Source organism: Rhinatrema bivittatum, chromosome 16 (assembly GCF_901001135.1).
Source record: "Rhinatrema bivittatum chromosome 16, aRhiBiv1.1, whole genome shotgun sequence".
Classification (NCBI taxonomy): domain Eukaryota; kingdom Metazoa; phylum Chordata; class Amphibia; order Gymnophiona; family Rhinatrematidae; genus Rhinatrema; species Rhinatrema bivittatum.
This window is the reverse complement of record NC_042630.1, coordinates 51542669-51614757: the sequence shown is the minus strand read 5'-3', so window position 1 is coordinate 51614757 and position 72089 is coordinate 51542669. Positions and strand designations below refer to the sequence as shown.

The 72089-nt window shown below is 46.8% G+C and overlaps 2 protein-coding genes across 2 annotated transcripts; one reads left to right on the top strand and one right to left on the bottom strand.

The window, feature by feature from the left end:
- The first annotated feature begins 20456 nt into the window (after window positions 1-20456).
- On the top strand, window positions 20457-21359 carry LOC115077671 (olfactory receptor 5B12-like). Its single transcript, XM_029579967.1, has one exon. It carries the CDS (start codon window positions 20457-20459, stop codon window positions 21357-21359), a length of 903 nt encoding a protein of 300 aa, XP_029435827.1.
- A 39454-nt stretch (window positions 21360-60813) lies between these two features.
- LOC115078534 (olfactory receptor 5B21-like) lies at window positions 60814-61716 on the bottom strand. The gene has a single exon (XM_029581457.1). The coding sequence runs from the start codon at window positions 61714-61716 to the stop codon at window positions 60814-60816; it is 903 nt and encodes a 300-aa protein (XP_029437317.1).
- Between the last annotated feature and the right edge of the window lie 10373 nt (window positions 61717-72089).

Sequence of the window (72089 nt, the reverse complement as noted above, 5' to 3'; positions counted from 1 at the left end):
TCTTCCCGGTGAGGTCGATCAGCCCTTCTAGGGAGGTAGGCAGCTCACAAGCTTCTAGTTCATCATTTATTTGTGGGGTGAGCTCCTAAAAAAAATGGCTTGCAAACTGGCCCCCTGCCAGTCTAGCTCTGATGCCAGGGTTTGAACTTCGATCGCATAGTCGTTCAGGGTGCGGAACCCTTGATGTCAGTGTAGGAGGTCAGCACCCATGGTAGGGAGTCTTCCTTGTTCCTTAAAGACTTGCTTGAATGCGAGTATAAACTGTGTAAAATTTGATAGCAGAGGATCTGTGCGTTCCCACAGAGGGGAAGCCCAAGCCAGGGCTTTGCCTTCCAATAGGGATAGGATGAACGTGGTTTTGACTCGGTTGTCCATAAAAAGCGCCGATTGACGAGTGAAGTGCATTTGGCATTGGTTTAGAAAACCCTGGCATAGTTTAGGGTTTCCTGAATAGCGAGGTGGCGCTGATAAGGGAATGACCGCCCAGACAGGACCGGGTGGCAGAGATGCAGAGGCCTCCGAAGAAGGTAATGGAACATTGATCCGGTGGAGGAATTCTTGTCGGATAACAAGGCGGTTCATGTCTGCTACCACTTGTTCCAAACTCAACTGGAGTTTTTGGATATTCCCGGGGTAAGAATCTAGTTGAACCTGCAGACGCTCCACAGAGGAGTTCAGTGTCTCAAGGCATCACTGTTGCTCCAGTACTTTGGAGGCCAAACCAGGAATGGCCTGCAGGGCGGCAGGCTCCACCGAGTCCATGGACTTAGCAACCTATTGCGCCAGGAGGTGGACTCTTGGCCTAGTGCAGGATTGGGAGGCTCCCTGGCCAGACCCAGAGAACACCTGCCACCCGGAGGTGGAGCACAAGCAGAGATAGAGGCTAGCTGGAGCTTCGCCACTAGCAACCCGAGGTTCCCCGGGTTGAGCCCTTGGGTACCCATGCTGCCTGGTCTTAGGTGGACCTCGCAGGGTCTCCTAGACGGACAATTAAAGGGAGTGCTCACCACGAGCAAGAGTGTGCGGTCGGTGTTCCAGGCAGAGGTCAGATCAGGCATCGATCAGATTAGTCAAGTTCCAGGCAGAACTCAGGTCAGGTCAGGTGGCAATCAGCGTAAACGGAGTTCCAAGCAGAAGTCAGGTCAGGCATGAGTCCGAAAAGGTTAATAGACAGAAGAGCCAGAGAAGCAGCTAGCCTCAAGGAAAGGAGAAGTTGCTAAGGTGAGACCTGAGGGTCAGGAGCCACCTTATGTAGTTTAGTAAAGGTGATGTCATCTGGAGGAATCGGCAGTCCTAGCGTGCCACGGCCCCTTTAAGAAAGGGGGAGAGGCGCGCGCGCGGCTAAGTGATTCCCTCTAAGCAGACATCGGCGGCGTGTCTGCCATGAGGCACAGGGCCGCAGCTGAAAGCCGGGTCTCAAGCATGCCGACAGGCATCAGAGCGCTTCCCCTGCTCTTCTCCGGAGCAAGGCAAACTCTGGGATGGCTCGGGAAGGAAGGAAGGTAGGAGGGCCAGTCGCATTTTCCATTTTATTCACCATTCCTTATCAAATAATTCCCAAATTCTGTTTGCTTTTTTGACTGCCGCATCACACTGAACCGATGATTTCAATGTGCTATCCACTTTGATGCCTAGATCTCTTTCTTGGGTAGTAGCACCTAATACGGAACCTAACATTGTGTAACTATAGCATGGGTTATTTTTCCCTATATGCATCACAATGGGGAAGAAATTACACTGTTGTCGAGTTCCATTAAGGCAGTTGAGAAATGAATGCAGGATTATAGTTTTAAACTTAAACTAAACAGATGCACTTTGGATCAGCAGTGACGACAATATTGAGGACCTTTTGAGTCCTTCCCTTTTAAAGGTTTTAATGATGCACAAATTTTGAACTCCATGAAATTAGCAAGTAGCACATTTAAAACAAATCAGAGAAAATTCTCTCATGCAATGCACAATTAATTTCTGAAATTCATTGTCAGAGGATATGGTTAAGGCAGTTAGTATAGTCACTGCTTGTTCCCGGCATTAGTAAAAGAAGATCTTATTTAATGTTGGGGTACTTGCAGTTACTTGTGATTTGGATTGGCCACTGTTGGAAACAGGATACTGGGCTTGATGGACCCTTGGTCTGAGCCAGTATGGCAAGAGTAATAACTGGTTCACATTCCCTCATTCAAGTTCTTTCGTGATTTTAAAGACCTCTATCATATCCCCCCTCAGCCGTCTCTTCTCCAAGCTCAACAGCACTAACTTCTTTAGCCTTTCCTCATAGGGAAGCTATTCCATCCACTTTATCATTTTGGTAGCCCTTCTCTGTACCTTCTCCATCCGAACTATATCTTTTTTGGGATGCGGTGACCAGAATTGTACACAGTATTCAAGGTGCGGTCTCACCATGGAGTGATACAGAGGCATTATGACATTTTCCATTTTGTTAAGCATTCCCTTCCTAATAATTCCCAACTTTCTGTTTGCTTTTTTACTGCCACAGCACACTGAGCTGACAATTTCAATGTGTTATCCACTATGACGTGTAGATGTTTTTCCTGGGTTGTAGCTCATAATATAGATCCTAACATTGTGTAACTAAAGCATGGGTTATTTTTCCCTAAATGCATCACCTTGCACTTATCCTGTTAAGATTTGTGGGTTTGTGGGCCCTGGGCCGAGGTGAGAGATGGTACCACCCACGGGGAGGAGACCCATGAGCCTCGCCATCGGGAGGTGAGTTCTCAGCTGCTGGGTTTGCAGGACAGCAGGTAATGGAGAGAGAGCAGAGAGAGAGAGAGAGAGAGAGAGAGAGAGACACTGCCCGAGGAGCGGGGAGTGTAGCAAGAAAGTCACACAGACACAGAGGTGAATTGAAGTGGTGTATACCCAAGAGAGGATTCCTCTGTAGAGATGGTAAGGCAAATTATTTATTTATTTTTATTCTTACAAGCATTTATTCTTACAAGCATTCCCGGACTCCAATTGATTTAACACCTCAACGTCATCCCTCATCTCCATCTACTATCGTTAGCCTTTTTTTGAATTAATAACCTGTCCTTTCTCTTCCTTCTTCGCCAAGTTCTAGTCACCCTGTTACATGTAACTGCCTTTTCCGCACCATTGTTCTAGTTAATGTTTTACTATGCACCCCTGTTTTATGTGAACCAGCATGATGTGACTGCGGTCTCGAATGCCGGTATATAAAAATCCGAAATAAATAAATAAATAAATAAATTTATTTAAAGAGTCTTCTATACCGACGTTAGTCAAAACATCACATCGGTTTACATCGAAATATAGGATGGAAATTACAAAAAACAGGGGAGGGGGTAAGGGGTGCAAAGAACCAATAGGAAAGCAAGAAGGCATAGAAGCAAAACAACAGGGGCAAACTAGCAACAAATGAACTATCAAACAAATGAACTATCAAGCCTTGAAGGCAAGATCAGAGTCAAAATCAGAGTAATATGACATTAGGGATGTGAATCGTTTTTTAACGATTAAAATTATCGTCCGATAATTTTAATATCGTCTTAAATCGTTATAGAACACAATACAATAGAAATTCTAACGATTTATCGTTAAAAATCGTTAAATTGTGTTAGTGCACACTAACGGGAGTTAGTGCGCACTAACTGAAAATGATACAAATTGACACTTTCCAGGTCAGTAAAGGTCAGTTAGGAATGAATATGTGTTCCTATTGGCTGGCTGCCCTCTTATCTATTGATGTTAACCAGGTTCCCACTGAGGTGATGGTTGGGGGGATGGGAAATGGAAATGGAAACTCAGGAACACTAACAGAAAATGATACAAATTATTGACACTATCCAGGTCAGTAAAGGTCAGTTAGGAATGAATATGTATTCCTATTGGCTGGCTGCCCTCTTATCTATTGATGTTACCAAGGTTCCAACTGAGGTGATGGTTGGGGGGATGGGAAATGGAAACTGTTGGTAGTTGACAAAAAAAGTAATGTGATCAGTCAATATGACTAGAACCTGTGCCCTATTCCTGATACCAGGGGTGTTGTGATCTTCCTGCACTCAGTGCCCTATCCCTGATACCAGTCTGAGACAGCTCCCTCCCTGCATTACTAGTGAGAGGCTGGCTTCACAGACAGGGGGGAGCTGCCTGACCCTCACTCCTGACTTCCCCCATGTCCCAGCCAGTGAATGGTGTGTGGGTGAGGGGGGGGGGAGGATGGTGAAGTCTGAAACAGCTCCCTCCCTGCATTACTAGTGAGAGGCTGGCTTCACAGACAGGGGGGAGCTGCCTGACCCTCACTCCTGACTTCCCCCATGTCCCAGCCAGTGAATGGTGTGTGGGTGAGGGGGGGGGGGGGAGGATGGTGAAGTCTGAGACAGCTCCCTCCCTGCATTACTAGTGAGAGGCTGGCTTCACAGACAGGGGGGAGCTGCCTGACCCTCACTCCTGACTTCCCCCATGTCCCAGCTAGTGAATGGTGTGTGGGTGAGGGGGGGGGGAGGATGGTGAAGTCTGAGACAGCTCCCTCCCTGCATTACTAGTGAGAGGCTGGCTTCACAGACAGGGGGGAGCTGCCTGACCCTCACTCCTGACTTCCCCCATGTCCCAGCCAGTGAATGGTGTGTGGGTGAGGGGGGGGGGGGAGGATGGTGAAGTCTGAGACAGCTCCCTCCCTGCATTACTAGTGAGAGGCTGGCTTCACAGACAGGGGGGAGCTGCCTGACCCTCACTCCTGACTTCCCCCATGTCCCAGCTAGTGAATGGTGTGTGGGTGAGGGGGGGGGGGGGAGGATGGTGAAGTCTGAGACAGCTCCCTCCCTGCATTACTAGTGAGAGGCTGGCTTCACAGACAGGGGGGAGCTGCCTGACCCTCACTCCTCCGGGGTATTGTGATCTTCCTGCACACAGTGCCCTATCCCTGATACCAGGGGTGTTGTGATCTTCCTGCATGCAGTGCCCTATCCCTATTAATACCAGGAGTGTTGTGATCTTCCTGCACGCAGTGCCCTATCCCTAATACCAGGGGTGTTGTGATCTTCCTGCATGCAGTGCCCTATCCCTGATACCGGGATGTGTGCAAGAAGATCACAACACCCCCGGTATCAGGAATAGGGCACTGTGTGCAGGAAGATCACAACACCCCCCGGTATCAGGAATAGGGCACTGTGTGCAGGAAGATCACAACACCCCTGGTGCCAGGGTTAGGGCACTGTGTGCAGGAAGATCACAACACTCATGGTATTAATAGGGATAGGGCACTGTGTGCAGGAAGATCACAACACCCCTGGTGCCAGGGTTAGGGCACTGTGTGCAGGAAGATCACAACACTCCTGGTATTAATAGGGATAGGGCACTGTGTACATGAAGATCACAACACCCCTGGTGCCAGGGTTAGGGCACTGTGTGCAAGAAGATCACAACACTCCTGGTATTAATAGGGATAGGGCACTGTGTGCAAGAAGATCACAACACCCCTGGTGTCAGGGTTAGGGCACTGTGTGCAGGAAGATCACAACACTCCTGGTATTAATAGGGATAGGGCACTGTGTGCAGGAAGATCACAACACCCCTGGTGCCAGGGTTAGGGCACTGTGTGCAGGAAGATCACAACACTCCTGGTATTAATAGGGATAGGGCACTGTGTGCAGGAAGATCACAACACCCCTGGTGCCAGGGTTAGGGCACTGTGTGCAGGAAGATCACAACACTCCTAGTATTAATAGGGATAGGGCACTGTGTACATGAAGATCACAACACCCCTGGTGCCAGGGTTAGGGCACTGTGTGCAGGAAGATCACAACACCCCTGGTGTCAGGGTTAGGGCACTGTGTGCAGGAAGATCACAACACTCCTGGTATTAATAGGGATAGGGCACTGTGTGCAGGAAGATCACAACACCCCTGGTGCCAGGGTTAGGGCACTGTGTGCAGGAAGATCACAACACTCCTGGTATTAATAGGGATAGGGCACTGTGTGCAGGAAGATCACAACACTCCTGGTATTAATAGGGATAGGGCACTGTGTGCAGGAAGATCACAATACCCCTGGTATCAGGGTTAGGGCACAAGTTCTAGTCACATTGACTGATCACATTACTTGTTTTGTCAAGCTACCAACTGTTTCCATTTCCCATCCCCCATATACTGTCAGTGGGAACCTTGGTAACATGAATAAATAAGAGGGCAGCCAATAGGAATACCTATTCATTCCTAAACTGACCTTAACTGACCTGAAAAGTGTCAAATTGTATCATTTTCAGTTAGTGCGCACTAACTCCCAGTTAGTGCGCACTAACGGGAGTTAGTGCGCACTAATCGGAAAAAACGATTTTTAACGATTTTTTAACTAAAAAATCGTGCCTAACACGATTTTCTTGCCCTGCCACACAATTTCTATCGTTAAGACGATATGGAACACGATTCACATCCCTATATGACATCGCAGTTCAAGAGGCGTCAAGGATTTTGGGGAAAGGCTTGTTTGAAAAGCCAAGTCTTGAGTTGGGCTCTGAATTTTATGATGCATGGTTCAAGTCTGAGGTGGGTCGGGAGTGAGTTCCAGTGCATGGGTCCAGCAATGAAGAGCGCCCGATCCCTCATAGATGTGAGGTGCACTTTCTTTAGGGAGGGAACATGGAGAGACCCTTTGTTAGTGGTCCTCGTCGGTCGATTCGGACATTCAATGGTTCACAGAGCGGGGTTCACCTGTGAGGGTCCTCAGTAGAGATGATACGGCAAAGGTCCACAGAGCGGGGTACACCAATGAGGGTTCCTCAGTAGAGATAATATGGTAAAGGTCCATAAGCGGAGTACTCACAGTAGAAGTAGTGATGGTTCCAAAAGAAGCCCCGGGGAACAGGACAGGCAGCAGTCCTAGGCGTAAGGCTCTCCGAGGAGCGGATAGCCAGAGACGTGGAAAGGGCCCCCGAGGAGCGGGTACCTGGGATGTCTCACGCCGAGGAAGCAGGAGCTGGAACAGGAAGCCCATAGTGAGTGAAGCAAATTCAGAAATGAGGGAACTCGTTGCCAAGTCGTAGGCAGACAGGGCCAACCAACTTAAGAGTCCATGGAGAATGACATCATCCGGGGGGGGACGGGGACGCCCCCGATGTTCCTGTAATGACATGCATAAGACTGGCCTGGATGCACGTGTGAGAGCGCGCCTAAGGAGTTCCAAGGGCAAGATGGTGGTCGGCAGCGTCTACGCCGTCTAGGGAGGCCCGGGAACAGGGGCGGGCAGGCCGGCAATAGCTAGCGGAGGCCGCAAGTCTTCCCAATGGAATCAGTGCAGTGAGGGAGGAGGTGAGCAACAGCGGTCGCAGCCATTTGTGATTGACGAGCGTAACATATCCACATTAAATTTCATCTGCCATATGGCTGCCCAATCTTCCAGCCTCACAAGGTCCTCCTGCAATTTATCACAATCCACTTGTGTTTTAACTTCTCTGAATAATTTTGTATCATCTGCAAATTTGATCAGCTGCTGGAACTGCTGCTGGAGATTTCTTTCTTTCTTTCTTTCTTTTGTTTTTCTATACCAGTGTTCAATTTTACATATCACATCGGTTTACAGTCAACATGAGTGGTGCAGGAAATCAGGCGTTTCCTTTTGTCTAATACAATGAACATCTGTAACAGGGAAATGGATAAAAAGAAAGAGGAATGTTAAACATCTTGTGCGCCATCTTGTGCTCCTACCATGTGATGGGGCCGACCAATGGCACCGGTAGCCCCTGTAACATAGTAAGGACAAAGGCTATCAGCGCCAATTTGAATACCGGCAGCCAACGGCCGGAGTGTAGGAGATCGCTCCAGCACCCCTGCTGGACCCCCGCTGGACCACCAGGGACATTTGGCAAGTCTGGGTTCAAAAAAGGTTTTGATAAGTTCTTGGAGAAGTCAATTAACTGCTATTAATCAAGTTTACTTACGGGCAGATTTTCAAAGCCCTGCTCGCGTAAATCCTCCTGGATTTACGCGAGCAGGGCCTTGCGCGCCGGCGCACCTATTTTCCATAGGCCACCGGTGCGTGCAGAACCCCGGGACGCGCGTAGGTCCCGAGGTTTTCGGAAGGGGGCGTGTCAGGGGCGTGTCGGGGGCGGGACCCGATGACGTGGCGTTTCGGTGGCGGGGCACGGCGTTTCGGGGATGGGACCGGGGGCGTGGCGCCGGCCCGGGGGTGTAGTCCAGGTCTTCGGACCAGCCCCCGGGTTGGAGCACGGCGCGCCAGCACTCCGCTGGCGCGCGTAGATTTACGTCTGCTTCTCGCAGGCGTATATCTACGGACAAAGGTAAGGGGGGGGTTTAGCTAGGGCCGGGGGGGTGGGTTAGGTAGAGGAAGGGAAGGGAATGGAGACAGGCTGCGTGGCTCGGCGCGCCGGCTGCCCAAAATCGGCAGCCTTGCGCGCGCCGATCCAGGATTTTAGAAGATACGCACGGCTACGTGCGTATCTTGTAAAATCCAGTGTACTTTTGTTTGCGCCTGATGCGCAAACAAAAGTACGCGAACGCGCTTTTTAAAAAAATCTACCCCTGTGGGAATAGCCACTGCTATTAATTGCATCAGTAGCATGGGATCTTCTTAGTGTTTGGGTAATTGCCAGGTTCTTGTGGCCTGGTTTGGCCTGTGTTGGAAACAGGATGCTGGGCTTGATGGACCCTTGGTCTGACCCAGCATGGCAATTTCTTATGTTCTTATGTAAGCGATATACAAATAACAGTACTAATAAAAGTCTATTAGTTTTAATGTTTTAGATGTAATGTTTTTATTTGTATTATTATAACTGTTTTAATTGGTGTTTCTTATTATGCATGTTTATATACTTGTAAACCGCCTAGCCAGACAGATCCTGTTTAATTTGCAGTGTATACATTCTTTTAAATAAATAAAATAAATAAACATGCATACTAAAAGTTAAAAAAAAAAGTAAAAACGCGTTAAATCATGAAAAGGAAAACTGATTCAGCAATCTTCAGCTGGACCATAAAAATGATATTTAATAATACTTGATTGCTCCAATCCTGTCATGTCACACGCATTTCTCTAACCCAGAGGTTCCCAAACCTGTACTGGAGGATCCCCAGCCTGTAGGGTTTTTTGGATATCCGCAATGAATATGCATCACATAAAATTTGCATGCGATGGAGGCAGTGTATGCAAATTTTATCTCATACATTTTCATTGTGGACATCCTAAAAGCCTGACTTGCTGAGGGTCCTCCAGGACAGGTTTGGAAACCACTGCTCTATCCTATAGAGGAACGGTTTATACTAACTAATATTTATTGACTCTTCTCCAACAAATTCTATTCTCTTCCACATTGCCAGCGAACTTTGGTTATGGCTTTATGTTTTACAATTGCTAAAGAGCCGTCAGTGTTCAGGCAGAGAATAGTAGGGGTGTGCATTCGGATTGACCGCATTAGTAAAACGCAACTCATATTTTTTTTTTACTTAAAAAATTGATTCGACATAAACGATCGGATTTCCCACATATCGAACATAGATATGTTCGATATGTGGGAAATTGCGATTGTTGAGCCAAAATAAAAATATAAACCCCCTCACCCTCCTTAATCCCCCCCCCCGACTTACCACAACTCCCTGGTGATGGAGCGAGGAGTGAGGACGCCATTTCTGCAATCCTTGGCGAGAAGCATGTGACGTCGGCGGCACGTCGAGTGACGCCGGCGTCACGTGATTCCCGGCTCGTTCGCGTCGGACGGCTCGTTCGGCCCAAAAAGAACTTTTGGCCAGCTTGGGGGGGTCAGGAGGCCCCCCCAAGCTGGCCAAAAGTTCTTTTGGGCCGAACGAGCCGTCCGGCGTGAACGAGCCGGGAATCACGTGGCGCCGCGTCACTCAGACGCGACGTCACGTGATTCCCGGCAAGTTCGCGCCGGACGGCTCGTTCGGCCCAAAAAGAACTTTTGGCCAGCTTGAGGGGGTCAGGAGGCCCCCCCAAGCTGGCCAAAAGTTCTTTTTGGGCCGAACGAGCCGTCCGGCGCGAACTCGCCGGGAATCACGTGACGCCGCGTCACTCGACGTGCCACCAACGTCACATGCTTCTCGCCAAGGATTGCAGAAATGACGTCCTCACTCCTCGCTCGATCACCAGGGAGTTGTGGTAAGTCTGGGGGGGGGATTAAGGAGGGTGAGGGGGTTTAAATTTTTTTTTTGCACATATGTACATATACCCAACTCATTGGATTTTTTTTATGTCCATATTGGCCGCAAGTGGGACCCCCTTTCGGACATAAAAAATATGAACATAAAATTTTGCTCTGCACATCCCTAGAGAATAGTATACTGCAGGAAAACTATGTAAGATACACAACTTATAAACTTAAACAGAGTGTGGCAGGACCCTGCCCAAAAGATCTCAAAGTCTGCAAGAAAGCTTGATATGCTAGACAAGATCTATGAAGGACGTGGTACAGAGCGGGGAAGAGACTGTGAGTGCTACAGCAGCTGGAGGGGAGGAGGTGAGAGGAGATCTCAGGCAAAGCAGCTCAAAAGTGCTCTTGGGATGGGAAGTGGGGAGTGACCCGCCGACCCGACGGAGTGCAGGCCTGCGCGATTGGTGCGGGAGACCCGCCGGGGTAAGGCCTAAAAAACCTAAAACTCACCCCAGATGGGTCCCCACACCTACCACGAGGCTCTCACGCTGCCGGACCGAGCCCTCCTACTGCTGCGCTCCACCTCCGCCATCCTGCCGCACAGCCAGCCAGGTCAGGTGATCTTCAGACAGCCAATCGGGCTGTCCCAGGCAGGACTTTAAATTTCCTCTCCCGCCGGCGCCGTGCTCTCTTGCCTCATCGACCCGACGGAGTGCAGGCCTGCGCGATCGTTGCCGGAGACCCGCCGGGGTAAGGCCTAAAAAACCTAAAACTCACCCCAGACGGGTCCCCACACCGATCACGAGGCTCTCACACTGCCGGACCGAGCCCTCCTACTGCTACGCTCCACCTCCGCCGTCCTGCCCACAGCCAGCCAGGTCAGGTGATCTTCAGACAGCCAATCGGGCTGTCCCAGGCAGGACTTTAAATTTCCTCTCCCGCCGGCACCGTGCGCCGAGCGTCACGCGCCTAAGGAGTGCGACAAAGGGGCCCGCCCCTTTGTGCGCCCCTTCGTGCAGACCCGAAGAGCATAACCCAGGACTTTTGCCAATAAAAATCTCAATTCCCTAACCCTCCGTTGTACCCTCCTTCTCTCTTGGCACTTTGACTCCACATTTTTCCAAACTTTTCTCCTAGACCCCTCCCCCCCCCCTTGTATTCAATTTTGCTCCAGGTACCTTGCTGGATCCGAACACAGGTTCTCCTCAGCTCAACACCCGCCCTGGTAAGCCTACACCCATTCAAGCCTTACATTTTCAAGGCTCTCCGTTGGGCATTCTCTCAACCAAAGCCTTCCTAGTCTGAGGGTATTGTGCCTCTGCTATTGTACCGCTATTGTACCGCTGACATTGTACCTCTACTATTGTGCCCTGCTCCCTAAATCCCTCCACAATGACTACCTTTCCAATTCCCAAGCTCCGATAGAACTTCCACAGACCCTCACCAAACCTCCATACTCAAACACACTGTCAACACAACTCCCTCCTCCCCATTATGCTCACTCCTCTCACACAACTACTAGGCATCTCAACCATTGCTATGCTCTTGATCAACACACAATCACTAACCAAAAAAACCCTTATCCTAAACGATCTGCTAATAGACGAAAAACCTGATATCTGTGCCATCACAGAGTCACGGTTGAAGGACATAGACTACCCAACACCGAATATTTATTTATTTATTTATTTATTTATTTATTTATTGTTTTTATATACCGATCTTCCTACATTAGATGCAAATCAAACCGGTGACATACACTCCATTCCCAGACAGAAAAAAAGAGAGGGGGGGGGGGGTTACTCCTAGCAGCAAAGAAACACCTTAAACTTAAACAAATCCCAGTATTCCTCCCTTCCAAATACGAAGTGGTTCTTTTCAAATCATCCATCCTACAAATATGCCTTATATACACACCTCCAGGCATTCTAGATTCTGACATCTCCCCTATCATAGAATGCATTGCAGCAAACATCTCCAGAGATATACCCGCCATAGTCCTTGGAGACTTCAACCTCCATATCGACGTATTCCCACTCTCTCACAGCTGTGAAATATTCCTCTCATCTCTTAAGGCGATGGACCTCCATCAAATCATTTCCAGACCTACACACAAAGGTGGACACTCGCTCGACCTCATCTTCATGAACTCCCACCTCCTTTCACAACTCACCACATACACTCCCATTCCCTGGTCGGACCACTTTCTTATTAAAACCTCATGCACAATCAAAAACTTCACCAGCCAACCTAATTCAAAAACCACAATACAATACAGAAGAGCCTGTCCTAGAGATGATCTTATTGACACCCTCTCTGACAACCTCAAAAACCTTGACCTCTCAAACCCCCAAACGGCCTTAACCACATGGAACCATATCACTGAAGACATAGCGATCAAACTCTGCCCTTTAACTAAAGAGATCCTGCCTTCCACAAAAACTAAGCAACCATGGTATACCCCTGAACTAAAACTACAAAAACACATTCTCAGAACACAAGAAAAAATATGGCGCAAAGACCCATCTGCCAAGCAACTCGCCAAATACAAAACCCTACTACATGACTACAGAACCAACACCCTCAAAGCCAAACGTGACCACTATGCCTCCAAAATCCATGACTTTCAATTCAACCCAAGAGCCCTGTTCTCCCTTATTTCGAACCTCACCAAGACATCCCCAATGACTTCACCATGCGAGGACCCTAAAACCAAATGCAACCTACTCGCCCATTATTTCCACAATAAGATTGCCACTATTGCATCCCGCTTTCCTCCTACGCCCCCACCGACCAATTCTACCCCTAAAGTACTTGACTTCAAAATGGACACATTCGAAAACACCTCCCCCTCTGAAATCGCTACTATACTTAAGAAGATGTGCCCCTCCACCCACCCCTATGATTTGATCCCTTCTAAAATGCTCTTGACCATTACTGACAGCATTTCCCAACCGCTAGCAGATATTATTAACACCTCCATTTCCACTGGAGATGTTCCTACACAGCTCAAACTAGCCATAGTCAAACCCATTCTCAAGAAACCGAAACTGGATCCCTCCGACTTGTCCAACTACCGCCCTATCTCCAACCTTCCATTTGTCGCTAAAATCCTTGAAAAAACCATCAACACCCAACTCTCAAACTACTTAGACCAACACCAAATACTCTACCCATCACAACACGGCTTTAGAAAGTGTTTCAGCACTGAAACGCTTCTTCTCTCCCTCACAGACGCGGTCATCAAAGGCTTTGACAAAGGTCACACATTCATCCTAGCCTTGTTAGACATCTCAGCAGCCTTTGATACTATCAACCACTGTATTCTACTCGACAGGCTAGCTGACATAGGCATTACGGGGACTCCACTTCAATGGTTCATATCTTACATTAGTGATAGACACTTCAAGGTAAAAATTGAAAACCATGAATCCGAATCAATCGACATCACAAGGGGCGTACCTCAAGGCTCCTCACTATCATCCACCCTCTTTAATATATACCTCCTCCCCCTTTGCCAGCTTCTCTCAAATCTCAGTCTCCCACACTTTGTCGATGCAGACGATGTACAGGTCCTAATACCCATAACTGATTCCATCTCCAATGCCCTAAAAAGATGGGACAATGCCCTCACATCCATCAACCAGCTCCTTACCCAACTCAACCTAGCCCTAAACCCTAATAAAACTGAACTCATGATCATCTCACCTCAAGCCATCAACTCCTTACCTACTCTTTCAGCCAACTCACCCCTCCCCACTTTCTCCCAAACCGTAAGAGACCTAGGTGTCACACTTGACCCCCAATTCAACCTTCAGAAATTTATCACCTCCACCATCAAAGACTGTTACTACAAACTACACACCCTCAAAAAACTCAAACCCATCCTGCATTTCAATGACTTTAGAACCGCCCTACAAGCCCTTATACTATCCAAAATAGATTACTCAAATGCTTTACTCCTAGGTCTCCCGAAGAACAGCCTTGCCCCCCTTCAGCTACTCCAAAACGCAGCTGCACGCATATTAACTGGCTCCCGTAGAAACGAACACATAACACCAGTTCTTAAACAACTTCCCTGGCTTCCCATCACCGCCAGAATTCAGTTTAAAACCCTCACCCTCATACATAAAGCCATCCACAATCCTGACATGCTCCGGTTCTCAGACAGCTTGCACATCCGTCTCTCTTCCAGACCTACCAGAACACCCTACACAGCAAACATTCACACTCCATCGCCCAAACATTTTCACCTCACCACCACCAAACAACGTGCATTATCCCTAGCTGGACCTTCCCTATGGAACTCTATTCCCACCCACCTACGCCTTGAGACCTGCTCCAAAAAATTCAGACAAAATCTCAAGACCTGGCTCTTTACTCGAGCATACACATGAACCCCCCAACCTCCCACCCATCTCCCCCCACCAATCTCCCCCCACCAATCCCCCTGCCCCACAAAGCACACCACCGATCCCCCCCTCCCCTCGCCTCCCAAGCATTCTACCTCTCTCCCCACTTCCTAACTCCCTTTCCTAATTATTTTTGTAAATAATTCACCTGTATATAATGTTTTCATTGCGTGTACCAAGCCATTTTATTTTGCTTTTCAATTTGTACAGTATTTCCCTTGTTTTCCCCCCTCTTCCCCTCTACCCAGTTCACCTATCAGTTTCATTGTAAAGCCCAGTTGGCCACTTTATGTTACATGGAAACCGATGTGATGTTTACCTAACGAATGTCGGTATACAAAAATTGCAAAAAAATAAATAAATAAATACAGGGAGGGGTCTTTGTAAATGAGGGAGGGATTTAAATGAATTTATGAACCCCAAGTGTTGACCATTGATCAGTGCAAGTGAAGGTGAGATCAGACTTTCTCTAAACTTCTCTAACACTAACAGTAGATCCCCTCACCAGAGCTGGAGCAGAGCAGAGCAGGATGAGAGACCCAAAACTTATTCCCCCTAAGCATCAAGCACTTCTAAACTTTCCAGGTAACTCAGGCACAGAGCAGAAAACTTCCTTTAATTATCTGTAAGACTTTTTAATTTCCCAGATGCACAGAGCACAGTTTTCTCTCCACGTCCCTTTCATAAAGCATTTAAGACACCCGAGTTGCCCTTCACCTGATCCACAGTGGAGGAGAGGAGGCAGCGCTGCAGGACAGGTAAGGAGAAACCCAGCAATCCTGTAACATGTGACTTTAATGCCTTCAGTGAGCTGCGTTATCTCATCAGATACAATTTACAGTTTTATTCAGAAGCTTGGCTCAGACCCAGACCTTCCCAGGCAAGAGCAGCAGAGATAGGTCAACCTGATGTCCTTTTAATTTAATTTCTGATTTTGTGATTGGACAGTGATCTAAAAGTGGATTACAATATGGATAGCAGAGTTGCTGACAGTAGATTACACTGGCGTTGGCAGATGATGTAAGAGGTTGAGAGGTTGCATGTATAGACCTTAAAGGGCAAGGGGCATCTATACATGTCCGTAGGGTAGGACACATAGGGATGAAAGCCAAAGATTTCTTTCTGCTTGGGTGGCCTATGGGTCAGGTCTGGAAGGTTTGAATCCTTGCTGGTTGTTTTCAGTGGGTGATGAAATGTTGTGCTGTTATGTAGTCATTAGTGGCTGGCAGGGCTGAGTTAGGGAGAGAGTTCCAGAGGTTGACAGCTGTTCCACTGAAGGTTTTGTAACTGGTTTTTCCTTATAAATATAATTTTTTCACAGGAAATGTAAAACATGTTTATTTTGCTTAAATCTGCAAACCGTGATGAAGGAGAGTCGCAGAGATCTCATGTACTAGAGGTAGAATGGAGCCTCACTGAGGGAACACAGACATAAGTGAATATGATTGAGGTATGTTGAAAAGTCCCAAATGCAAAGTTAAAATTGTTTAAAAGAACAACTCTGATTCTACTTTTCTTTATTATTCTTTATTGTAAATCATATACTATGCATAAACAAACAGATCTGTACACAGGAAGCAAAAGGACACAGGAAGCAAATATATACTTACATTATAGTAAAGAGCACAGCGCTGGCTCTGCAACAGAATCCTTGCTAAACCCTACTGTTTAATATATGTTAAACTAGCAAAGTCAGCAAAGCATCTGGTTTCTGCTTGCATGTTTTCACACCACAAATGTTATTGCTCTGTTAGTTTTGTCTCCCCCTTATCTCTCCCTTGCATTCCTTAGAACAGATTGCCTGCTTCGTACCCTTCAAAAGCCGTCTCTTGCTTCACCCTGTGTTTCACTTTTGTTGATTCTTTGTTGATTCTTCTGTTATCTATGAAGTCCTGAAGAGTTGTTTATAACATTTCCTGCAGAGTCTGGCATTCAAGGTTTCTGGTGTTAGCTGGTATTTTTTCCTTTAGCAGAAATATCATCAGTATATTCAGCAATGGTTGAGAAGCCGGGGATGGAACCCGGGCATAATCAGCAGGTAGAAATATGTAACTGAATTTCCTGATTATAAAACAGTATCAAACCATAGATAATGGATTCACTGATTTTGTCTTGGAATTGTGAACTAGGAAGCAAAAAAAGTCCAAGTTGTAACCCTTGGCTCTAACTCTTATGGCATCCTGAAAGATTCACTTTATCTCCCTGTGCCTTCTTTCTAATCTCTATCTCTGTCACTGACTCTACGTGTGTGACTTCAGGGGCGTCACTTTATCTCCCTGTGCCTCAGCTCTAATCCCCGGCTCTGTCACTGACTCTATGTGTGTGACTTCAGGGGAGTCACTTTATCTCCCTGTGCCTCTGCTCTGATCCCCGGCTCTGTCACTGTTTCTATTTGTGAGACCAGGGGAATCACTTTATCATCCTGTGCCTCAGCTCTAATCCCCGTCTCTGTCACTGACTCTATGTGTGTGACTTCATGGGAGTCACTTTATCTCCCTGTGCCTCTGCTCTAATCCCCGTCTCTGTAACTGACTCTATGTGTGTGACTTCAGGGGAGTCACTTTATCTCCCTGTGCCTCTGCTCTGATCCCCGGCTCTGTCACTGTTTCTATTTGTGAGACTTCAGGGGAATCACTTTATCATCCTGTGCCTCAGCTCTAATCCCCGTCTCTGTCACTGACTCTATGTGTGTGACTTCATGGGAGTCACTTTATCTCCCTGTGCCTCTGCTCTGATCCCCGGCTCTGTCACTGATTCTATTTGTGAGACTTCAGGGGAATCACTTTATCATCCTGTGCCTCAGCTCTAATCCCCGTCTCTGTCACTGACTCTATGTGTGTGACTTCAGGGGAGTCACTTTATCTCCCTGTGCCTCTGCTCTGATCCCCGGCTCTGTCACTGATTCTATTTGTGAGACTTCAGGGGAGTCACTTTATCTCCCTGTGCCTCAGCTCTGATCCCCGGCTCTGTCACTGACTCTGTGTGTGTGACTTCAGGGGAGTCACTTTATCTCCCTGTGCCTCTGCTCTGATCCCCGGCTCTGTCATTGATTCTATTTGTGAGACTTCAGGGGAGTCACTTTATCTCCCTGTGCCTCAGCTCTGATCCCCGGCTCTGTCACTGACTCTGTGTGTGTGATTTCAGGGATGTCACATTATCTCCATGTGCCTCAGCTCTGATCCCCTGGCTCTGACAATGACTCTGTGTGTGTGACTTCAGGGGTTGTCACTTTATCTCTGTGTCTCAGATCTAATCCCCGGCTCTGTCACTGATTTTCTGTCACTTATTTTTAGACCCTTTTCTTCCAATGGTGAACTGAACATGCAAATGCAGATTTAAAATGTTAAATCAAGTTTTTACTGTCTATGCCAAATTCACTATTTGAATTTATGTGGAAACGGATCGTTTGGTCTCAATTATGCAGGCGCTGATTAAATATGCATTGATTACTGCAATGCACTATATGTCAGCCTGACAAAATGCAATTAAGTAGATTTTAGCTCATCACAAACATTGTGGTAAGGCTACTTTTAAGTCTTTGTGCCCAAGATCATATCTGCTCAGGTCTGGAATCACTGCATCGGCTTCTGTTAGCCGTCAGAATTCAATTTAAGACACTCTTCATGGTTTTAAGACATTATTTTACCAAAAACCTATTGCATTATTTAGTTATCTGCAGAGATATACTGTGGGTAACGTGCTCTGCTTATCCCTTCAGGGAAAGATGCTGGATTGCTTGGAACCAGATTGAAAGCCTTTTCTTGTATCGGCCCCGTATTAGGGAATATAATCCCAAACAGAACTATCAGGCCGAGAGCACCGTTTAGCCCCCATTTGACCGTGCGTTTTAGACGCACTATTATTACCACTTATACTGTAAGGGGTAATAGCACATGGAAAACACACGGCCAAATCCCCTGATAACTAATAGGCTCATCAAATGCATGTTGATGAGCCTATTAGTTATTCCCCCAGAATACTGAAAGTAAAATGTGCAGTGAAGGGCAGGCGTTAAATTGTAAGAGACCCCGAAACGTGTACAGAAAAGCAGAAAAAAACTGCTTTTCTGTACACCCTCCATCTTAATATCATAGCGATATTAAGTCGGAGGTCCCAAAAATTAAACCAAAAAAAATCTGTCTGCCAGTCTGTGGGTTCGAAAATGGACGCTCAATTTTGCCGGCATCCATTTTATAAACCCATGGCTGTCAGCTTGTTTGACAACTGATGCCGCTAATATTAAGTGTCGGTTGTCAGACCCACTGACAGCCACCGCTTCCGCTAATAAGGAGATGCTAGGGACGTGTTATTGTCCCTAGTGCCTCCTTATTAGAGCAAGGCCTAATTTGAATAGAGATTCACACGCCCAGAAGAGGTGCCTGGGCGCGCATTGCGAGAGCGGGCGCTGAACTCGGAGTGCCGGCTCTCCCGCACATTTTATTGAATGGGCCTGTATGAAAGTTTCAAGAATATTTGGGTTTTTGGAAACAGGCTAGAGGCTGACTTTTTATATCTGTTTTTATTTGACACATTTGTATGAAGTCTAGTTTAATTTTTTTTTTTTTTTGGTTTGGTACTTGAATAAGAATATTTGCTGTTTTATTTTCCTTTATCCTCACTTATATTTGTATTTTATATTATGTTACCACCTTGTTCTAGCCTATATTCTGTAATATATTTGTACTCCACCCAGAGCTATCTAGATAGACCGATAATACATTGAAGGCAGGAATAAATAAATAAATAAATAAGCAGTTAATGCGCTGCCATTGAGTGTAATGTGACAATCTGTAAAGAGCAGAGTAGTGACTTTCACTGCTGGCCATACATTGCAGCATCTGGAAAGCTCAATGGCATCCTCTTTAATCCAATCAATGTAAACCAGGAATTTCAATAAGTTTGGAAAATATTTTGAGCAGTTTTTTGACCGTGCAAGCCAAATGTTTCCCTGATACAGGATCTTGAAACATGAATTCATGTCAGGATTTTTATGGGAGGTGCATATATATATTGCATATATTAAAAAAAAAAACAATTACCACTGATGGACCAATGATTACAACTGCTATGATCCATTCATACTAAATAAGCAAGTTGTTTCATCTGTACTTAGGATTAGAGATGTGATTCGGACAAACCTTTTGGTTCAGCCTTTGTTATCGACCTGCCGCAGGAAATTTTGTTTGCCATGGTTCGGGCCGATTTTATTTCGTCTGCCCCCCGAAACGAAGCCCGAAACCTGTCCCAAATTACAACAGGGTTTGTAAACCCCCCCCAAAAAAACCCAAACTGACCCCAATCCTTCAAATTTAATTGCAGCTCCCCACCCTCCAGATCCCCCAAGACTTGCCCGCAACCCCCCAAGATTTACCAAAAGTCCCTTGTTGTCCAGTGGGGGCCTTGGGAGTGATCTCCCGCTCTCGGGCTGTTGGCTGCCAGGAACAAAATGGTGCCAATGGCCTTTTGCCCTTACTGTGTGACAGGGGTCGACCAATGACACTGATAGCCCCTGTCACACGGTAAGGGCAAAGGATTATCGGCACCATTTTGATTAGTGGCAGCCGACGGCCCGAGATGGGGAGATCGTTCCCGGGACCCTACTGGACCTCCAGGGACTTTTGTAAGTCTTGGGGGAAGGTATTAGGCAAGTCTTGGGGGGGGGGGGGGGGGTTGCAATTAATTAAATTTGAAGGGTTGGGGTGGGTTTGGTTTTTTTTTTTTAATGTCTGCACACTCACCCCCCCTGAAATTCGATAAGAAAACCACTTGAAATTTCGTTTCGTCAACTCCCCCCCAGAAATGCAACAAAATAGGAAATATCGTCTCTATTTCCAATTTAGTTGCAAACGAATGCAAATCACTACTTAAGATGCACATCAGTTCTCATTTCTTCTTGCACCCCCAGGAGAAGAGAGATGAACCCAAAGGAAGCAAAAAATATGACCATGGTGACAGAATTCATTATTCTGGGACTTTCTGATAATCCCCAGCTACAGGTTCCGCTCTTCCTGGTCTTCCTGCTCATCTACCTGATCACCCTGCTGGGGAACCTTGTGATTATCACAGTGACCTGTGCTGACCCCCGCCTGCACACCCCCATGTACTTCTTCCTCAGGAACCTGTCACTCACTGACATTTACTTCACCTCCACCATCACCCCCAAACTGCTTGTGATCTTCATCTCTGGGGATAAGACCATTTCCTATGTTGGGTTCATGATGCAGCTCTATTTCTTCATAGGCTTTGGTTGCATTGAGGCTCTCCTTCTTACTGCTATGGCTTATGACCGCTATGCTGCAGTCTGCGATCCCTTGCACTATTTCCTCTTTATGAATCAGAGAGTTTGTGTCCTGCTGGTTGCTGCTTCCTGGATCATCGGCTTTCTACCGGCTGAGACAATTACAGTTTCTGTCACCCGCCTTTCATTCTGTGCCTCTAATGTGGTTGATCATTTCTTCTGTGACCTCTTGCCATTGTTAAAGCTTTCCTGCTCTGACACGGCCACCATACAAAGCTTAGTGTTTGTTGCAACTGCATTGATGGCAGTGCCTGCCTTCCTTGTGATTCTTACATCTTACAGTTACATCATCTCAGCCATCCTGAGGATCCGCTCTGCAGAGGGGAAGCATAAAGCATTCTCCACCTGCTCCTCTCACCTCACTGTTGTCTCCGTGTATTATTTGTCAGTATTTTGCATGTATCTGAGATCTCCCTCATCATACTCCCAGGAGCAGGGTAAAATCTTGTCCGTGCTGTACACGACTGTCACCCCCATGCTAAACCCCATCATTTACAGTCTGAGGAATAAGGAGGTAAAAAACGCAGTGAGGAAAGTCATAGGAATATAGCTTGAGAGAGCACGTGATAAATCACAGAAGGTCATCATATGTAGGAGATAGGGTCAGATTTAGGGTTTTACCACCTCTAGGGACTTTCGGTGCTTTCATCCCCCACCTCCTGTAAGGGACTGCTAGGTGATCTCAATTTTTAGTAGGATATGAGGTGATTCTTCCTTTGAAAAAGAGGACATTGGTCCATGGTTTGATCCTTGGACTGGATTTTTCACTCTCCAGCTCAGTCGGGGCTGTGGATATGGCAGAAGCAGGGGTGGGGGTGGTGGGGTGGGGTGGGGGAGACAGTTGACATCATTGCTCAAGGGTGGCACCCAGTGGTAGGATTCAGGGCTCATGATTTAAGGGTAGTGAATGGCGCCCTGAGGCTTGGCTCACTGCAATAATCAGACCATGTATGGTGAAGATGAAGAGAGGTATTATGAACGAGGGTAAAAGTCCTTGCATAGTAGGGATGTGAATCATTTTTTGACGATTTAAAATATCGTCCGATATTTTTTAAATCGTCAAAAATCGTTAAAGAGTGTGATACAATAGAAATTCCCCAGATTTATCGTGAAAAAATGTTAATCGGGTTTGTGTCCACTAACGGGAGTTATTTGGGGGGAGGGCGGGAAAACCGACACACCAAAACAACCCCTAAACTCACCCCAACCCTTTAAAACTAATCCCTTACCTTCCCCCACCCTCCTGACCCCCCCAAAACATTTTAAAATCACCTGGTGGTCCAGTGGAAGCCCCGGGACTGATCGCCCGCTCTCGGGCCATCAGCTGCCACTAATAAAAATGTCGCCGATGGCCTGATAAAAAAAAACCTACCCCAACCCTTTAAAACTGACCCCTTAGCCTCCCCCACCCTCCCGACCCCCCCAAAACATTTTAAAATTACCTGGTGGTCCAGTGAGGGCGCCGGGAGCGATCATTTTTAAAGATGGTGCCAGCCATCCAGTGCTCCTACCTTGTGACAAGGGCCGTCCAATGGCACGAATACCCTGTCACATGGCAAGGGCAAAGGGCCATCGGCGCCATTTTTATTAGCGCAGCCGATGGCCTGAGAGCAGGAGATTGCTCCCCGTGCCCCCACTGGACCACCAGGTAATTTTAAAACATTTTTGGGGGGGTCGGGAGGGTGGGGGAGGCTAAGGGGTCAGTTTTAAAGGGTCAGGGTGGGTTTTTTGTTTATTGGATCGGGCGCAGCCGATAAACAAAAAAACAATCGGGCCGGACGATAAAAATTATAAGATTTGAATCGGAACCAGAACCGAACCGATTCCGGTTCCGATTCACATCTCTACTGCATAGTTGCAAATGAAGGCTCATAATGCATTATCCCAGTTCTAATTCTGACTGAGCCAGAAGCACAAAGGAGGCAGAGGAAACTGCCATGTGAAACCCCCAACCTAAAAAGCTCTCCCGTGCTCATTCTGAACAAATGTTAAAGAGCTGACTGAAGAAACATTTCAGAAAGAAATATACACACCCTTCCAATAGGAAAGAGATCATGATCCAGAAAAAAATTCACTGAGAAGCCTGTGGAAGATCACATCTCATTCTCTGGGTCCAGTACACTACATCCCCCTTCGTATTCTCAGGCCTGTACACACTTGATTATAGCATCAGTAATGCAAATTTTACAGCACTGTGACATCACCACTGTGACACACAGCATCATGTGACATCATTGCTGAGGGATACGGACAATTGTGATTGAAATTCTGCTTAGCATGACATCACTGCTATAAGACACAGCCCTATATGATATCATCACTGTGTGATACAACCCATGCATGACATCAGAGGAGTGAGATACAGCCCAGCATGACATTACAACTGTAAGATTCAGACCAACATGGCTACTGCTGTGATACACAGCTCCGAGTGTCATTACTCCTATGAGTTACAATCAAAGTTCTCTATAAGATGGATGGGAGAGCACTAATATCTTTCATATTACCAGGTGTCCTTCAATCATTCTGTCCTTTAAGAACATAAGATATGCCAAACTGGCTCAGACCAAGGGTCCATTAAGCCCAATATCCTGTCTCAGGCAGTGGCCAATCCAAGTCGCAAGTACATGGTAAGTACCCAAACATTAAATAGATCCCATGCTTTGAAATTCACTGTACCACAGCTCCCTGAGACTATGGGACCTTACATGGTTTCAAGCATAGAACGTGTGGAATTTCAGTAAGAAAATACCCTTTTCTGGGTTCTTAAAGGCCTCTCTAGTTATCGGATGGCTATATGTAGGAGCACAGTGGATTTATAAGAAAAATGTCTTCCTTAGGTCGTGCAGAGCTCAGCGAGCATGTTATGTTCGGATTTGCTGTTATCTCAAGTAGTGAATGGACTCTTAGAGTTTGTTTTGAACATCTTGCAGTCAAAATATGGAGCGGGCTATGTCTTGACTTAAAGGATGGATTGTGCAGAGTTACATTAAGGGGTAGATTTTCAGAGCCCTGCTCGCCTAAATCCGCCCAAAACCGGGCGGATTTAGGCGAGCAGGGCCCTGCGCGCCGGTAAGCCTATTTTACATAGGCCTACCGGCGCGCGCAGACCCCGGGACTCGCGTACGTCCCGGGGTTTTCGGAGGGGGGCGTGTCGGGGGCGTGTCGGGGGGCGGGCCCGGTCGTCGCGGCGTTTCGGGGGCGTGTCGGCAGCGTTTTGGGGGCGGGTATGGGGCGTGGCTACGGCCCGGGGGCGTGGCCGCGCCCTCCGTACCCGCCCCCAGGTCGCAGCCCGGCGCGCAGCAGGCCCGCTGGCGCGCGGGGATTTACGTCTCCCTCCGGGAGGCGTAAATCCCCCGACAAAGGTAAGGGGGGGGGGGTGTAGACAGGGCCGGGTGGGTGGGTTAGGTAGGGGAAGGGAGGGTAAGGTGAGGGGAGGGCAAAGGAAAGTTCCCTCCGAGGCCGCTCCGATTTCGGAGCGGCCTTGGAGGGAACGGGGGGAGGCAGCGCGGCTCGGCGCGCGCAGGCTATACAAAATCGATAGCCTTGCGCGCGCCGATCCAGGATTTTAGTGGATACGCGCGGCTCCGCGCGTATCTACTAAAATCCAGCGTACTTTTGCTTGAGTCTGATGCGCAAGCAAAAGTAGGCTGATCGCGCTTCTTTTAAAATCTACCCCTAAGACTTTAGCAACCTAACATGATAATATTGATGACACCTAATATATATGAAAAATGGGAGCATTTTAGTATTCAGACTTGGTTAAATGATAAGTAGCAGGCCCTAACTAGGTCTGTGATTGGACAAATTATGTATAAATAAGAATAATGATGTGATGTAAGAATGCTTGTCATCAGGGTATAAAGCATTGATTGGTTGCATGAACTGGTAATGAAAGATATTAGAGATGAGCCTTGAAGGCTGGGGGGGAAGTGGATGAATATTTTATCTGAAATAAATAAAACTAGAGATGAAGTGTTGCAGATCATTTCTTTCTCCTCTGTGAGACAGAAACTAAAGTTGCTCGATTGAGATGTATAACAACCAGGCCCTGCCAAGGCTGTGATTAGGCTGGGAGGTTATTTTTGTTTGGATCGTAAATCATTTTTATTACGACAAAAGGCTGCTGTGACTCTGGTGGGGAGAAAGATGTGGGTAGTCCCCCATGTACCTTACAGGAACATTGTCTACAACTACATGTGACATCACTCCTGTCAGATACCATCCATTGTGATGTCACCCCTGAGAGTGATAACTCTGACATTAATCCTGTGACTTGAAATCCTTTGTCACATAATTAAGAGTCTTTAACCTTCAGAAAGTGTGGGATCCAAAACCTATCTTGGGTTCTATTTGGAGATGAAGCCCCAGACATGAGGAGAGCTGATGTCTTATATCTCTAATGCTATATATATATATATATATATATATATATATATATCTAATGCAATAATTCAGTACTTAGATAAAATTCTCTGTAAATGTATTTATTTATTTATTTATTTATTTATTTATAGGTTCTTCTATACCGCGGTACGTATAGCAATACATCACCTCGGTTTACAGTGAAACATTAATTTAGCAACAGGCTTTACATGTAACAGTATAAAATAAACAGTAAAACAATTAATAGCAACAGGCTTTACAGAAAAACATGGGTTTCAAATAATATGCATAAATATCAAACAATAGAATATTAATAACCATGTATTTGCAGGAGCAAATAATCTATCTGAGGCAAACCAACGTCTCATTATATATAATAGCCTGAATTGATAAACCATGTGGGGGGTGTGGAGTTGCAGATAGTAAATATTATTGTTGAGAATAAGAACTTGGAGAAGGTAAGGAATCATATGGTATTGCTGAAGGTTAGACGAGACTCATAGTGTGAAAGCTGGTTCAAACAACCATGTTTTAAGGTTTTGTTTGAAAGTTTTGTGACAGGATTCAAGCCGCAGGTCCAACGGCATGTTATTCCAGATTTTTATTCCAGCTATGGAGAATGATCGGTCTCTGGTGGACACATGTTTGATGTGTTTTAGTGGATGGACAGTTAATTTCGCTTGGTGAATGTTTCTAATTGGTCTGTTGGAGGTGTGAACAGTGAACTGATCAGAGAACCATTGCATCTCTTGGTTGTGAATTGATTTGTGGATGAGTGAGAGAACTTTAAAAGTAATTCTAAATGATACGGGTAGCCAATGTAGGAACATGAGTGCTGGAGTAATATGTTCATGCCGTCGAGTATTAGTAATTAACCGAGCAGCGGCATTCTGCAACATTTGAAGGGGTTGAATTGTGCTTTTAGGGAGACCCAGTAGTAGTGCGTTACAATAGTCAATCCTTGGTAGAATTGTGGCTTGTAACACAGTCCGGAAATCCCGAGGATGTAATAACGGTTTAATTCTTTTCAATGTGTGTAATTTGAAGAAGCCATTCTTGATTGTGGTTGAGATGAAATTATTTAAAGTAAGGTGATTATCAATCATGACCCCAAGGCTGCGGACTTGCTTCAGCTTGGTGTGGTCTGTTGTTGAGGAAGGATCAGGTTGCAAGTTTGTTGAGGTATTCTTGTGTGGCGTTATGATGAGTAGTTCGGTCTTGTTGGTGTTGATTGCAAGAAAGTTTTCCATAAGTAGATTTTTTATTTCAGTGAGTGCTGATTCCCAGGTTTTCATGGCCTTAGCAAGTGAATCCTTGATTGGTATAATGATCTGTACATCATCCGCGTATATGAAATGATGGAGATCCAATTTCTTCAGTAGTTTACAGAGTGGAGATAGATAAACATTGAAAAGCGTTGAGGAAAGGGCGGATCCTTGAGGGACACCTTGTGACAGATTTCTCGGTTTTGACGAATGGTGTCCCACTTTGACGCTGTAAGTTCTATCTTTCAGGAATGATTGTATCCAGGATAGGGAAGTGCATGTGATTCCAATTTGTGAAAGAAGAGAGAGGAGTGTGTTGTGGTTCACCGTGTCAAATGCTGCGGAGATATCAAGTAGGGCCAGTATATAAGAGTTACCAGTATCCAGGGATTTTAGAATGGAGTCAGAAAGGGACACTAGTAGTGTTTCAGTGCTATGGTTCTTCCTAAATCCAAATTGCGAAGGGAAGAGTAAATGATTTTCCTCTAGATAGTCAGTTAGTTGTTTGTTTATAACCTTTTCAAGTATTTTTGATAATAGTGGGAGGTTCGATACTGGTCGATAATTTGCGGGTTCAGAAGGATCCAGGTCTGCTTTTTTAAGGGTAGGCTTAATAATGGCATGTTTGAGTTGTGTGGGAAAGACTCCCTCTGTTATAGATGTGTTAATGATGTTGGCGATCGCCGGGGCTATTCTAGTAGGGATAGCCAGGAGCATTTTAGTTGGCATAATATCCACAGGGTGTAATGCAGGTTTAATTCTTTTTAGAATTGCTTCAATCTCCGATACAGTAGATAATTCAAAATTTGTGAGTGTGGGTGAATCATTTTGGGAGATTGTTAGTGCTGGAGTTGTTGGCTGATATGGAGATGAAAAGCGAGCCATGATATTTGATATCTTGTCCTGGAAATAGGTGGCTAATTTCTCACATTTATTTTTGGTCTCAATTTCGGGGTCGATGTTCGTTATGGGGGAGATTAGATTAGATACGTATTGAAAAAGGGCACGTGGATTAAACTGGTATTGATGAATTTTAGTTCAGTAATAGTTTTTTTTTGCTTCATCGGTTGATTTACGGTACTTGTTGAGTAGGGATTTGAATTTTTGTTGCTGAGTCGAGTCGTGGTTTTTGATCCATCTTTTTTCCATTTTACGAAGCTCATGTTTCATCTTTCTGAGGTCAGTTGTGTACCAAGGTTTCTTGTTTTTCTTCTCAGAGTTGATCTCTTTAGTTATAAGCAGACAAAGACGATTGGCGATGTCACTGGTGATTTGATGCCAGGTCATACATGCTGAGTCGGTGTTTGAGAGATCTAATTTGTTGCTCTCATCCGTTATAGCTTCAATAATGTCTTCCATTTGGCATTTCTTTCCTGAATTCAATGGTTTTGTTTTTAGGGTATGTTTGGGGTATATTATTGCTCACGGTACATCTAGTGTCAACTCTGAAGTGGTCCGACCATGGTATGGGAGTGCATTGAGGAGGATCTGATCTTATAAGGGTGTTCGTGAAAATTACATCTAGAGTATGGCCTGCTTTATGAGTTGGGCCTGTAACCTCTTGTTTAAATCCCATTGCATTCAAAGAGGATAGTGTTGCTTCACATGCTGAGGTAAGGGGGGTGCGGTCGAAGTGTAGGTTGAGGTCACCTAGTATAATGGTGGGTATATTAATGTTGATATATTTCGTAATGTATTCAGTAAGAGAGGATGGGTTTTTTTCTAATATGCCCGGGGGAGCATAAATTAAACAGATCTGGAGGCTCTTTGATTTAAAAAGGCCAATTTCCATTTTGTGGGGTGGATGGCATGGTTGTAGTGTGAGTTTAAAAGACTTCTTTGCTGCTAATAGAAGTCCCCCTCCTTTCTTTTTGGATCTTGGTATAGAGAATAAGTCATATGACTCTGTAGGTAGTTGGTTAATTATTGAGACGTCTGTGCTTTTAAACCATGTCTCTGTAATGGCACAAATGTCAGGAGACTCATCTGTCATGATATCTCCTAGTAGGATGGCTTTTTTTAGAAGAGATTGTGTGTTCAAAAGGAGTATGGAGAATGTCATTAGACCCATTATTTGTGTCAATGGAGAAGTCATGATGGGAATGAGAGATCTGTAGCATGAATTGACTGTCTTCGATCTCGTAATAGTGGAGGTGAAGTTCGAGTATTTTAGTACTGGAATGTGGGACACAATCATGCTGATGTTTAAATACGTAATTGTACTAGCTGATTATGCGCTGGGTGGTTGTTTGCTGGTTGAGCGCTGGGTGGTTGTTTGCTGGTTGAGCGCTGGGTGGTTATTTGCTGGTTGAGCGCTGGGTGGTTGTTTGCTGGTTGAGCGCTGGGTGGTTGTTTGCTGGTTGAGCGCTGGGTGGTTGTTTGCTGGTTGAGTGCTGGGTAGTTGTTTGCTGGTTGAGCGCTGGGTGATTGTTTGCTGGTTGAGCGCTGGGTGGTTGTTTGCTGGTTGAGCGCTGGAAGGTTGTTTGCTGTTTGAGCGCTGGATGGTTGTTTGCTGGTTGAGCGCTGGGTGGTTGTTGCTGGTTGCTGGTTGAGAGTTGTCAGTGAGTGTCACAGGTGCAGCTGTTTGCCTCTGTATGTGTATGTGTCGTCCTGGATTGATGTTTGAGAGTGAGAGAGTTCGAGCGTTAGATAGCTGGCCTGGAGTATGTAGATGGCCCTGGTTCTGGTACGCTCGGAAGTCTTGGTGGATTTAGCATGAGTTCAGCCGGTTTCCGTTGTAGTGGTCGAGGGCTCCGGGGCTCTCAGGGGCTGCACGAAGGGGCGCACAAAGGGGCGGGCCCCTTTGTCGCGCTCCTTCGTGCGCGCGACGCCCGGCGCGCGACGCCGGGAGGGGAGAGAGTTTTAAATGTTCTCGGCGACGCCCGATGATGTCACCGCTGCGCCGTCTGTTGTCGTGGGCTGCAGGGAGGCGAGGTAAGTGTGGCCGGTGTAGCGGAGGGCCGGAGGGAGAAGCCTCGCGGTCGGCCTGGAGCCCGCTGGGGGGAGGGGTGCGATCGAAAGGCCTTACCCCGACGGGCTTGCAGCGCCGACCGCGCAGGCCCGATCCAGCCGGTCCCCCGAGAAGAAAGAGAAAGCTGCCGGGAGCCGAGAGAGTTTTAAATGCTCTTGGCGACGCCCGATGACGTCACCGCTGCGCCGTCTGTTGTCGTGGGCTGCAGGGAGGCGAGGTAAGTGTGGCCGGTGTAGCGGAGGGCCGGAGGGAGAAGCCTCGCGGTCGGCCTGGAGCCCAAGCACCACTGCTCCAGCGTTTGGAGGGAAAATATGGATGGGTCTGGTGAAGTGGTTAGTCTGGAGGAAGGGCTGATCCTGGGATGTCAGCAGATCACTGTGTTTTGGGTCGGGAAGGAAGGTTTTGTCACTTTGATGTGGACTTGGGTACAGATGCTCAGTGCTTTACATTTCTATCTCAAATAACAAATATAAAGTCTTAGCTAATTGGAAGAAGATCCTCACCAGACATTTGGTCATTTTTTTGTCTAACCAGTTTGCAAGTCTGTAACTCTAATTCTTTTGGGTATTTGGTGCTCTCTTTCTGTCGTGAATAATTTATATTTAGTCTGTAATAAAGTTCCTTTTTTTCAAAATAATTTTTTATTAGCAGGAAGGGCAGAGAAACCAACATTGACATCAGAAAGACTTGTAACACAATGTGCAAGCACAAAAGTACAACAGTACAACAAGGCAAACAGTGCCGGCCCATCAAAACGCAATTCACTGCCCATTCCATTTTGCTTTTCACCCCCCCCCCCTTAGTTCCCCTGTCTTTTACCCCAACCCCATACACCAAACACCCCACAGTCATCCAACAGTCATACCTAACTTCCCCCCCTCCCTTTTCCCTTCACTTTAAAGGACCAATTTAGAGTATAACCATTGTGACACAGTTCCTCCTGCAACGGTTTAGGCAGAGTAGCAAACCAAATATCCCAACAAGCACAGTATAGAGGGTCGGGCCGTCTCTTGCCCGTCAGAAAGTCCAGTCGTTCCATGTTCGCTAGGGAGGCCATTCTCCCAAACCAGGCGGCTATCGTAGGCGCAAGCTGTGGCTCTATCCAGCCAGCCAAGATAGTGCGACAGGCCATCAAAACGGCCACCCGCTCAAATCGGGCCTTAGCACAGCCGCCCGGTAAATGTCGAGGGGACATACAGGAAAGTAACATCCGGGCAGTAAGCCTCAGAGGCACATTTATACATTTCCCCACCACGTCCAACACTTCGCTCCAAAAGGTGTGGAGTAACGGGCAAGTAATCAGTCTATGCACCAAGGTACCATCAGCAGTCCCACATTTGGTACAAGTAGGAGAAGTAGCCATCTTCATCTTGAACCTCCGAACATCATCATAATAAAGAGAGTGAAGAAGCTTAAACTGGAGCTCCCGCAGACTAATATCAGGTAGCAGTCGGTACTGGTCTCGGCACCAGCTAGACATTTGTCGCTCAGTGATAGGGAAGTCCAAAACTGCAGACCACCGAGCAGCCATGCGTTGAACAGGAGCAGCATCCCCAAGTTTCTGTCCCAGTCTCTTCCAACCGGTAATGGTGTTCCGGAGATACGCAGTATCAAAAATGGTATTAGCGAACCGCATTTCAGCATCACGCTCCATTGGGGTCCAAGCAAAAGCAGTCAAATAGTGGCGGGCCTGGAGAAAGGCAAAAAATTGCTTGGCAGGCAATTGGAAAGTTCGTGCCAGCGTGGCAAAGTCCAACATAGTACCTGAAACAGGATCATACCTATGAAAGCAAACATCACCCCACGCTCTGCCCATTGACGAAATACTGGACTACAATCCCGTCCAGGGAGAAATTCCACATTATGCAAAAAGGGAAGCAGTAAAGATCGCCCCCCCGATAATTTATGTTTTCTCCGCATCCATCGCCACGCCTTAAGACAGGGGGTTAGAAGAGTCGTAGGGTAAAGTGCCGCCCGGCGCTGATCCACCCGCATTTGAATGAGGTTCAACGGAGACCCAGGGGTAGACATACGGCCCAACATCCCTGCCTCACAGTAACGGTAGGACCCCGTCAACCACTCCCCCACGAACCTCATTTGACAGGCCACATTATAGAGGCGGAAGTCGGGCAAATTCAGCCCTCCACACTCCCGCGGATATTCCAGAACCTCGTATGCTAAACGTGCGCGCTTCCCATGCCATAAGAACTGTTGGATGGTAGAACGCAGGCGCCGCACCTCAGCCACTGTCAGCCAGCAAGGGAGCATGTGTAAAAAGTACAGAAGCTTTGGCATGAGCACCATTTTTATTAGAGCGCTCCTACCAAAAGTGAGAGGGGCAGCATTTTCCACAGCCCCAACTGGGCCTGGAATCGGGCAATGCAGGGGCCGATGTTTAAGGAGTGCAGCTGCCGTAAGTCTCGCGGTATTACAACTCCCAGATATTTAAGCTTGCCGGCCGCCCACCGAAATGGAAACACTCCGCCCCATGTACCAGGAAGATTCTCGTGTAAAGACAGGGCTTCCGATTTATCATAATTAATTTTAAGACCCGCCACCAATTGAAACCGATCAAATAAATGAATAATGGCTGGTACGCTGGTACGTGGCTTCCCCACAAATAGTAAGAGGTCATCGACAAACAGAGCCAGCTTCAGGGGGTGCCCGTCCAAACTAAGACCACTAATATCTTTTTGCACGCCGGATACAAATGGCCAAGGGCTCCAGGGCCATAACAAAAAGCACAGGAGATAGGGGGCATCCCTGACGCACCCCCTGGAGATTGGAAAAGCCTCCGTAGGGCAGGCCATTAATCAAGATAGTGGCACTAGGGTGCTGGTATAATACCTGTAGCCATGGTAGGTATGCCCCCGAGAAGCCATATTTTTGCAACACCCAGAATAGATAGTCCCAAGAAAGGGAATCAAACGCTTTTTTCCGCGTCGAGACTCAGGACCAAGGCTTCAGCCGCATCCGGATAACTTAACGCGGCTATTAAACGCCGCACATTACGGACCCCCCTGCCGACCCTGGATAAAACCAGTTTGGTCCTCATGAATGATACTCGGCAGGACGGTAGAAAACCCGTGCAGCCAAAACAGAAGCCAATATTTTAACGTCCACATTGAGCAACGAAATCGGGCGGTAAGAGCCCACCTCCGCCGGATCTTTCCCTGGCTTAGGGATAACTACAATAACAGATTGATTGGAGGCTGGCGTGATGTGACCCGTGTGCAGTAAGTCAGTGTAATAAGCTTGCGCAGGTTCAAGCACCCCAAAACTGAGAATTTTATAGTATTCGGACCCCAGCCCATCCAGGCCCGCCGCCTTACCTAATTTAAGCTGTTTGATAACCGCATAGATTTCTTGGATAGTGATCGGGTTATTCAACATGGCTGACTGGTCCAGCGTTAACTGCGGCCAGGGTAAGCCTGCAAACATCTGATCAGCAAGGGCCCTATCCATTGGCTTCGAAGCATAAAGGGTCGTGTAATATTCCAGGAATCGATGCGCTATTTCCTGAGGAGTTGTGCGGTGCACCCCAGTACCATCCTTAATACCCACAATCGAGGCACGCTGACCCCGAGGCCTAACCAAATGGGACATTAGCCGACTGGCACGGTTACCGTATTTATACAGCTGATAACGATAATATCTAAGGGATTTAGAAGCCCGCTGGTGCAGTAAATCAGTCAGAGCTATCCGCGCCCTATCCATTTGGGCTTTAGTATTCTCAGACATAGCCCCCATATGAGCATTTTGAGCCGCTTTAAGAACTCCCGTAAGCCTCAGTATTTCTTCGTTACAGCGCCTATTTTTCTTGGCCACATACGCGATTATAGCCCCTCGCATGACCACTTTCCCCGCCTCCCACACAGTGGACGGGGTAACCTCCGGGGTCTTATTATGGGCGACATAATCCTTCCAGCAGGCCTGCAGGTACCCATGAAATTCCTTGTCTAAGTAGAGATCGGGCCGCATGCGCCAAGAGTGAGGGGGTCGAACCGTTACCCCCCAGTGAAGGACCATAGTCACGGGGGCATGATCTGATAGCGAGATAGTCCCTATCTTGGCTTCCTGTACTTTAGCAAAACACGGGTCCGAGACAAGCAAATAATCCAGCCTAGAATATACCTTATGCGGATGAGAGAAGTGAGTGAAATCGCGCTCATGCGGGTGCAGCACGCGCCAAATGTCCAGCAAGTGAAGCTCTTGACACAATAAGTTTACCCCCTCCTGCCCCTCCCCTCGGGAAGCAAGCTTGGGGGGTGCATGGTCAAGCTGTCGGTTGGCCACAATATTAAAATCACCACCCACCACAAGACTGTAATCCGAAAACTCAGCCAGGAGATTGATTAGGGATACAAAAAACCCCCGGGAGTACACATTAGGGGCATACACAGCACAAAAGACAATACGATGTTGAAATAAAGTACCCGCCGCCAGAACATATCGGCCTTCCGCATCCTGGCAGATACGCTCTAGCTGAAACGGTAAATTTTTGTGAATAAGAATAGCAACTCCCCGTTGGCGCCTATTATAGGACGAATAATATGCCTGCCCTACCCAATCCCTTTTTAGTTTAGCATGTTCCGCATCCTCCAAATGCGTCTCTTGTAAGAGCGCCACTTGCGTTTTCATACGTTTAAATGATGCATATAATTTGGTCCGCTTAATGGGGGAGTGGATACCATCCACATTCATAGTAACTACTTTAACAGGCGCCATCACAGATTAGCAGTAATACAAACTATAAGAGAGGGAGGATGGGCTAGCCGAAGCCTCCCAAGCCCCCGCTAAAGGAGTGGTAATCCCTCCCGGCCTCCCAGCCTAGGCCTTGAGGGGAAGTTGCAATCCATACTCGTACCACCAATAGAAGTCGTGAAGACCAATAACCCCCATACCCCTTCCCCACCCCCCCCAGTCCCTGAACACCACATACTCACATACATACAACACATCCACACGAGCAACAGAAACTTCCCTTGTCGTTCCAGAGGGCTCAAACTACTGAGCACCATAGGAACCTCCCTATTCACCCCTACTCCTATCTCCTGCCCCGCTCCCCACTTTCCAGCGCCCCGAACCAGCACAAGTTAACCCCAAAAAGAAAGTCAAGGACCCCTGCCGCCGCACAGCAGATGCAGATGCAGGTGTGGAGTCCGGCTGGTGGGAGCCAGAAGATCCTCTGAGTGGTTCCAAAAAGCTTAGTCGCTGAGGCACGTAAACAGCCGGTCTAGGATCCACAAAAGAAAAGAACTCAGTGGTGTTAGAGCCTTCCCCAGCAATAGTCCCAGAGCCTCTCGGGACAGAAGGCAGGGATCCGCAGCGCGGCAGTCCTATAAACAGAGCCGCATAGCCTTCAACATTGCAAGTCACATAATAGAGTTCCAAAAGAGAGGAAAAAAGGGGAAACAAAGCAAAACAAACTATGGTCAGAGGAGAAAACTTGGAAAAGACCATCTCAGCTGGAGAAAAAAAAAAAAAAAAAAAAGTCCAAGAGCCAGGCCCCTCACTGCCCAGGCGCAGGAGGGAGGCTTACCACAAAGCCATCGGCCTCCGCCTTAGAATTGAAGAAAAGAGTTTTGTTATCATGCTGGACCCGCAGTTTAGCCGGGTATAACAGGGCGAAGCGAATACCTCGCTGATGTAGAGCCGTGCAGGCCGGTGCCATCTCCTTCCTCTGTGCTGCCGTGGCGGCTGAGAAGTCATTAAATAACAACAATCTGTGGCCATGATAGTCCACCTCCTTCTTTTGGCGGTAAGACCGCAACAAGCGAGTCTTATGATCCCAGTTCAAGATCCTGGCCATTACCGGTCTCGGGCGCCCCAGGCCATCTCGCATAGGCCCCACACGATGTACTCTCTCACACTGGATCCTTTCTCCTTGAAGAAGGAGGCCCACTTGTTGCGGGAGCCACTGCTCAACAATTTCTTTCAGGTCCCCTTCCTTCACTTCCTCCGGGAGACCTATTATTTTTAAATTGTTCCGACGGCCCCTGTCCTCTTGTTCTTCCATCTTAGCGAGGAGCTCTTGCTGTCTGTCCTGCAGACCCTCCAGACGCTGCTCCGTCGTAGCCATCCGGTCTCCCAGGTCTGATATGAGGCCCTCCGCAGTGTCCAGCCGCTTCGCATGGCCCTCCACCGCCGATTTGATGTCTTCCATCGCTGTTTGTAGTTTGAAGAGGCGGCCATCCAGCGCTTCTGTGACGCGCTGTGAGATTTTTTGCAGGGCCTCCTCCGTGACTGAAGCAAGCAGGGGCTCATTGGACTGGGCTGCCGCGGCCATCTTGGCTACACGTGGTCGGTGTGTTCGGCGTTCTAGCTGGCCCCGTGTGTTCGACCTACGCATCACCCGCAAGTTTGCTCGGTCTCAACCGCGTGGCAGCGCTACCAGCCACCAAGCCGGCGATCTGGGCAGCAAATCTGTACTCTAAACAAGGGTAGCGTAGCTGATACCCGCTGTCTCTGGGGCTGATAATCGCTGCAAGATGGGCCGAGTAGCAGGAGAACTCAAGGGCAGGGATTCTTACCGGCAGGAGATAGCACCCCACAGCATCAGTAAGTAGAAAAACAAGTCCGTCGCCAATTTTCAGCACCCTGCGGGAAGCTGCGGGCCAGAGGGAGAGACTCCGTATGCGCTCGATTGTGGGTGCACCCTCCAAGAAAAGCCGCAGGGCAATGAAAGATAATAGGTCCTCCGGGGCCCAGGAGGCGATCCGCAGCACCATGCGGCTACAGCGTTAGCAAAAAAAAAAAAACCCCACATGTCCGCCGCCATTTTGTTAGCGCTGCCACGGAGGAAATTAAGATCCAAGGAGGGCTCGTGCGCGCACACTCTCCGCTGCCCTCCACCTCCGGAGCCAATAGGTACGACAGAGAGGCCACCGAGCAGGGGAGAAACCGGCAGTTTCCCCCAGAATTAGAAGCTTTTTGTCGGTGAGTAGGGGAGCGGGGCTACGGAGCTCTACCCTATTGCTTCCGTCTCTCGTGACGTCATAGCCGGAAGTCATAAAGTTCCTTATTGTTATCCTCGGTGTACACTTCTTGCACACATCCCTTGTACACTATTTACCAAACATTCATCCAAAAGTTGCAATGTTGGAGAGACGTACGATAATAATGGTCACTGCTAAGCAGAGATGTGACCCTTTCTGGAGTTAGCGAAGCAAATTGCCTCTTAAATGTAAATGTCCTTGTGCTGCTGTTTGAAATGCCTTTAGCTATATGACACAATCCTGTCGTTGGAGCACTGGGAGGTGGGAGCAGGCACTACACAGGAAACCTCAGATAGACAAGTCACATTTATACTAACTCTGAGAACACCATCGGCTTTAGATGGAAAATTCTTCTATCTAAATAGTGGTTAAAGATGAACATCCTCAGACTGGGATCATATACAGTGGGAGGAAATAATAACCCCTCAGGGCTTTCTGTTGGGCGCAAACATTGTAGGAGTCGACGTATGCTTTAGCATCAGAGATTTTAAGTGGACTACCAGAAGAACCGTTGGAGCAACGCTAGAGTTCGCGTTCTTCCTGGGTGACCAGCAAATTTAGAGTCATGTGCCCACCGGAGGACTCTTTCAAGGAGTCGATGGGGCACAACGGTCTTCCCAGTCGGGACTGGGTGAGTTGCAGACAAACAAATACAGACTGGGTCAGTAATGTGACTGGGTTCTTAAGGAGTATCTTCTGGTTCAAAGAATGGGTGCCCAAAGATTTTTTTCAGCTGGCTGATAGCGAAGTTCGAAGTTGAACCTAGAAAAAAACAAGGCCCATCGAGCTTGACGGGCGTTAAGATACTGGGCAATGCTCAAGTGTTCCAGATTCTTGTGATCTGTGAATATGGTGAATTTATGTTGAGCACCATCTAGCCATGGGTGCCATTCTTCTAGAGCCAATTTGATGGCAAGTAACTCGCAATCTCCAATGCTGTAGTTTTGTTCCGCTGAAGAGAACTTGTGAAAATAGAATGAGCATGGGATTAGGAAACCGGAAGCAGATCATTGGCTCAAGACTGCCCCAGCCCTGATAGCAGAGGCGTCCACCTCGACCTGGAAGGGGTGGTTTGGATCTGGGTGGTGTAGGCAAGATCTTGCTAGGAAGGCAACTTTGAGGAGGTTAAAAGCTGAAATGGCTTCTGGGGTCCAGTTCCGGGTATCTTGGCCCTTACGGGTCAGTGCAGTGAGAGGAACCGCCAGTGTGGGGTAATGAGGAATGAAATGGCGGTAATAATTCGTGAATCTTAGAAATCGTTGTAAAGCTTTAAGACCCATGGGCTGTGGCCAATATTGGATTCCTTTGAGTTTTTCAGGGTCGAAAGAGAATCCCTGTTTTGAAATTATATACCCAAGATAGGGCAGACTGGTCTTTTCAAACAGACACTTATCCAGTTTCGCGAATAGATGGTTTTCATGGAGACATTGAAGAACTGTGCAGACATCGGTGCGGTGTGTAGCTAGATCTTTGGAGAAGACAAGGATGTCATCAAGGTATGCCACCACCTTAACATATAATAAATCTCTGAAGATTTCATTAATCATTCACTGAAATACTGCAGGAGCATTACAGAGGCCAAAAGACATCACCAGATATTTGTAATGCCCATCTCTGGTGTTAAAAGCTGTTTTCCAGATGTAATCGGGGCAGATTCACACCAAGTTGTAAGCCCCGTGTAAATCCAATTTGGTGACTATAGAGGCTCCGTGTTGTCAGTCAAATAACTCAGAGATTAAAGGCAATGGGTATTTGTCTTTATGGGTGATGGCATTTAGGCCACAGTAATCGAATCGCAGCCTTAAAGATCCGTCTTTCTTCATAACAAAGAAGAATCCTGCACCGTCAGGAGATGTTGAGGGATGAATGAACCCTTTTGCAATGTTTTCTTGGATGTACTCCATCATAGCCTTGGTTTCAGGAAGGGACAAAGGATAAGTGCACCCTCGGGGAGGCGTGGTCCCAGGTAGATGTTAGATAGGGCAGTCAAACCTCCGAAGAGGTGGTAGAAGGTCTGCTTTTTGTTTTTAAAAAAATCTTCAAAGTTTGCATAGGGAGCTGGTATGCTTGAGGATGTGGTTACCAAAGGAACCACAGAGGTGGCATCACTTTGTGTAGACAAGTCTGATAGCAGGTGGAACCCCATTCCACCAGCTGGAGTGACCCCCAATTGAATTGGAGGGAATGACGGAGCCAGAGTAGTCCTAAGACTACCTGGTGGATAGATTTTTCCAAAACCAATAGTTTGATTTCTTCAGTATGAAGGGCATCAGTAAGAAGTTGAACTGGCTCAGTGGTCAGGGAAATCCTACTGGGTAATGGTTCTCCGTAAATAGAAGCAATGCACAAGGAGGTCTCCAATGGATGGGTTTTTATACTCAGAAGTTGAACTAGATCCTTGAGGATAAAATTCCCTCCTGCTCCGGAATCCACCAGAGCAAGGATTGGAAAGGACTGGGAGTCCCAGGTCAGAGTGACGGGCAATGACAGCTGAGGGGCTGGTGATGTTGCGCCCAAGTTCAGGACCCCAACTGAACGTAGGCCAGGTAGTTTCCCGAATGGACTGGGCAGGACTGTAGGTAATGGCCAGGTGCTCCGCAGTACAGACACAGTTCTGTTTGTCTCCACCGGAGGTGCTCTTCTGGGGACAGCCGCCCATGGCCCTACTGTATGGGTTCTTCTGACTTAGTCGAGATGGAGATGCTATCAGAGGCAGGGCTAGTGGCTGAATGTGAGAGGGAGTGAACCCGAACGGGCTTCCTGGGTGTCTGATTCTCCCAGTGGCGCTCTTGGAGATGATGATCAATTCAGCCAGTTAGATCGATGAGATCCTCAAGAGAAGACAGGAGCTCCTGAGCTGCCAATTCATCCTTCAGCTGCAAGAAGAGTCATCCAGGTAGATAGCTCGCAGGCAGTCTTCCTGCCAGGAAAGTTCTGTAGCTAAAGTCCGAAACTCAATCGTATAATCAAATAGGCTTCTTTGGCCTTATCGGAGGTGTCGTAAAGTAGTGCTTACTAGGGATGTGAATCGTTTTTTGACTATTTAAAATATCGTCCGATATATTTTAAATCGTCAAAAAATCGTTAGGGCCATGATACAATACCAATTCCCCCGATTTATCGTTAAAAAATCGTAAATCGGGGGAAGGGGGAGGGCAGGAAAACCGGCACACTAAAACCCCCTAAAACCCACCCCCGACCCTTTAAATTAAATCCCCCACCCTCCTGAACCCCCCCCCCAAATGCTTTAAATTACCTGGGGATCCGGCGGTGGTCCAGAACGGCGGCGGTCCGGAACGGCCCCCTCAATAGGATCGTGTTGTCTTCAGCCGGCGCCATTTTTCAAAATGGCCGCCGCAAAATGGCAGCGGCCATAGACCAAAATGATTCGACGGAGGAGGTCGTTCCGGACCCCCGCTGGACTTTTGGCAAGTCTTGTGGGGGTCAGGAGGCCCCCCCAAGCTGGCCAAAATTTTCCTGGGAGTCCAGCGGGGTTCTGGGAGCGATTTCTTGCCGCGAATCGTTTTCGTACGGAAAATGGCGCCGGCAGGAGATCGACTGCAGGAGGTCGTTCAGCGGCGGTCCGGAACCCCCGCTGAATGACCTCCTGCAGTCGATCTCCTGCCGGTGCCATTTTCCGTACGAAAACGATTCGCGGCAAGAAATCGCTCCCGGAACCCCGCTAGACTCCCAGGAAAATTTTGGCCAGCTTGGGGGGGCCTCCTGACCCCCACAAGACTTGCCAAAAGTCCAGCGGGGGTCCGGAACGACCTCCTCCGTCGAATCATTTTGGTCTATGGCCGCCGCCATTTTGCGGCGGCCATTTTGAAAAATGGCGCCGGCTGAAGACAACACGATCCTATTGAGGGGGCCGTTCCGGACCGCCGCCGTTCTGGACCACCGCCGGATCCCCAGGTAATTTAAAGCATTTGGGGGGGTTCGGGAGGGTGGGGGATTTAATTTAAAGGGTCGGGGGTGGGTTTTAGGGGGGTTTAGTGTGCCGGCTCACGATTTTAACGATTTTTCACGATAGTTTACACACCCAAACGGCAACAATACGATTCCCTCCCCCTCCCAGCCGAAATCGATCGTTAAGACGATCGAGGACACGATTCACATCTCTAGTGCTTACCACGGCGTGCCAACCAGGATTGTCAAAGTCCGACGAAACATGGCCACAAAATGAGACTGTTCCTATAGGAGTGAATCTGATTGCTCCCAAAAGGGCAAAGCCCAAGCCAACACCTTCCTTTCAAGATGAGACAAGAGAAAGGTAACTTTCATGAGTTCATCTTGAAAGATAGAGGGCTGCAGAGCAAACTCAATGTAGCATTGGCTGATGAACCCTCTGCAGAGTTTGGAGGAGCTGGTAGGGCCAACAAGGCTCTAGGAATGGAGGTAGATGGCTGTTGGTGAAAGGAAGCCGGAAATGGAACTGTGTTACCGGATAGGGCATCAATCCGGGCATGTAGACGCTCAAGGGAGGAGGCCAATGCCTCGAGAAACTGTTGCTGTTCTTGTACCTTTGAAGCCAGGCCAGGACTAGCCTGGAGTGCACGTGGTTCCGCCGAGTCCATGGCCTTTGCAACCTGTTGCGCCAGAGGTGGACCCTTGGGGCGAGGTGGGATTCGTGCTACCCGTAGGACGTATCCTATGGATCCCCACCATCGTTAGGCGGATTGGGCTGAAGGACAGAGGCTGGCTGGCGCTTCACCAATACCAGCCCTCATTCCCCGTGGGTTGAGCCTTTGGGTGCCAGGCCAGCTGGAATTAGGTGGGCCTCCATATGTCAACGTCAATAGAAGGTTCGAGAGGTCAGCCCAGAGGCAGCAACAGTGGAGTGGGGAAGTCTGTACTGGACGAGGTGGAGACCCGGAGACCTGGGCACCAATAGAACCAAAGTCAGACAGGGGGCACCCAAGCAAGAACAGGCCGAAGACTGAATAGGCCAAGTCCAGTATATAGACTGAAGAAGCGTCGTAGGGCAAGCTGGAGTCTGGGCCGGTGGCAATTGGGGATCAATGGCAAGGTGAGGCTGAGGTCTGGATGAAGAGAGGATCAATAGCGTAGTTGGGCGATGCAGAGGTATGGGCTTGGAGCGAGTCAATAGCGTAGTCAGGCAATGCAGAGGTCTGGGCTTGGAGAGAGTCAACAGCGTGGTCAGATGAAGCAGAGGACCGGGCTTGGAGAGAGGCAATAGCGTAGTCAGGCAATGCAGGGGTCGTATCCGAGAAGGCACTGGATTAGTCTGAGAGAAATGAGGGGGCTGAGCCACGGAACTGTTACAGCCAGCACTCGTAACAAGAGTTTTGAATGGGACTCAGATATTTAGCAAAACAGACTATGTTGACTATATATATATATATATATTTTTTTTTTTTTTTTAATCAACAACAAAAGCACATTCTCTCAATTTACATTCATTCACTTTTGTACCATGATTCTAATCCCCAGCACTATCATTGACTCCCTGTCACTATCTCTTAGATGGTGCTGCTTTGATGAGACACAGATAAAAATGAATCTGATTAAGCTGCAAATATATAACAGAATATCTCAATAAGATATAATATTATACCACATCATACATAACGTATTCACTGATTTGGTGATAGAGTTGTGAATAGGAACCAAAACAACAGTTAATCCCTCTGGTTGTGTGACCCAGAGGAGTCACTTTATCTCCCTGTGCTTCAGTTCTAAACCCCGGTTTGGTCACTGACTCTCTCTGTGTGACCCTGAGGTGAGTCACTTTGTCTCCCTGTGTGTGCGCTCTAATTCTTGGTTCTGTCAGTGATTCTCTGTGTGACCTCAGGGGAGTCACTTTATCACTTTGTCCTTCAGGTCTAATCCCTGGCTCTGTCACTGATTTTCTGTCACTGTCTCTTAGATCACATTTTTAAACCCCTTTTCATTCAGAGACAGAGTGGGATGAGGCATTTTTTAAGAGAATCCTTTCTCTGAATACTCTCCTCCTAATGCAATGAACAGCCAAAGCCCTGCCAGTGAGTTTAATGTGACAGGATGAGGTGCGAATCAGTGACTTTCACTGCTGGCCATACATTGCTGCATCTGTAAAATTCAATTACATGTGTACTTAACATTGATATAATTTCTAATTTCTTCTTATACTCCCAGGACAAGAGTGATGAACTCCAAATGAACATGGAAAACATTACGATGGTGACATAATTAATTATTCTGGGACTTTCCTATATTCTCCAGCTGCAGTTTCCCCTCTTCCTGGTCTTCCTGCTCATCCTGTTGTGCTGGAGATGGACCCTTGGCCTGGTGCAGGATTGGTACGGCCTTCTGGTCGGACCCAGATAGCGCCTGCCAGGAGGAGGCGGAGCACACAAGGAGACAGAGGCTGGCTGGAGCTTCACCAATTGCAGTCTGGGGTTTCCGCAGGTTGAGCCCTTGGGTACCCGGACCGCTTGGGCTTAGGTGGGCCTCTGGAGGTCTCCCGGAGGGGTAGCAGAGGGGTGTGCCCACCACGTGCAAGGGTGCGCAGCTGATGCAGAATGAATGGACTAGATCTGACCGGAGACCTCCGGGAGGTAGCAGTTCAGGAAGGTTCTCCAGATGAGACAGGCAGCGCCTGTGGGTCTAGTCAAGTGGAAGTCATGGTTTGTTTCCAAGCAGGTTGGTCTGACGGTCACAGAAGGCCAGAAGAGAGTGACCGGGTCAAGTGCAAGGGTCAGAGCCAGAGTATCAGTCCAGGAAAAGTCAGCCAAAGCAGGGGTCAATACCAGAGTCAATCCGAGCATAGTCAAGGCTAGCGAGGGTCGGTTCCAGGCGGCAGACAAGAGAATGGTCAGGCAGGCAGTGCTCAGTCCTAGGCGGCAGGCAGAAGAATGGTCAGGCAGGCAGAGATCAGGACCAGAGGTCAGTCCGAAGAGGTACTACTTGGGAAGGACACAGGAAAACAAGGAGCCACTGGGAACGGAGAGACACTGGAACACGGAGACACTGGAACACGGAGACGCTGGAACACGGAGACACTGGAACACGGAGACAAACTAGCACACCAACGGTGTCGACCCGAACGAGTGCTCTGCCGGAGCTGGACTCCGGCCATCGCAGAAGCGGAACCTGGGTGGAACGGTGGTCCCAGGATGCGAACAAGCTGGACCTGATCCGGTGCGAACAGCTGAACAGGGAGCGGTGGAACGACCCGATTCCGAGGCAGGATTCAGGGTTTGAGCCCTGCCTTAAATACTGGGCTTTGCTGACGTCACTGGGACGCAATTCCCTCGGGTTTCCCACGCTACTGCCTTCAAAAGCAAGGACGTAGGCCGCGCGCACACCTAGGGGTGGGGCCGAGCCGACCGAAGACGTGGAGGCCTGCAGGGAAGATGACGCTGAGGGAGGTCATAGAGAGCGACGGGGACGCCGGGGGTTGGTGGCAGCAGCCAGGCCAACACTTGTGGAGGGCAGCGCAGTGAGCAGGCCCTGTCGCGGTACCCACGCCGCCGGGACGCACAACACATCTACCTGATCACCCTGCTGGGGAACCTTGTGATTATCACACTGACCTGAGCTGACCCCCGCCTGCACACCCCCATGTACTTCTTCCTCAGTAACCTCTCTCTCACAGACATCTGCTGCATCTCCAACATTGTCCCCAAACTGCTGAGGATCTTCCTCTCTGGGGATAAGACCATTTCCTATGCTGGGTGCATGGTGCAGCTCTATTTCTTCTTGGGCTTTGGTTGCATTGAGGCTCTCCTCCTTGCCACCATGGCTTATGACCGTTATGCTGCAGTCTGTGACCCCTTGCGCTATTCCCTCATTATGAATCAGAGAGTCTGTGTCCTGCTGGCTGCTGCTGCTTACTGGATCATTGGCTTTCTATCATCTGAGACGATCACAGCTTCTGTCATCCGCCTTTCATTCTGTGCCTCTAATGTGATCAATCTTTTCGTCTGTGATCTCATTGCACTGTTAAAGTTTTCCTGCACTGACAGAGCCAGTTCTGAAACCATAGGGATAGATTTTATAAAACAGCGCGAGCGCGTACTTTTGTTGGTGCACCAGGCGCAAACAAAAGTACGCTGGATTTTAGTAGATACGCACGTAGCCGCACGTATCTGCTAAAATCCTGGATCGGCGCGCGCAAGGCTGCCGATTTCGTGTAGCCGGCGTGCGCCGAGCCGCGCAGCCTGCCTCCGTTCCCTCAGAATTGTGCGCCTCCTCCTACTTTACATTCACAGACTGGGTCATTTCGGAGCGGCCTCGGAGGGAACTCGCTTTCACCCTCCCCTCCCTTCCTCTATCTAACCCACCCCCCCGGCCCTATCTAACCCCCCCCCCCCCTACCTTTGTCGGGGGATTTACGCCTCCGGAGGGAGAAGTAAATCCCCGCGCGCCAGCGGGCCACTAGCGCGCCGAGACGCGACCTGGGGGCGGTTCTGGAGGGCGCGGCCAGGCCCTGGACCGCCCCAGGCCGAAACCACGCCCCCGGGCCCACCCCCGAAACACCGCGTCCCACCCCCAAAACGCTGCGCAGTTCGGCCACGCCCCCCTCGAAAAACCTCGGGACTTACGCGAGTCCCGGGGCTCTGCGCGCGCCGGCAAGCCTATGGAAAATAGGCGCGCAAGGCCCTGCTCGCGTAAATCCGGGCAGATTTACGCGAGCAGGGCTCTTAAAATCCGCCCCATATTGTTTGTAGCAGCCGCATTGACATCAGTGCCTGCCTTCCTTGTAACTCTCATTTCATACATCTACATCATCTCAGCCATCCTGAGAATTTGCTCTGCAGAGGGGAAGCGTAGCGCTTTCTCCACCTGATCCTCTCACCTCACTGTTGTCTCTGTGTATTATTTGTCAGCATTTTGCATGTATCTGAGACCCAACTCAACATACTCCCAGGACAGGGTAAAATGCTATCTGTGCTTTACACAACTCTCACCCCCATGCTGAACCCCATCATTTACAGTCTGAAGAATAAGGCGGTGAAAAATGCAGTGAGGAAAGTCATAGGGAAGTGGTTTAGGAGAGCACATGGTGAATAAATCACGGCAGGATATCAGATAGAGGAGACTCCTGTATCTAGTAGGGCTTGAGATGATTCTCTTTTAAAAGTGGAAAAGCAACTCCAATCCCCAGGTTAAATCATTTAAAGCTGCACATGACGCTTGAAGCAGTCAAGGTCCCCTGGGGGAGAGAGTTGTAGTCATTGCTCAAGGGTGACACCCGGTGGCTGGATTCAGGGTTTATGGTTGTGGAGTTCTGTAAGGAGCCTCAGGGAATGGCCCCTGGCTGAGGACTGTCACTGCAATGTCTTGATCAGGTACATTTTCAGGGAGAAGGGGTATTTATTAATTAGGGGAAAAATCCCTCTGTAGTTGCAAATGAACGCTCTTGGTCTGACCCAGCATGGAATCTCTTATGTCCTTATGTCACATTCTCCAGCATTATCTCTTGTTCTGAACATGTGGAATCCAAATCCCAAGATGAGAGCATCAGGCATGAGGAGAACCGGTGTCTTATGCCCTCTGCATGCTTTTAAAAATGATTAAGTGGTTTGGTAAATCTCCCTATAAATATATAAATTAATATGAATCAGATAAGCATGGCCAAGCCTTTGGAAGAAGATAATATCGGTGGGACTGTGAGGTGCTTAGACTCTGGGGAAGGGCTGATCCTGGGATTTCATTTGATCTCTATGTTTGGGGTCAGGAAGTAACATTTTGTCCCTGTGGTATGGAATTGGGCTCAGATCCTCAGTGGTTTTCACCTTCCTCTGGATATTTACATTGAGAGAAGAAGTTAGACAAATGGAAGAAGGATGGGCTTACTTTATAAAAGGTCATCTCTCTGCCTGCCTAGATGTGTAAATCTGTATCTCTTATCCTGTTGTGTATTTGATGTTTTCTCAGTTTATTCTCAATAAAGCTCCTTATATTTGTCCTCTATGCACATTTACTGCGTATGTCCCTTCTACACTATTTACCAACCATCTGTCCACAGGAGATTGCCACATATGTAGGAGTATTCAGTAAACACCAACAGGATCCTTTCTAGAGTGAGTGAGGAGAAAGTGACTCTTAAATGTTAAAATTCATGTATATATCTATGAAATGCCTTTGCAATGACCAGATATAGGACACAATCCTGTCCATGCAGTAGTTTAAAGGTGGCAATACAGGGAGGTGTGAGCCGGCAATACACAGGGAGGTAAAATGTATTCATAATGTATATTGGATGTATTTGCATGCACAGATTTCTTCAGTAGTGAGAACAAGCTTCTGTAAAATGTCTATATAAATAAATAAATAAATATTACTTACACTAACTGCACCAGAATCAGAAACATTTCTAGTTTCTAGTTATCTATGTGATATCTTATATCACATATTACGTACCTTATATACATATTATGTATATTATGTATATTATTATATCACATATTATTATGTGATATCACATAGTTATCTATGTGATATGTTATCACATAGATAACTATGTTATCTATGTGATAACAGTTTCTAGTTATCACAATTATATCCTCTGTATATTTGTTTTCCAAATTCTTATACTGTTCATTGTAAGGGGCCTTGCCTATAAGTTATTTGTTGTATGTAAACCGATACGATGTGCAAACGGCTATCGGTATATAAGAAACCTCAAATAAATAAATAAATAAATAAATAAATAAATTTCTCGTAGGTCTGGTTTGTTCAGAAGATCTGTAGTGAGAACAAGCTTCTATAAAATGTCTAAATAAATAAATATTACTTACACCAAGTCCACCAGAATCAGCAACATTTCTCACAGGTTGAGTTTGTTGAGAAGATCTGTGCTACAATTAGTTATAGGTGGATTATTGTAACACACTTTATTTATTATTAGTTGGAAGTGGCCCTCAGAAGCATATTGCATTGATGTTGGCCAGTCTGCTCAGGTTACCAGTGAAGGCAGGGAGTGAATTTAAGGTCCTGACATGGTGTTTAAACTCATTCAAGGGCTCAGGCCACATAATGTGAGATCTAGGATATAGAATTGTGCACCTCCTCTTCCTTTACATTCACAGGCTGGGTCATTGCTCTAAATGCCTTCACCAAGAGATACTCAAGTCCTCCTGCCAGGCTCTGCCCTTTGTCTGGAAGAGGTTGCCTCTGTATATTAGGCAGATAAGCATTCTTTAGTATTTTAGCTGTAAACTGAAGGCCTGGCTGTTCACATCATAGGTGAGGGCTTCTTGAGTCTTTGACTGGGTCATGTTAAGACTTTATGTGCTACTCTTTGGTAAGTTCATCAGAGATACGAAGGAACCTGAGCTTTGGTGAGCAGAAGGGGTCTTGCTGGGAGGGGCTTGTTAGAGAGTTTTATTGTGGAAGGTAGAACATTTGAGGAAGGGCTGGGGCAAGGGGATTTTTGTGGTGTTGGGAGAAGTGTGTGTTGTGTTATTGCTCTAAGTTAAGTGTAGTGATTTGTTTTAACATATTTTTATTTAAACCACAAAAATACAGTGCCATATGAAACAATAATAACAATATAACCATTTTCTGTCATCGCTGACCTCCCCCTCCCACTCCATAGACAGCCCATAATAATAAAGGCCATGGAGATGCAGATGAGGCAAACCAACAAGATTCAGAGGATGAAGCACATCAAACATTTTCTATGATGTCGAAGGCTTTTGCTCTCAGTATGCGGGGGAATGTCACACACTCAGAGACGCTGTTAGAGCAAGCTGTCATCAGTGGATGCATTACCAAAACACTGGAATGGTGTTGGGTGGCATGATTTTGAAATGAAGAATTTTACAACAGCATTTGCTTTTACAAGTTTCTTGATATCTGGAGATATTTTGTGAAGATATACATGTGTATTGTTCACTGTATGTTCCTTTTTATTGTTTTTCTTATTTGTCTATTTGATTATGAAATTTATCTCTGTTGCTGGTGCAAGATTATTCTTGTGTTATTTGAAAAATGTAATAAAAATAAAATTAAAAAAAAGTATTTATGTGGTGACTAGTGATTATAATGTATTGACATGGTCAAATCATAGACCATATACACATAAGAACATAAGAAATTGCCATGCAGGGTCAGACCAAGGGTCCATCAAGCTCAGCATCCTGTTTCCAACAGAGGCCAAACCAACCCACAAGAACCTGGCAATTACCCAAACACCAAGAAGATCCCATGCTACTGATGCAATTAATAGTCATCTAAAGTTTTCAATTGAAGTCTTCCAGTTCACTTTGGTGGTGAATTATTATACTTTATTCTATATGATTATTCACCTGTGGGTTTTTCTATCATATTATGGTGAATGTCCTCTGGCAAAGATGTGAAGAAAGTGTTGTGTTTGCTGTCTGTGGTCAGGCCCACAAATGGCTCACTCACCCTGATGCCAGCTCTGTTTCCAGTGCAGCCTGGCTCCTTCAACCTTCAATGCCATGTTGCTCACTTTTGCAGTCTTATGCCACCACTGTGGCTGAGTCTGGTGCCATATTTCCTTCACGTGGCTGTGGTCGCTGCTGACTGCTGCCTGAATGCCGCTGCCTCCATCTCCCGCCATTGTCCTCTAGAAGTGTGCCTCTGCATTCAATTTAAAGGGCCTGTGGCAGGAAAAGCTCTGCAGCCCTTCCTGATAATATCATCACCTCGTCATGCCTTCAGCCCTATAAAAGGGCTTCCCTGCCAGTTCCTGATTGCTTTCACAAGGATCTTCATGGTTGTCCAAGGCGACTTTGTCCTTCAAGGACTTCCATGTTCATACTCCTGTCTTGATGGTCTCCACGTTGCTTGCTCCTGGTGTCTTGTTGGTTCTTTGCCCAGTCTTTGCCTCATCCAAGTCTTCTGAGTCTTTGCCTCATCTGAGTCTTTGCCTCATCCAAGTCTTCACCTCATCTAAGTTTCAAAGTTCCAATTGTTCCTGTGAAGTGGTCCATGACCATTACACAGCAGGCTGTGTAAGGCTTCTTGCAGTGCAAGTCCCAAGTCCTGGAGGTGTTCCATCGTCATGGTCCACGACCAGCCCATGCTGGGCTGTGTAGGGCGTCTCATTGCACAAGGTCTGCTTCCAAGTCTGTCTTCACTGAGTCAAGTCCATCTTTATTTTTAAAGTTCCAAGTTAAGTCTCAAGTTCCACGGCCCTAGTCCTGTTCCCAGTTCCTGTCTTGTGGAGCTTGTGCAGCCACGGACTTCCTTGTTCCTTGTTTCAAGCCATGTTCCTTGTCCCAAGCCATGTTCCTCATTCCAAATGATGTTCTATATTTTGTCCATGTCCAAGCCCGAAGCCCCGAGTCGCTCTGCTTTTGGCCTGGTCTGCAACCAACCCACAGGCTGTGTAGGGCATGTTGTAGGCAGGGCTCATCTGTAACCTGATCCTGAGTCTAATATCTGAACGCTTGTTCCTCGTGTCAAGCCAGGCTCCTTGTTCCAAGCTCTGTTCCTCGTTTCTAGTGAGATTCCTTCTGTTATGTTCCTCATTACAAGTGATGTACTCAATGTGATGTTCCTTGTTCCAAGTAATGCTCCTCATTCCAAGTTGAGTTCCAAGTCATCAGTGCCTTCATCTAAGTTCCTAGTCATGTCCATCTGTCCTGACACACAAGCCGTTCCCAAGCAGTAGGTTTAAAAGCTCATTTGAGTGGCCAGAGGGCGACCCCAGAGACCAGCATTACGTTGTTGGGACTCACTCTTGGTGTGTGCAGGTTCAGTGGAGGCCTGAGTGAGCCATGTTCCAAGTCCAAGCTATGTTCCAAGTCCAGCCTGTGCCTGGATATGCTCACCTCTCACCTTGGAGCCTCGCCCTGGGGTTGTGCTGCCGTCCAAATGCTAACTCTCTCGAGCAAGCAACCGCATTCTCATGCTTGAAACAGAAAGGGTCGCAAATTAGTCAAAGAGATGTAACATAGGATTCAGGCTTTAACAGAATTGATTTGGCTTCCAAACACAGCAATTTGACCAGTCTAGCATGTCATAAATTAAAAGTTGGAGAATGTGGCATCAACCAATAAGACAACATTTATATAAGAATATCCGTTTATGTCTGCTTAAATGTATACATGCTTTTTCAAAACTAGATACAGTAAAACCCAACCACTCTGATATCATCTGTAGTAAATTATTCCAAAATGAGACACTATGTAGACAGTTCCATAACCCATGTAATAAAGATGTATTGCCTAGCCCCCATTTTAAATGCTTTATAAGGAGAAATAACATTTTTTTTAATGTAAGATTCACAGTTGTGTTTCTGTTTATTTGGCTATTCTGACATTTATATATTTTCTCATTGCAGAGATAAATATCATCATCTATAATTGATTCCTGAAAGTCTACACTCCATGATCGTGCCAGTGATGTAACATCTCGTACGTCTTTATAGAGTGCAAAAGCTATACAACAACATAAGAACATAAGAAAATGCCATACTGGGTCAGACCAAGGGTCCATCAAGCCCAGCATCCTGTTTCCAACAGTGGCCAATCCAGGTCATAAGAACCTGGCAAGTACCCAAAAACTAAGTCTATTCCATGTAACCATTGCTAATGGCAGTGGCTATTCTTTAAGTGAACTTAATAGCAGGTAATGGACTTCTCCTCCAAGAACTTATCCAATCCTTTTTTAAACACAGCTATACTAATTGCACGAACCACATTCTCTGGCAACAAATTCCAGAGTTTAATTGTGCGTTGAGTAAAAAAGAACTTTCTCCGATTAGTTTTAAATGTGCCCCATGCTAACTTCATGGAGTGTCCCCTAGTCTTTCTACTATCCAAAAGAGTAAATAAACGATTCACATCTACCCATTCTAGACCTCTCAAGATTACAGAATATCTCCCTTGAACACAAAGATGTAAATAGCATTGAAATGCTTCTGTAGTAGAGTTCTTATCAAATAGCACTGAATTTGTATGTATGTGAAATAATCACATTGCTGAAAGCCTAAATGTTTCACACAATATTGAAATGAATGCATTCCTCTAAGTGGGACATCAATAGTGTTGTACAATATCTTTAAGGTCTGAGTCCAATTTTTTTGTATTTAGCAACTAATTCCCCAGAGGAAAAGCAAAAATTGTCTCAGATTGGTAACTGAAAGGATTCTGCCAAAGGCAATCCCAAATTAGTCTTTAAATATCTCCTAGCTCAGAGGCAGATTTTAAAAGCCCTATGTGCCGGGTAGTGCACACAAATATAGGCCGCGCACGTAACTTTTAAAATCTGCCCCAATGTGAGTAGCTCTTTTCACTTTCCAAAGAAATTGGGGCCCAAGTATGAAATATCAAGCAAATATCCCATCTTCTCCGAATAAAAGGAAGCAACTGTAGAAAATATAAACTTTTGGTAATAAGATCTTCTTAATCAAAGCTATTCCACATAGAAGAGAAACAAGAATGTGCATCCAATTTATATAACCCTTATTTGAAACTCTTGAACAATAGATGATATATTGAATACATACCATTGTCCAGGATGTCTATGAATCTTTAAGCCTAAATAGGTTATGGTTTCTCCTGTCCATTTTAAATGAAATTGTGACCAAAACTTCCATAAATGTCTTGTTGGGCCCAGAGCTTCATATTTATCTAAATTAATATGTTTGAAGCGCACTCACCGCACTTCAAACATCCTCCTCTTTGTGAGGGCTCGCGCGGTCGGCGTAGCCCAGTTGGGGCAGGAGCCCATTCACCAGCCCGAGTGGTGAGCCAGCAAGGACCAGGAACGGGGAAAAAAAGTGAAAATAAGAATTGCTAGCAGAAACGCTGCAGGACCCACGTGGTGAGTCTAACCGCACCCACGCTAACCCTACCGGCCTATCACGAATCAGCTGAAGGCCCTTTAAATCCAGCGACGCTCCCCGGGGACCTCCCTTTTCAGAGCACTCACCGCACTTCAAACATCCTCCTCCTTGCGGGGGCTCGCGCGGTCGGCGTAGCCCAGTCGGGGCAGGAGCCCGTTCACCAGCCCAAGTGGTGAGCCAGCAAGGACCAGGAACAGGGAAAAAAAGTGAAAATAAGAATTGCTAGCAGAAACGCTGCAGGACCCACGTGGTGAGTCTAACTGCTCCCACCCTAACCCTACCGGCCTGTCATGAATCAGCTGAAGGCCCTTTAAATCCAGCGATGCTCCCCGGGGCATCGAGCACCAGGTGTCGCGCGCCCGAAGGAGCTCGACCTAAGGAGCCTGCCCCTTAGCGCGCTCCTTCATAAGCCCCAGGACACAGGACAGAGAAATCCCTACATAAGCATCCTTTCCACACTAAAACATCTTCAGATCAAACCGTTTTCCTCCAGCAGCTTTGTTAAAGCCGCTCTCAGCTGCCTCCAACACTCAACCCGATCCCATCTAGCTTCCTGCCGACTACAACGCTCATCTAGCACTCATTATCCAGCTTCATCCAGCTACAACATTCATCCTGATCTCATCCATCACTCATCTTGACCTAATCCAGCACGCATCCAGTTCTCATCTAGCACCCTTCCTACATATTCCAGCCCTCGCCCTAGTCTCATTCATCCGCCACTCGTCCTGATCACATCCAACTTCATCTAGCTCCAGCCATCATCCCGAACTCATCCAGCAACTATCCTGATCTCTTACAGCACTTACCCTCATCACATCCAACAATCATATTGATCTCTCCCAATAATCATCCTGCTAACATCCAGCTGCATCCAGAACCAGCACTCATTCTGATCTCTTCCAGCCTCATCCAGCTCCAGCACTCACCCTGACGTCATCCAGCACTCATCCTGATGCCATCCAGAACTCATCCTGATATCATCCAGCCTCATACAGCTCCACACTCATCCTGACTTCATCCAGCACTCATCCTCATCTCTTCCAGCACTCATCATGACTTCATCCAGCACTCATCCTGACATCATCCAGCACTCATCCTGACTTCATCCAGCATGCATCCTGGCTTCATCCAACACTCATCCTGACTTCATCCATCACTCATCCTGACTTCATCTATCACTCATCCTGATCTCTCCCAGAACTCATCCTGATCTCATCCAGCACTCATCCTGATTTCATCCAGCATCATTCAGCTCCAGCACTCATCCTGATTTCATCCAACAATCATCCTGATCGCTTACACCATTCATACTGATCTCTTCCAGCAATCATTCTGTACACATCCAGCTTCAACCAGCACCTGCACTCATCTGTATCTCATCCAGCAATCATCTTAACCTCTCCCGATACCGTACAGCACCCTTCCAGACCCTACCCAGCCTCCCCCAACACTCTTTCAACCTCCATCCTCCTATAAACATCTTCATTAGCATAACCACACATAGTCCACGACAACAAGAGCAGAAGGAAATTCAAGTACTCCAAAAACACCAAACAGCCCAATCATGGCATCACCTCCCAACGTTTCACATCAGAAGAGAAACAGATACCTGATTAACATCCCCCTTATGAAACACATCAAAAACCTATTTTATCTCACCTTCTTTCTGATAAATGTTCAATCCTTAACCAAAACATTCATGCTAATATCAGACTTAATCCAAGAAAAGAACCCCAACTTCATCGCCATAACTGAAACTTGGTTTAAAAATACCGATCAAGTACTAGAGAACCATCTAACCAACAATGCTTACGACATATTTTCAATCCCACGCAAGAATCACAGAGGAGGAGGACTACTCCTCCTCATAAAAAAGTATCTCTCAATGAAATTGATCCCTCACAACCTCCCAAAGAAATATGAAATTGCCCTATTCGACTCAGAAAACCTACAATTATTGCCCTCCCAAACTTCTAGATAATGAAATCTCCCCACTCTTAGAATTCCTAAAAACAAACATCAACATGAAAAAACCTTCTATCATACTCGATGACTTCAACCTTCACACAGATGCCAACCCCAGATTACAAAACTGCCAAACCATGCTTGACATGCTATCCAGCCTAAACCTGAAACAACAAGTGAACAACCCCACTCATAAAGTGGGTCACACTTTAGACCTGATCTTCACTAATCACTATTTCTCAGACACATCAATAACATCCAGACCAGTCCCCTGGTCCGATCACTACCTCTTACAATGCAGGACACAAGTAAAAACCAACAACATGACAAGTACAAATGAACCACTATCATTCAAATACCGTCCTCCCTTCCAACCCAACCTACTCCAACAAGAGCTCGGAAAACAACTAGCAAATCTAGACCTCTCCAATATAAACAATGCTATTCAATCCTGGTTCCATCTTACAGAACAAACTGCAAATAACATAAACCCTGAGAAATCGAAACATAAAGAAAAACAGAAAAAAACAACCCATGGTTCAACTCTCAACTTAGAACAATGAAATCCAACCTTAGGAAAATGGAAAAGGAATGGCGAAAATCCAAATGCCCTGCAACCCTTCAAAGATACCGCACGCAACTTGCCGACTATAAAAAAATGATTCTGAACACCAAACGCGACTACTATAGTCAAAAAATAAAAAACTCCACAAATAACTCCAACTCCCTTTTCAACATTGTAAGAAATCTCATAGATGAAAATAATAACAACACCCCCACAACCGAAACAAAAAATTTAAGCCAAGACCTGGCCATGTTCTTTAAGAACAAAATAAGCAAAATAACTGGCACCATCAACAAATCCTCAATCACAGAAGACCAAATTTCCACAACAACAATAACACCACAGTTTAATTTCGAACCAATATAAAGCACTGAAAATGAAAAAAATGCTAAGAAAAATAAACCCAGCTCGACATGATCTAGACATAATCCCAACACGAGAGCTAAAGGAAATGGCACACATCATTGCCCCAACCATAGCAGCAATTATAAACAAATCACTTGAAGAAGGTGAGCTACCTATCAAATTAAAAACTGCAACAATCGGGAGGCGCTGTGGAGGAGAGAGCCCTCCGGTGAGAGGGTTTGGTCGGGACGGAGGTCGGGGCTCCAGCCCCTTGAGAGTGCAGCCGGGAACATCTACATAGACCGACACGTTCCGCCCCCCACGTGAGGTCATCGACGGGGGACGGTTTGATTTCCCTTTAAATTGAACTGCCTACGGCGCGCAGCCATCGGGGCGCACCCCTTCTTGAAAAATGTTTTTCACTACTTTTGTTGCTTTTATGGGCAGAAAGAGAAAAGTAAAGGTCTGGACTTCCTCTCCAGGGTTGCCTGTGAGGGGACCAATGGACTCGCACATTACCAGGGGGGTAAGTCAACTAAATTTAAGAACAATTCCAGATATTTCTTTTTCTTCTGGATCCCCTGAAGCCCAGGGACCATTGCAGTTATCTCAATCAAGTATGGAGTCTGTTTTAGCATCCCAGTCTAATTCTCTAGTGAAATGGTTAAAACAAATATTGATGTGACAAATGTTTCTCTAAATATGGGGAAAACTGAGGAGCGTATGAATCAGGGACAGGTTTTAACAGTCCCTGTATCCATGGTTCCTCAGAATATCACTTTGAGGGATGTTTGGATGTCTTTGGATAACCTGTAGAAAATTGTAACTAATTCAATTGAGCAAAATAGAAATACTACAGTAGAAATTAAAAATGTGCTGGAAAGACATAATAACTGTTTGGTACAGCTAGAAGAACACACTAAAGTTATGTCTAATCAGATAGATAATCTTAAAGAAGTAAATAACTCCTTTATTAAAGATGGTTTGGCAATTCATCGGCAGATGGAAATACTAGAAAATCAAAATAGAAATAGAAATTTAAGGTTATTAAACTTCCCTGAAACCAGATTATTGTCTGCCATTGAATTGCTAAAAAAATATTTTATTGAAGTATTATCTATTACAACAATTGATGATACAGGTATATCCAAACTTTATTATATACCTAAATCTAGAATAAGGCCACAAGTGGGACAAGAAGAAATGGATGTTGTCCAACATTCCCCGAATTTAACTTCCTTTTTAGAAGCCTCTACAGATGATATTCCACAAAGATCTACCTTACTTGTAACTTTCTGTAGGGAGAAGGATAAAAATCTAGTGTTACAAAAATATTTTGAACATAAAGGGGCGGATTTTAAAAGGAGCGCGAATAGCCTACTTTTGTTTGCGCTCCAGGCGCAAACAAAAGTACGCTGGATTTTAGTAGATACGCGTGGAGCCGCGCGTAACTGCTAAAAACCTGGATCGGCGCGCGCAAGGCTATGGATTTTGTATAGCCGGCGCGCGCCGAGCCGCGCAGCCTACCCCCGTTCCCTCCAAGGCCGCTCCGAAATCGGAGCGGCCTCGGAGGGAACTTTCCTTTGCCTTCCCCTCCCTTCCCCTACCTAACCCACCCGCCCGGCCCTGTCTAAACCCCCCCCTTACCTTTGTCGGGGGATTTACGCCTCCCGGAGGGAGGCGTAAATCCCCGCGCGCCAGCGGGCCTCCTGCGCGCCGGGCCGCGACCTGGGGGCGGGTACGGAGGGCGCGGCCACGCCCCCGGACTGCCCCGGGCCATAGCCACGCCCCCGTACCCGCCCCCAAAACGCTGCCGAAACGCCCCCGAAACGCCGCGACGACCGGGCCCGCCCCCGACACGCCCCCCTCGGAGAACCCCGGGACTTACGCGAGTCCCGGGGCTCTGCACGCGCCGGTAGGCCTATGTAAAATAGGCTTCCCGGCGCGCAGGGCCCTGCTCGCCTAAATCCGCCCGGTTTTGGGCGGATTTAGGCGAGCAGGGCTTTTAAAATCTGCCCCAAAGATCATAACTTCTGTGGACAACAGATTCAAATTTTCCCAGACGTAGCCAGAGCCACGCAGGAGAGACAAAAACAATTTTTGTCTTTAAAACCTCGAGTGATAGCTTTAGGGGCTACTTTTTATTTAAAGTTTCCCTGCAAGTGCTCAGTGTCTTATCTGAGGAATAAATTTATTTTTCAGGACCCTTCCCACTTGGAGTCCTTCTTAGTGGACAAAGAAGCTGGTTGAGAAAGTTTAAACTGCTATAAATGTATATTCTCCGAATTTGAAATGTGTGATCACACATATTTTTTTGGTATATTAATTTTATGTATTAAGCCTCCCGTAATGTGGACTTGATACTACTGTTACTGTTAGCTTGTGAGGGGTAATTTGTTTGTTAAGAAGGTTTGATGTAAAGAAGGGTATTTTCTTGTTTTTTTGCAATGTCAATTGTTCAAAAACTTAATAAAATATAAATAAAAAAAACCAAAAAAAAAAAACCAAACTGCAACAATCAAACCAATATTAAAGAAGAAGAACCTAGATCCAGATGATTTGAATAATTACCATCCTATCTCAAACCTTCCCTTACTTGCCAAGCTGACAGAGAAAGCAGCACTGATACAGCTTAATGAACACCTAGAAAACAACAAAATACTACATCCCACCCAACATGGTTTCAGTAAAAACCGCAGCACAGAAACCCTGCTACTCAATTTATCAAACAAAATATTAAGAGGCTTCGACAACAAACTAAGCCACTTACTAATCCTACTTGACCTCTCTGCTGCATTCGACACAGTAGACCACAAAAGCCTGATATCAAGACTTGCAAGCAAAACTCTAGACTGGTTCACATTCCTAAAAGACAGCTACTTCAAAGTCACCCTTAACAACAACTCCTCTGATGCCATCCCCCTTGAAACGGGGGTACCACAAGTGTCCGCCCTCTCAGCCACCCTCTTTAATATCTACCTACTCCCACTCTGCCAACTCATCTCAAGTCTAGGCGTAACATATTATATGTACGCCGACGATATTCAACTCCTCATTCCAATAACCTCCACTATCGAAGATGCACTGAGTCTAACAGCCAACCACCTTGTCTCAATTAGAAAAATGCTGAACCACCTAAAGTTATGCCTCAACATGAACAAAACAGAATGCATTCTCACTGAAAGAAAAAATGAAGGACAAATAACCCTTATGCCTTCCTTACAAATTGACAATATGAGCATCCAACTAAAGAACAATGTAAAAGACCTCGGTATTTGGATCGACAACGATTTAAACTACAAAAATATCATCGTAACGAAAACAAAATAAGGCTTTCATAAACTTCACATACTGAAACATCTAAAACCGCTTTTTCACCAACAAGATTTCAGAACCGTCCTATAATCTCTTATTCTCACCAGTCTCGACTACTGCAACTCATCTTGATTGGTCTTCCAAAAACTGCCTTAAAACCACTCCAATTACTACAGAATGCCACAGCTAGAGTACTAACCGGCAAGAATAAATCAGACCACATCACCCCTGTTCTGAGAACTCTTCACTGGCTACCGGTCGAAAAAAGAATTAAATTCAAAACTTTAACAATCTTACACAATGCAATATGCAAAGCAGATAACACCACCCTCAATAACATGATTCAGAAACACAAATCAAAATGCATGACAAGAACCGCCAGTAAAACGCATCTAGTCATACCATCTCTTCCTTTAGCAAAGCTTTCCTACACGGGGAACAGAGCATTCTCCATTGCGGGACCGAAATTATGGAACTCCTTACCAGATTACCTAAGCTCACTTAGCGACATCAAATCTTTCAAAAAGGAACTCAAAACATGGATATTCAGTCAAACATTCAAAGATGGCGTTGGTTAATTTGCACACAACTGCACCTACACATAAACACTCTCCGTTATGCACGTACTAAACTACTAGAGAGAACACTTCTCATGATACTACACACCTATCTACAGACTCCTAAAACAGTTAATCTTAGTTAAATCAATTACCTCTCATCGCGCTCCAAGATAGGATATTTCCCTTTCAGTCCTAACTTTACCAAAGTAAGAGAAATATAAACACACCAAGCGATTGATGAAGTACACAAGTTTTTATGCATTATGTTAACTATTACCTGTTTGTCCACAGTAATACCTTGTTCAGTTCGATTGTTTATAAACTGTAATAAGTTGAACAGTTCTAATAAGTTACACGGTTCTACTGCTTATTAACTGTAATAAGTTGTTAACCTGTAAACCAGAGTGAAGGCAGCTAGCTATACTTCGGTATATAAAAGCTATTAAACAAACAAACAAATAAATAAATAAATAAATAAATAAATAAATCTGAAAAGCTCCAATATTCAGAAATTAAATTTAAAAACTTTTGAAGATATTCCTTATCATCTGACAAAAGTAACAAAATATCATACAACAAGTGAGGTAATCAAATTTGCAGATAATACAAAATTGTTCAGAGTAGTTAAATCACAAGCAGATTGTGATAAATTGCAGAAAGACCTTCTGAGACTGGAAAATTGGGCATCCAAATGGCAGACAAAATTTAATGTGGGTAAGTGCAAGGTGTCGCATATAGGGAAAAATAACCCATGCTATAGTTACAAAATGTTAGGTTCCATATTAGGAGCTACCACCCAAGAAAGATCTAGACGTCATAGGGGATAACACATTGAAATCATCAGTTCAGTGTGCTGCAGCAGTCAAAAAAGCAAACAGAATGTTGGGAATTATTAGGAAGGGAATGGTGAATAAAACGAAAAGTGTCATAATGCCACTGTATCGTTCCATGGTGAGACCGTACTTTGAAGACTTTGTACAATTCTGGTCACCGCATCTCAAAAAAGATATAATTGCGATGGAGAAGATACAGAGAAGGGCGCCAAAAGTGATAAGGGGAATGGAAAAGCTCTCCTATAAGGAAAGATTAAAGATGTTAGGACTTTTCAGCTTGGAGAAGAGACAGCTGAGGGGGAATATGATAGAGGTGTTTAAAATCATGAGAGATCTAGAACGGGTAGATGTGAATCGGTTATTTACTCTTTCAGATAATAGAAAGACTAGGGGGCACTCCATGAAGTTAGCATGCGGCACATTTAAAACTAATCGGAGAAAGTTCTTTTTCACTCAACTCACAATTAAACTCTGGAATTTGTTGCCAGAGGATGTGGTTAGTGCAGTTAGTATAGCTGTGTTTAAAAAAGGATTGGATAAGTTCTTGGAGGAGAAGTCCATTACCTGCTATTAATGAAGTTAACTTAGAAAATAGCCACTGCTATTACTAGCAACAGTAACATGGGATAGACTTAGTTTTTGGGAACTTGTCAGGATCTTATGGCCTGGATTGGCCACTGTTGGAAACAGGATGCTGGGCTTGATGGACCCTTGGTCTGACCCAGTATGGCATGTTCTTATGTTCTTATGTGATCTCCTAGCAGCCCTGGATTTGTCAGTAGGCACACATTATGCTTGTGTCTAGGGCAGCAAACATTTAGGGGCAACAGGCTGGCTAAAATTAGTTGTCATCCAGCTCTGCTGAATCTCATTCAGCAGAGAAAAGCCCTCTGCTATCCTGTAACAGTTCCTTACAGGAGGTGGGGGATGAAAGCACCAAAAGTCCCTAGAGGTGGCAAAACCCTAAATCTGACCCTATCTCCTACATGTGATAACCTTCTGTGATTTATCACCTGCTCTCACAAGCTACTTTCCTATGACTTTCCTCACTGCGTTTTTTACCTCCTTATTCCTCAGACTGTAAATGAGGGGGTTCAGCATGGGGGTGAGAGTAGTGTAGACCACAGACAGAATTACACCCTGTTCCTGGGAGTATGTTGAGGGCGGTCTCAGATACATGCAAAATATTGACAAATAATACACAGAGACAACAGTGAGGTGAGAGGAGCAGGTGGAGAAAGCTTTACGCTTCCCCTCTGCAGAGCGGATCCTCAGGATGGCTGAGATGATGAAGATATAAGATATGAGAATCACAAGGAAGGCAGGCACTGATATCAATGCGGCTGTAACAAACATTAAGCTTTGTGTGGTGGCCGTGTCCGAGCAGGAAAGCTTTAACAGTGGCAAGAGGTCACAGAAGAAATGATTTATCTCATTAGAGGCACAGAAGGCAAGGCGGGTGATAGAAGCTGTGATTGTCTCAGGTGGTAGAAAGCCGATGATCCAGGAAGCAGCAGCCAGCAGGACGCAGACTCTCTGATTCATAATGAGGGAATAGTGCAAGGGGTCACAGATTGCGGCATAGCGATCGTAAGCCATGTTGGTAAGGAGGAGGTCTACAGTGCAGCCAAAGCCTGTGGAGAAATAGAGCTGCATCATGCATCCAGCATAGGAAATGGTCTTATCCCCTGAGTGGAAGATTCTCAGCAGTTTTGGGATGATGGTGGAGGTGAAGTAAATGTCTGTGAGAGAGAGGTTACTGAGGAAGAAGTACATGGGGGTGTGCAGGCGGGGGTCAGCACAGGTCACTGTGATAATCACAAGGTTCCCCAGCAGGGTGATCAGGTAGATGAGCAGGAAGACCAGGAAGAGGGGAACCTGCAGCTGGGGATTATCAGAAAGTCCCAGAATAATGAATTCTGTCACCATGGTCATATTTTTTGCTTCCTTTGGGTTCATCTCTTTTCTCCTGGGGGTGCAAGAAGAAATGAGAATAGATGTGTATCAGATGAAACAACTTGCTTATTTAGTATGAATGGATTATAGCAGTTGTAATCATAGGTCCATCGGGGGAAATAGTTTTTTGTGCTTAATACGTGCAATTCTTCCAGTGTGCAATACTCCTAAATAAACATTACATTAAATATGTTACTAATCTTTTCATGTTGTAATTCATTCACGTCCTATAAAAATCCTGACATGAATTCCTGTTTTAAGGTCCTGTATCAGGGAAACATCTGGCTTGCATGGTCTCTGATATTACTCTTCAAAAAAATGCTCAAAGTATTTTCCAAACTTATAGAAATTCCTGGTTTACATTGATTTGATTAAAGAGGATGTCATTGAGCTTTCCAGATGCTGCAATGTATGGCCAGCAGTTAAAGTCATTGATCTGCTCTTTACAGATTGTCACATTACACTCATTGGCAGCGTATTAACTGCTTATTTATTTATTTATTCCTGCCTTCAATTTATTATCGGCCTATCTATATAGCTCTGGGTAGAGTACAAATATATTACAGAATATAGGCTTGAACAAGGTGGAAACATGATATAAAATACAAATATAAGTGAGGATAAAGGAAAATAAAACAGCAAAAATTCTTATTCAAATATCAAACCAAAAAATAAATTTAAAACTAGACTTCATACCAATTTGTCAAATGAAAATAGATTTAAAAAGTCAGGCTGTAGACTGTTTCCAAAAACCTAAATATTCTTGAAACTTTTATAGTTCTTTTAGGGATTATATTCCATAATACGGGGCTGATACAAGAGAAGGCTTTCAATCTGGTTCCAAGCAATCCAGCATCTTTCACTGAAGGGATAAGCAGAGCACTCTACCCAGACCATAGCTCTGCAGGTAATTAAATAATGCAATAGGTTTTTGGTAAAATAATGTCTTAAAACCACGGAAAGTGTATTAAATTGAATTCTGACAGCTAACAGAAGCCAATTCATTGATTCCAGAGCTGAACAGATATGATCTTGGGCATGAAGGCTTAAAAGTAGCCTTTCCGCAATGTTTGTGATGAGCTAAAATCTACTTAATTGCATTTTGTCAGGCTGACATATAGTGCATTGCAGTAATCAATGCATATTTAATCAGTGCCTGCATAATTGACAGCAAACGATTCATTATCACATAAAGATCAAATAGTGAATTTGGCATAGATAGTAAAAACTTGATTTATTTATTTATTTAGCCTTCATGTAAAAAAAAATATATATTTTTTTTTATTTAGCATTCAAGTAAAAAATTACACATCACTTTGGTTTACATTAGAACGGGAGCTGGCATGTAAGAATGCATTACATCACAACAAGGGATACATTAACTGGGATAACCGGGCGAATAAATGATGGGCTCTTCCCGAGAGCCGGAGGAAAGAGATGAACAAAGTGTCTGTACCTAGGGTACCTAAAACTGAAGAGTCTTGTATCAAGGGAACCTAAAAAACTGAAAGTGTCTTGTTCATAGGGTACCTAACATTTTAAATCTAAACATTTTAAATCTGAATTTGCATGTTCAGGTCACCGTTGAAAGAAAAGGGTCTAAAAATCAGTGACAGAAAATCAGTGACACAGCTGGGGATTAGATCTGAGACACAGAGATAAAGTGACTACCCCTGAAGTCACACACACAGAGTCAGAGATTATAATGGAGGTACAGGCAGATAAAGTGACTCCCCTGAAATCTCACACACAGAGTCAGTGACAGAGCCGGGGATTAGAGCTGAGACACAGAGAAATAAAGTGACTCCCCTGAAATCTCACACAGAGAGTCAGTGACAGAGCCAGGGATTAGAGCTGAGACACAGAGAAATAAAATGATTCAGCTGAAGTCACACACTCAGAGTCAGTGACAGAGCCAGAGATTAGAACAGAGGCACAGGAGATAAAGTGAATCTTCCAGGGTCCCACAATGGTTAGAGCCAAGGGTTAGAACTTGGACGTTTTTTTGCTTCCCAGTTCACAATTGCAAGACAAAATCAGTGAATCCATTATCTATGGTTTGATACTGTATTATAATCAGGAAATTCAGTTACATATTTCTACCTCAGTCATATTCACTTGTGTCTGTGTTCCATCAATGAGGCTCCATTCTACCTCTAGCACATCAGATCTCTGCGACTCTCCTTCATCACGGTTTGCAGATTTAAGCAAAATAAACATGTTTTTCATTTCCTATGAAAAAATTATATTTATAGGGAAAAGCCAGTTACAAAACCTTCAGTGGAACAGCTGTCAACCTCTGGAACTCTCTCCCTAACTCAGCCCTGCCAGCCACTAATGACTACATAACAGCGCAACATTTCACCACCCACTGAAAACAACCAGCAAGGATTCAAACCTTCCAGACCTGACCCATAGGCCACCTAAGCAGAAAGAAATCTTTGGCTATCATCCCTATGTGTCCTACCCTACGGACATGTATAGATACCCCTTGCCTTTTAAGGTCTATACATGCAACCTCTCAACCTCTTACATCATCTGCCAACTCCAGTGTAATCTACTGTCAGCAACTCTGCTATCCTTATTGTAATCCACTTTTAAATGGCTGTCCAATCACAAAATCAGAAATTAAATTGAAAGGACATCAGGGTGACCTATCTCTGCTGCTCTTGCTTTGGAGGGTTTGATCCTAGTGGAAGCTTCTGAATAAAAGTGTAAATTGTATCTGATGAGATAGCGCAGCTCACAGAAGGCATTAAAGTCGCACGTTACAGGATTGCTGGGTTTCTCCTTACCTGTCCTGCAGCGCTGCCTCCTCTCCTCCACTGTGAATCAGGTGAGGGGCAACTCGGGTGTCTTAAATGCTTTATGAAAGGAACATGGAGAGAAAATTGTGCTCTGTGCATCTGGGAAATTAAAAAGTCTCACAGATAATTAAGGAACGTTTCGAAGTGATTGATCCTTAGGGAGAATACGTTTTGGGTCTCTCATCCTGCTCTGCTCTGCTCTGCTCCAGCTCTGGTGAGGGAATCTCCTGTTAGTGTTAGAGAAGTTTAGAGAAAGTCTGATCTCACCTTCACTTGCACTGATCAACGGTCAACACTTGGGATTCATAAATTAATTTAAACCGCTTCCTCATTTACAAAGCCCCTCCCTGCCTGTCTCTCACTCACCAATTCCCATCCCAAGAGCACTTTTCAGCTGCTTTTCCTGAAATCTCCTCTCCCCTCCTCCCCTCCAGCTGTTGCAGCTCTCACAGTCCCTTCCCCCCTCTGTACCGCGTCCTTCATGGATCTTGTCTGTCATATCAAGCTTTCTTGCAGACTTTCAGCTCTTTTGGGCAGGGTCCTGCCACGCTCTATATAAGTTTATAAGTTGTATATCTTACACAGTTTTCCTGCAGTTTTCTCAGTCTGCACCCTGACGGCTCTTTAGCAATTGTAAAACACAAAGCCATAATCAAAGTTCGCTGGCAATGTGGAAGAGAATAGAATTTGTTGGAGAAGAGCCAATAAATTGTAGTTAGTATAAAAAGTTCCTCTATAGGATAGAGCAGTGGTTCCCAAACCTGTCCTGGAGGACCCCCAGCCAGTCAGGCTCTTAGGATGTCCACAATGAAAATGTATGAGATAAAACTTGCATACACTGCCTCCATCACATGCAAATTTTATGTTATGCATATTCATTGTGGATATCCAAAAAAAACAGACAGGCTGGGGGTCCCCCAGGACAAGTTTGGGAACCTCTGAGATAGAAAACTGCATGTGACATGACAGGATTGGAGCGATCAAGTATTATTAGGTATCATTTTTATGGTCCAGCTGAAGATTGCTGAATCAGTCTTCCTTTTCATGGTTTACATTTTTACATTGTTTTACCTTTTAGTATGCATGTTATTTGTACATCACTTATAATAACTAATAAATCTCCAGCAGGAGGTCCAGCAGCTGATCAAATTTGCAGATAACAAAATTTTTCAGAGTAGTTAAATCCAAGTGGATTGTGATAAATTGCAGGAGGACCTTGCTAAGCTAGAGGATTGGGCATCCAAATGGCAGATGAAATTTAATGTGTACAAGTGCAAGGTGATGCATGTAGGGAAAAATAACCCATGCTATAATTACACAATGTTGGGTTCCATATTAGGTGCTACAACCCAAGAAAGAGATCTAGGCATCATAGTGGATAACACATTGAAATAGTCGGTACAGTGTGCTGCGGCAGTCAAAAAAGCAAACAGAATGTTGGGAATTATTAGGAAGGGAATGGTGAATAAAATGGAAAATGTCATAATGTCTCTGTATCGCTCCAGGATGAGACCACACCTTGAGTACTGTGCGCAATTCTGGTTGTCACATCTCAAAAAAGATATAATTGCGCTGGAGAAGGTACAAAGAAGGGTGAACAAAATGATAAAGGGGATGGAACAGATCCCCTATGAGGAAAGGCTGAAGAGGTTAGGGCTGTTCAGCTTGGAGAAGAGACGGCTGAGGGGGGATATGATAGAGGTCTTTAAAATCATGAAAGAACTTGAATGAGGGAATGTGAATCAGTTATTACTCTTTTTGAGTTGCCATACTGGGTCAGACCAAGGGCCCATCAAGCCCAGTATCTGTTATGGTTTTGAGGTGTTTGAGTGGAAGTGGTAAGGGCCCTCGAGGAGCGAGTACCTGATCCCAGTAAGACACCTGAAAGAAAGCAAAGGGCCCCCGCGGAGCGGGTATCCAGGTTAGAGAATACCCCGATGGGCAGAGAGAGGAAACTAGGAAGTGGCAGAGTAACTTAGACCAGATGAGTCCAATCCGTGTTCCAGTCCATTCACAATCCGAGTCTTTGCTAACTTGATTAGCTAGCAAGTAAGGGCAGGCTAAATACCCAGATGGCGTGACTTCACTCAAGGGGGATGCCCCCATGGTTCACGCCATTGCTGGAATAAAGATGTGGGTAGCGCATGCACGTGCACCCTAGGAGGCCCTTAGGAGAAACATGGCATGAGGCAATGCTTTAGCTGTTCTGGGGACGCCGGAGAGAGCATCTTGCAGATGTGGCAGTGGCCAACTTCCCAAGGCTAGTGGGGAGAGCAGAGAAAAAGGTGAGGCACAAGGGTCGAAGCCATCTGAGACAGACGGACACAACAGTACCCCCTTTCAAATGGCCCCCTAAAGACCTCCTATTTAGTTTTGGTTTCTGAGGATGCATTCTGTGGAGTTGTTGAAGCATCTGTTTATCCATGTTATTAGCCAAAGGTTCCCAAGAGTATTCATCAGGTCCGTATCCCTCCCATGACAGTAGGTATTCCCATATTCTTCTTCTTTTCCTCACATCAAGGATTGCATGGCATTTACTTTGTATTCAATGTCTTCTTCTGCATCTATAGGTGTTGCTTCTGGTGTCTTGGAGGAGAACTCACTAAGGACTAGCGGTTTCAATAGTGAGACATGGAACGCATTATGAATCTTCATTGCTAGTGGAAGTTTTAGACTGTAGGGAAGAGTACCTAGTCGTTGGAGAATGGGACAGGATCCAAACGAAGCATGGTGCAAAACGAGCTGATGGTAGCTTGAGTCTTAGGTGTTTTGTAGACAGTCAGACTTTGTCACTAGGCTTGAAATCTGGAGCCTTGCAGAGCATCATAGCCTTTCTTCGCTTTTAGTCCTGCTTTACGTAGCATCTCTTTTGTTCTAGTCCGTAGTTGTTGGATATCTTTGGCAGTAGATTGAGCTGCCGGGGACGACATTGAAAGTGGAAGTGGTAAGGGTGGTGATGGTAGTAGTCCGTAAACCACTTTGAATGGTGTTGATCCAGTTGAAGTTGCTGGATGAGAGTTGATGGCAAATTTAGCCCAGGGCTACTGTTACGGCTATGGCTGCTGTGCAACCGCCTCACCACCAGGGGTCCCTCTAGTGCTGGCTCTCCTGACAGGCCCAGTCCATCTCCCCTGTCCACTCTATGTTCTGGGCTTTCCCTTATAACCCTGCCTGACAGTTCCCTCGGGGCTTCGGCATCGAGCTCGCCTGGGCTCCCTGCTCTAGCCTTCCTTCCTTGCTTGCTGTGCGTTTGGTACCTGGACCTTGCCTTGCGAGGCCTTCGGGCCTTATTCCTTGCCTTGCCTTGCGCGGCCTTCGGGCCTTATTCCTTGCCTTGCCTTGCCTGGCGCGGCCTTCGGGCCTTATTCCTTGCCTTGCCTTGCCTTGTGCGGCCTTCGGGCCTTATTCCTTGCCTTGTCTTGCCTTGCCTTGTGTGGCCTACGGGCCTTCTGTGTGTGTGTGGCCTACGGGCCTTCTGACCTGCCTTGCCCTGCTTACTGTGTGGCCTACGGGCCTTCTGTGTGTGTGTGGCCTACGGGCCTTCTGACCTGCCTTGCCCTGCTTACGGTGTGTGGCCTACGGGCCTTCTGTGTGTGTGTGTGGCCTACGGGCCTTCTCTGCCTTGCCCTGCTTACGGTGTGTGGCCTACGGGCCTTCTGTGTGTGTGTGGCCTACGGGCCTTCTGACCTGCCTTGCCCTGCTTACTGTGTGTGGCCTACGGGCCTTCTGTGTGTGTGTGGCCTACGGGCCTTCTGACCTGCCTTGCCCTGACCCAGCCTGAACCCAGACACTGCTACTTGCCGCCTGCCCTGACCCAGCCTGAACCCAGACACTGCTACTTGCCGCCTGCCCTGACCCAGCCTGGACCCAGACACTGCTACTTGCTGCCTGCCCTGACCCAGCCTGGAACCAGACACTGTTTCTAGCCATTCCTGTCTCTCTCCACCTGGAGCCACCCTGCTGGGTGGTGTTCACGACTCCTGACCGGAGCCCAAGCGTAACAGTATGCCGAAGCCATCAATTTCCAGGGGAAGAGATAGGTCTGTGTGCTAAACCGGTGAGTCAACTTTTTCACTATTACAAGATGCCTCCTTCAAAGTTTTATACCTGCAATTCCTGTCAGACCTTGAATTACCCAAGCTATCAGAACTGTCTAGCCTGTCAACTTGCTGGTCAAGAACACTGGTCATGCAGTAATTGCAATAAGAGAAATGTCTCTGTCTATCAAGAGTGTTTGAACTGTTCTACTCCAAAGCCAGGATGGTGGAAATGTTCATGTATTCCCAGCCTATTACCACCAGGCAAACCGTGCCCTTGTTGTTCAGCTATAGGACCAGCTGCTTCATTAGGGAGAACAGTCAGCTCTACTACCGTGCGTTCAGCTTCTGGCCCAGTTAACAACATTATTTCATGTAACAGTTTATGGATTAAGCATTCTAGCACTTCATCTCTGGACACTTTGGGAAAAACTTGCTACCAGGAAACAAGAATTAATTCTGAAAATCTTAGAACTCACCGGGTTAAGAAGCCTTCTATAACTTCCACGCTAGAGCACCAGAAACAGAAGCAGAGGGAAGTAATTAACTCTAGCAGGGCTCTGCTTCCCACAGCTGCCAAGTGGACACTAACGAGCACCTTCCCAAGACGGCCCAAAGCAGACTGTGTTTTTTCTAAGCTGCAAGTCTCTGCTGCAGAATCAAGGAACCATGATCGGCGGTTTAAGAATTTGTCATCTACAGCCCAGTCTTTATCCTCCTTTCACACCAACATAACTACTCCCATGACTGGTGAACAATGCACAACTGACTTCAGTGCTCTGCCACCTCTGAATGTCAAAATACCTCAAGAGGAGCCTCCTGCTGCATCGCCCCGAGAGGGGTCCAAGCCTGCTGTTTCACCCCGAGAGGGTTCCAAGCCTGCTGTTTCACCCCGAGAGGGGTCCAAGCCTGCTGCATTAACCCGAGAGGGGTCCAAGCCTGCTGCATTACTCCGAGAGGGGTCCAAGCCTGCTGCATCACCCCGAGAGGGGTCCGAGCCTGCTGTTTCGCCCCGAGAGGGGGGTCCGAGTCTGCTGCATCACCCCGAGACGGGTCCGAGTCTACTGCATCACCTCGAGAGGGGTCCGAGCCTGCTGCACTACTCCGAGAAGAGCTTGAGTCTGCTGTATCGCCCCCAGAGGGGTCCGAACCGGTCATGCTGCTGTCCCCGGAGGGGTCCAAACCGGTCCTACTGACAGACTTTCTGAATCAGCCATCTGAGTCTACTGAACCGGTCCCGCTGCCGCCCCCAGAGGGGCTCGAACCGGTCCTGCTGCCACCCCCAGAGGGGCTCAAACCGGTCCTGCTGCCATCCTCGGAGGGGTCCGAACCGGTCCTGCTGTCGTCCCTGGAGGGGTCCGAACCGATCCTACTGACAGACTTTCTGACTCAGCCATCTGAGTCTACTGAACCGGTCCTGCTGCCACTCCCAGAGGGGCTCGAACAGGTCCTGCTGAGTCCCCGGAGGGGTCCAAATCGGTCCTGCTGCCGTCCCCGGAGGGTTCCGAACTGGTCCTACTGACAGACTTTCTGAATCAGCCATCTGAGTCTACTGAACCGGTCCTGCTGCCGCCCCCGGAGGGGCTCAAACCGGTCCTGCTGCCACCCCCAGAGGGGCTCGAACCGGTCCTGCTGCCATCCTCAGAGGGGCTCGAACCGGTCCTGCTGCCATCCTCGGATGGGTCCGAACCGGTCCTGCTGTCGTCCCCGGAGGGGTCCGAACCTATCCTACTGACAGACTTTCTGACTCAGCCATCTGAGTCTACTGAACCGGTCCTGCTGCCGTCCCCGGAGGGGTCCGAACCGGTCCTGCTGCAGTCCCCGGAGGGGTCCGAACTGGGCCTGCCAACAGCCTTTGTTACTCAACCATCTGAGCCTGCTGTACCGGTCCAGCTGCCGACCCTGGAGGGGTCCGTACTGGTCCTGCTGTCGCCGACCCTGGAGGGGTCTGTGCCGGTCCTGATGCCGACCCTGGAGTGGTCCGGACCAGTCCTGCTGTCGTCTCAGGAGGGATTACGGATTATTTCGCTGCCCCAGGTGGGGTTTGTGTTCCCCTTGTCACCCCAGGAGGGGTTATGGAAAGCTGCACCGCCTCTGCTACCCCAGGAGGGGTCTAACTCTGCCGCCTTGTCCCAGGAGGGGTTATGGACTGCCTTACTGCCTCAGGAAGGAGTTGAACCTGCTGCTTTGTCCCAGAAGGGGTCTAACCCTGCTGCCTTCTCCCAGGAGGGGTTATGGACTATGTTGCTGCCCCAGGTTGGGGTTGTGTCTGCCTTATTACTCCAGGAGGGTTATGGACTGCCTTGCTGCCTCGGGAAGGAGTTGAACCTGCCGCATCGCCCCAGGAGGGGTCTGACTTCATTATTGAGTACCCCCTGCTAAGATGGGACCCAGGAGGAGGGGGAGGCCTTGAGGAGGGGGTACTGTTACGGCTATGGCTGCTGTGCAACCGCCTCACCACCAGGGGTCCCTCTAGTGCTGGCTCTTCTGACAGGCCCAGTCCATCTCCCCTGTCCACTCTATGTTCTGGGCTTTCCCTTATAACCCTGCCTGACAGTTCCCTCGGGGCTTCGGCATCGAGCTCGCCTGGGCTCCCTGCTCTAGCCTTCCTTCCTTGCTTGCTGTGCGTTTGGTCCCTGAACCTTGCCTTGCGAGGCCTTCGGGCCTTATTCCTTGCCTTGCCTTGCCTGGCACGGCCTTCGGGCCTTATTCATTCTATTCCTTGCCTTGCCTTGCCTTGCCTTGCGCGGCCTTCGGGCCTTATTCCTTGCCTTGCCTTGCCTTGCGCGGCCTTCGGGCCTTATTCCTTGCCTTGTCTTGCCTTGCCTTGTGTGGCCTACGGGCCTTCTGTGTGTGTGTGGCCTAAGGGCCTTCTGACCTGCCTTGCCCTGCTTACTGTGTGTGGCCTACGGGCCTTCTGTGTGTGTGTGGCCTACGGGCCTTCTCTGCCTTGCCCTGCTTACAGTGTGTGGCCTATGGGCCTTCTGTGTGTGTGTGGCCTACGGGCCTTCTGACCTGCCTTGCCCTGCTTACGGTGTGTGGCCTACGGGCCTTCTGTGTGTGTGTGTGGCCTACGGGCCTTCTCTGCCTTGCCCTGCTTACGGTGTGTGGCCTATGGGCCTTCTGTGTGTGTGTGGCCTACGGGCCTTCTGACCTGCCTTGCCCTGCTTACGATGTGTGGCCTACGGGCCTTCTGTGTGTGTGTGGCCTACGGGCCTTCTCTGCCTTGCCTTGCTTACGGTGTGTGGCCTACGGGCCTTCTGTGTGTGTGTGTGTGGCCTACGGGCCTTCTCTGCCTTGCCCTGCTTACGGTGTTTGGCCTACGGGCCTTCTGTGTGTGTGTGGCCTACGGGCCTTCTGACCTGCCTTGCCCTGCTTACTGTGTGTGGCCTACGGGCCTTCTGTGTGTGTGTGGCCTACGGGCCTTCTGACCTGCCTTGCCCTGACCCAGCCTGAACCCAGACACTGCTACTTGCCACCTGCCCTGACCCAGCCTGGACCC

Bases quoted from the DNA above. Each gene is read 5' to 3' on its own strand.
- LOC115077671 (XM_029579967.1), top strand. From the start codon at position 20,457: ATGGTGACAGAATTCATTATTCTGGGACTTTCTGATAATCCCCAGCTA.
- LOC115078534 (XM_029581457.1), bottom strand. From the start codon at position 61,716: ATGGTGACAGAATTCATTATTCTGGGACTTTCTGATAATCCCCAGCTG.